The sequence below is a fragment of the Nannobrachium achirus genome (assembly GCF_963921795.1).
Source record: "Nannobrachium achirus genome assembly, chromosome: 2".
Lineage (NCBI taxonomy): Eukaryota > Metazoa > Chordata > Actinopteri > Myctophiformes > Myctophidae > Nannobrachium > Nannobrachium achirus.
The window spans coordinates 72,470,203-72,542,291 of NC_137811.1; positions in this window are offsets into that span (position 1 = coordinate 72,470,203).

A 72,089-nucleotide genomic window follows, 5' to 3' on the forward strand; every position below is an offset into this window, starting at 1 on the left:
TTTATTTTTAGACACAATAATAAGCCAGCAGTTTCTTTATTGCTATTTACAGTAACACTTCTAGCCCCATAAGTCACATCCGACCATGAAAGGTTGCGTTGTATCTTGGGAATGGGCTTATTCTGTGTAAAATGACATTCCATATGCAGTACAAATATGGCGACATATTTAAAGAGGTTATTTCAACCGGCGATGGCTCTCATGTGCGCTCCACTAGTTATAAAATCCACAGTACAGCCCCGTTTATACCTCTAGGGTTAGGGTTAGGGTGGGCCAGAACAGCTGCTTCTGTGTGTGTGTGTGTGTGTGTGTGTGTGTGTGTGCGTGTGTGCGTGTGTGCGTGCGTGCGTGCGTGCGTGCGTGCGTGCGTGCGTGCGTGCGTGCGTGCGTGCGTGCGTGCGTGCGTGCGTGCGTGTACACACAGCATCAATATATTTATGCCACAACATCTGTCACAAGCAACACAACAAGGCGGTGGATCACTGTATTGTAGAAGAAAACAGTAGAAGGACAGAGAACACATGAATTGAAACAAACACATTAACAGACAGAAATATGAAAACAGACAAAGGTTTAATTTAAGGTGTTATAGTTGTATTTGTTCAGGGTTTGGGTTTACAAGCTCTCGTTGACAAACATTCAGTATCTCAAATGTTTATTAATATTTGGTTCAATATGTGGGTCAGTGACGTGACGCCCCAAAAAATGTGTTTTTAAAAAAACTTTAAATTGCAGGCATAAAAGTTATTTACTTTTGTTCTACTCACTCTCAACCTTATGGAAATACATTTTGTTTTTAGATATTTTATTGGAATCAGACTTTATTCAGCAGTTTGTTGTACTATCATAACTAACCAGTGATCCACTATAGTTTTTTGAAAATTAATTATATCTGTATATTTTTTTCATAATCGACACTCTGTGTGAGGCCCATGTTCATGATCTTACAACATATTTTAAATGTATTCTGTCAAAACTTTCTCTAAAATTACACAAATATTTGTGACTCTTCCTGATAATATTCTCTATGTAATCCATAAACATTTTTTTGGTTTAATCATTAATAAAGGTATGATTTCTCACTATTTGGAATGTCACACCAAATGATTTAGTGTCACACCGTATGATCATATCTTCATGTGTCAAAGCAAACTGTGTTTTAACCTACCTATTAGTGAGTACTGAACTTTACTGATTGATTAAACAATTACCCAGGATAACATGGCCTTAATATTTCTGAACAGGATATTATTGTAGGGCTTTAACATGGGATAAGAAAGAATTGTAGTAGTAGATGGATGATGAGGATGTGCACAGGAATGCTACGCACACCTAAGTCTTCTGCCGGCCCACGGCAGAAGGATCCTAAAGGGACAATAAGGCGCATAGCCACACTTGGAGCCAAGGCATTGAAGGCAACATTTTATTAACACCAATTAGTGGAAACAGAACTCAGCATTCAGGTAAATTGCTTTTTTCCGAAGTCTCCTGAACTTGAACACAGCATTTTGTGTTGAACAAATGTAATTAGGAATCATGACATTACACCACATCTCCACTAGCTAAAGAGTGCTGGGTTGCGCAACTCTGAAAATAGCTGATCTACAAGCTCTCGCAGCACAACGTGTTGAGAGCTTGTAGATCAGCTATTTTCGCTAGTTTTGTCTCGGGTCCTACCTTAACACTGTCCACTGTCCAGTCCAGTGAGTCAAAGTACAAAAGTATTAGATCAGATTAGATTATACATTTAGACTGTATTGTACATCAGCCAGTCGTATTTGGTGAGGGTAGCAAACCGGCTGCCTTGTTGCGGTTCTGCTATGCCACAGACAACCTCCTGCTCTTCGTAGAAAATGCAGTCTCGCCCCTTTGGCTCCTCTCTCCTTGCTGGGTCATTGTTTAGTTTCTCCCTGTACTTTCTCGTTCTCTCAGCACTTGTCATTTTCCAGCTGACAAAAGAAAATGGAATGTATAGTTTAAGACAAAGAGAAAATATTGTTTAGATTGAAACAATATGTTAAGGTTTCTGTGAAGGGGTTTCTGCTCTGTCTGATGAATTTGAAGTATCACTGAATGAAGCTAAATTACATTTTATGTAAAAATGTTTAAAACAAATGTTTAAATGTACAAAAGAAACATGGAACTTTGTTATTTGTTGTTATATCTGTAGTTAAATACAGTATAAATCATATGGTGTGACAGTCAAGTCATATGGTGTGAAAAGCAGACATGTCACACCATATGATTAAGTGTCACACCATATTACTGTTTTCTCCATTTAGGTTTACCTTGAGGCTACTATGTACACATTAGCATGCTAACAGCATGCTAGCTATAACAAAGCAGCCTAGATCTACATGGAAATATGACCAAAACTTCAAATAACTTAAGCTTTTTTTAAAGAAAAGGTGTCACACCAAAAGACATCCAGAATGGTGAGTTTGTCAACGTTTCAACAAGATGGCATTTCATGAAAATGTTAAAATCATAACTCACCTCAGACACCTGTCTTGCAGTTGTGCTGGGAGTGCTGAATAGCCTTACAGAAGAAGGACCTCTCTAGCCAATAGGTGTCCAAATAATTGCCTGTTTAATTTTTCCAAACTAGTGTCACACCAAATGATTTTGGGTTGGGGGACAAAATGTTTTTGATCAGAAATGACTGAAAACATTATGCTTTGACTTTGAAAAGATATAGGCTGAAAATAGACATTTTTTTTAGCCTAAATTCATTTTCAAATGATTTTTAGCAATTATTTTTCTTAGTTTTATTCAAGTTCCCACTTTGAGAAACAAGGTCAGGACAGTCACACCATATGAGTTTTGCCATGTTTGGTTGAAGATTCTGAAGAAATGAGGAATGAAATGTTTTAATCTTGAGTAAGTTCACATAAAGCTTAATGTCCTGCACAATATTCAGAAGGTTTTTGACAAATATATTTTTTATTTATACATGTTTGACACCGAGGACAGCGAAAACGTTACGTCACGTCACCCACCCATGTATCAAAACCCCACAAACACACTTTCAAAATTGTTAACACAAGATTAAGCTCAGCTACAAGCCACAGCTACTTGAGTTCAATGTAATAATTACGTTTTTGTTGCATTCCTAACTAAGACACTAATCTGAGGAGTCTCTCGGTAAGCCATTGATTCCGGATGGAGACCCAAAAAACCCAGACACATTTGGAATGGGGGTAAATTTATTTTTGAATCAATGGCAGTACATTTATTTTTGGTGGTGAACTACTCCTTTAACCCTGCAAGACCCAAATTAATTTCTACTGGCCAAAAAATAAAAATAAATAAATAAAATCAGATGCTGTTATAGTCCTAATCACAGGAAAATGTAATGTTAAAAAATTCATAAAGTTTTTGTAAGGTTTTATAGCCATAAATCATAAATCATAAATCATGCTCTAATTTGCATTTTGGGGATATCTTTCACAATAATAACATATGTACATGTTCTAGACATTCTAATGATCACGAAAAAATATATTACAGGCATGTTACTTATGTTTTAGTGAGGAATAGCTTCAGTTAAAAAGTGAGATGTTCGTCCAGACGCTGGAATTTCAACTTCTCTGGGAGGTGTGAATGTCAGCCCCTGTGGGGGGTATTTATATGCAAATATCGTGGCCAAAGGCATTGTAATACTAAACAATAGGATTTAATGGTGATGTTAATGTGAAAAAAGAACAGGAAAACTAACTATAACATTTTTTTTAATTAAAAATTAAAATTAAAAAATTAAAAAAATGTTGCCAAAAAGCAACGCTGGGCCTTGCAGGGTTAACCACTTCAGCCTTATATACATTGCGGCCATTTGAAAATAGCTGATCTACAACCTCGCAATGTGTCGCGATGACATGCATGCAAGTTCTTTTTTTTTTTTATACATTTGAAAATGTTTGAAATGGGACATTCTGCATAACGAGTACTTAGTGCTTTTGGTACTTATAGTACATTTAATAACTTTGTACGTTTACTCAAGTACATTTTGAATTCCGAACTATTACTTTTAGTCATTATTTCTAAATTGCAGTATTGATACTTTTACTTAAAGAAAGTACTTTTTCCACCGTTGCTTCTGGACAGCGATGACATGTGGCCTTCATAAACGCATCAAAACGTCGTCATCCCCCCCCCCCCCCCCCAACACACACACACACACACACACACACACACACACACACACACACACACACACACACACACACACACATATATAACGTGGAAGCAGACTCTGCAGTGAGCAGCAACATTAACGGGAAGAAGAGAAGCGGTGAAACCTCATCTGTGGAAGCTTCCAGCGGATCAGGATCGCGGTGACACTGGAGTTGACGACGCAAACCGGACTCACGTCGGCCATGTTTTCTTTATTCCCCCGCGAGAAGGAAGGAAGGATGAGGGACGGTCGTTATAAGGACACACGATACGGCTTTCTATTGTTTGTTTGTTCTGCAGGCTTTTAGTGTAAAGCCTTCCTTATATCAGTGTACATGTTTCTAACATGAGGGCAGTGGAGGGGAAAGAAACATTCCTTACTTAAGTAAAAGTTTCAATACTGCAATGTAGAAATACTCCGTTAGGGTGCCCTCACACCAAGATACCTATGAGAGTGGAATCCGCGTTCCGCCAATGCATTTCAATGAGAGTGAAGCGGTTTCATGCCAGCAGAGGATTTCTGCAAAAAATCGCTCCCTTCTCATTGAAATGCATTAGCGGAACGCGGATTCCACTCTCATATGTATTTTGGTGTCTTACAAGTTAAAAGTCTATATATTTTTTGCACTGTTATTTAGTTTTTCTTTTTTTTCTGACAATATCTACTGCATAGTGCTGTGTTCTGTCTGTCAATCAATGTTAAATGAGATACTTTAATGGTGTCCTGTGTAAATAAGCAGAAACGCTTACTAGGATCTCCTTTTAGTTGAACGTGTACCAGTGATTTGTACTGTCATGAAACTGTACCTTTTCCTATGCAAACTTCTAATAAAGTCTTCAATCAATCAATCAATCAATACATTTACTTGAGTAAAAGTATAAAAGTATTGGTATAAAAATGTAGTCAAAAGTACAAAAAGTAAAAGTAGAAAATGTTTGAAAATAGCAGATCTACAAGCTCACAACGCGTCGCATCGCGACACGTTGTGAGCTTGTAGGTCGGCTATTTTCAAATAGCCAAGGTATTAAACAGGGCTAAAGTGGCTTACGTGTGTTTTATAATATTATAATTTACATCTTCAAAGTAACTAGTAACTCAGGTTTTCAAATAAATGTAGTGGCGTAAAAGTACAATATATGGATCCGAGATGTAGTGGAGAAGTAGTAAAAGTGCTGGAAATTGGAAATAATCAAGTACAAATAACTCAAATTTCTACTTAACACATCGGACGCCCACGTGGTTTTGACGTCTTAATTTGCTGGTGCCCATGGCAACGCGTCATTTTACCTACCGGCGAGAGTACTGGCGAGAAAAGTAATCCGAGTAAATGTAATCCGAGTATGTCCTGTTTATTTCGAGAAAAATCTTTTATTTCAGTCAGGACCGTTTTTATCATTTCTAAGACACAGTGTTTGTGTTACGGCATGTAGAAGAGGCTGCCGTTTTGAGAAAAAAATGAAAAAAGGAAGAGAATCCGGAGAAAACAGCATTTTTGTGCAGCCGCTAAACAGGAAGTCAACGAGACACACAGCACGTCCGGGTGACGTAATTGCGCGCTGCATGTTGGGAAATGGAGTTTGTTTCATCACCGCGGTAGCCAAGTGCAGTAGCTACAGTACAGTATAGTTTACTGTACAACGCGTCAAACGCGTCGTGGGCCTCCAGCGACATCAAAGAAATTGACTTGTAGACACCACGTGGGCAGCCGATGTGTAAAGTACATTACTTAAGTATACTTAAGGGGAGCACACACTGAACGCGGACGGCTGCGCAGCGTCGCGTCGCGGTATCGACGCACGTTAAGTGCCGCGCGGTAACCCCAACTGGATGCGGCGCGCTGCCACACAGCACATCCATTTCCCTGGTGGGGAGAATCATGGGAGAACATGTTCACCGCGCGGCAACGCTGGAAAAATAGAACGGCGGCGTATCGGCGCGGCAGACCCGCAGATGCGCGCGTCTGACGCCGCCGGTGTGGGTTAGTTCATTGAAAATAACGGGGCTGTATTTTTTTACGTACCGCTTCCGCGCCGCCTCCGCGTCCAGTGTGTGTTCCCCTTAAGTTACCTTACACCACTGCATGGGGGTCCATGATTCTAACATGAGGGGACACGCACGCGTCTCTCTGCTGCAAGGCTAATGTTTGCAGGAGCAGGAATGAGTGTGAATATGGATGGTTGTGTGCAGCGTTCAACGGGGCTGCTAACAGGGTTTAGAGCTTTACCGCGCGGGGTTAGGAACGAGGATCAGCGCGGCCTTAAGGCTGGGATAATATGTTTAGGAACACGGTTTGGATGAGAGTTAATGTGGCAGTTCATCCTGCCACTGAGACAACACATTATGTCTTCTAGGTTTCCTGTATTTTCCCCCCTGCTGTATTTTAGCGTGAATTGGATCACACAACACGGGTTGAGGTTTGCTAACACAGGTTTGATTGGAATACATGTGACTCAGCGTGACTGAGGGGCAGTCATTTCGGAAGGCAGGGTTTTTCACTACTGCTAATATGACTTTTTTTTTTTTTTTTTTTTTTCTAAAATGAAAAAAGCCACAAATGCATCTCAAAATATCTAGGCTACATTTCACTTAAACGCCAGAGCTTAAGGCGCTCTACAGACGGACAGCGGTTGCCGCCGGGGCTCCCGCTTGGATCTGCGAGGAACACGCCGCGGTGATACACAAACACACTCGCTCTTTGAGTAAACGCTGCGCGGTATTTCACAAAGATGAACACAATCCATCTCTCACCGCCCGCGTACGCATGCACAAACGAGCACGCTCGCGGGGATTTTCACGGGACTGCGCCCGCTCGCCTCGCCGCCTCTAAACTTCGCTGCGCGGACGAAATAGCCGCCCGCCTCTCATTGAAAATGAATTACTAGCAGGCGGTGACCGCGTACCGTGTGCAATCCCTTTACCTCTGCATGTAAATAAGACTTTTTTTTTAATTAATGTGAGAGATCGTCAGGTCATTTGCAGGTTAGACATTTATTTAGAACTTGAATATCTCAAAAGTAGTATTTCAGCATGGCATCATTCTATAAACCATTATCTTCAAAACTGTTGGGTCAATCTCCACAACCAATATATCATTTTGTAGCTATGATCCCCAGCTTTCAAATGAAATGAAAATGAGAGAAAATGCAATGACTAGCCGTCAGCCGCGCTGGGACACATATTGTCCAATCAGAAAAGGGACAGAAAAAGTCCATTGAATTCACTGGGGTTTTGGAGTTACAGAAAACAGGTTTATAGGAGACAGAAAGATAACAAATGTATTGAGTACCCGGTATCAATAAGCTAAAAAAAAAAAAAAAAAATGATTTCAATCGCGATTTTGCATGTTTCACCCCCATACAACCCCATCTTTCAAACAGGGCAGCCATTTTTGTTTACATAACATGTAAAACATAATGGCATCTATCTCATGAATGCCTGAACGGATTTCCAATCTGACTTTTTTGTTTGAAAGCTGTGAACAAACTGCACAAACATGGTGCATCATCTGTGCATGGGCGTGCATGATCCGTGCACTATAAATTACATGGAAGTCTATGGAGGCCTCTTGGCGGGGAGCCCTGAAAGTAGACCATTCAAAATGGCAGTAAATGAGTTTTAACTCATACTCTGCGATCCCCGTCGAAACCGTTGATTTCCCGCTGTACCTCTCTGCGATAATAATAATAATAATAGCTTGGATTTATATAGCGCTTTTCTAAATACCCAAAGCGCTGAACAACAAAGGAAAACAAACTTTATTAGATGCCCGTCGTTCCCGGAAATTTAATTAGCTTTAATCATTATGAAACAATTAAAAGTATGATCGCTGTATATGGCCGCTTCGGAGTCTTAGGCCCACCCCCTAACTGTATCTTGCCGTATTTCCGGTCTGGACCGGATCTAGCTTTCCGTATCCGGTCTGAGCCTGGGCCATAGTCCCGCCTCCATTGGTTTACATTGTAACAGAAGAGGAAGCTACTCGGCGATGGAAAGCTTGTTTTTCAATCCGATTTTTGCGTCTGGAAACTTTGATCCAGTCTCTACGCGCCTGGATTATGATCCCCGCACATATCGTGCGTTTTGTGCGCGAACGTGTCCACGTGTTACCATAGCACACAGCTGGCTTTTTTCAATGTTTTTTCATGTAAACACTGGCGGATAAGCAGGGATACAGTGTGGCAACGGATATGTCTATTTCAATGTTTTTTTTTTATTCGAAAGCTGTCACCGAGTCTACACGTCTACTAGATGAGTCGCGCACAGATTGTGCACGATGCGTGCGCGTGCCCACGTTAAAAGGTAAGGACAATTTGGCAGCTGCTTACTACAGCTATGTTTAAAATGGCAGCAAAATTGTTAATGGAAGGTTGTTTTAATGATATGTAAAAAAAAATACTAGAAAACGCTCAATAGAGCAGTCGATAAAAGCCCGGCTCAATAAGCTGATCGGATCGATAAGGTATTCATCATTATAAATAAAAAATATCAAGCTCCATCCCTACACACACCAGTGGTGACAAGCTGACACCGACCGGGTTCAGTGTCTTGCCCAAGGACACTTCCACATGTGGACAGGAGGAGCTGGGATTCGAACCGCCGACCCATGGATGATTGACGGTTCAAGTGGTTAAAGTTATACCATGTAACTTTTTTTATAAAACAAATCTTAAAAGTGTCCTAACTGTTAAATCGCTAAAGTTTTAGAACACCCACTCCGTTATTTTCAGCTTCTAAAGCCTTCTCTTTATATGTTTTCTGTGATCCTCGCCGGGGTCCAGTTTTCGCGGAAAAATTACGTCATCATACACTAATGGCCAATCACAGCGAGGGTTAGACACTGCCGGCCAATCTTGCTGACTCCGAAATGCCTGAACGCACAGGAACCAGGGACCTCTATAAAGATAGATATCGGCGAGGTGGAGGCAGACGCGGGGGTGTGAGGCCCGGTCCGCGGCGAAAAACGGCCGAAAGACGCGACCGCGGTTTGCTATAGAGCTACTGACCACTAGTTGAGCAACTTACACAGTATAGCTTTAAATATCTGAAAACACAAATTGACATGAATCCAAAATACACTGATGATTGTGCTGTCAAACAATGAAACTATATGGAATCTATGAACAGGTTGTGGGGGTCCCTGTTTCACCTCTCTCTCAACTAAGGGGTCCTTGGCCTGAAAACGTTGAAGACCCCTGGTATAAAACACCATGATGTACAAAGTAAAAAACAAAAACAGAAAAAACGGCAGCAGTGAATGACACCTCCTTTCAACCCCCCCCCCCCCCCCCCCCCCTCCCCCACACCCCCCCTTCTCATCCTCGTTTAGTGCACTGATCCCCCCCGACTTGGTGGTTAAGCCCCTCTCGTTTGTGGGATTAACCCCGTAAATGCCTGGGAGACTCGTTAAGGTCTCATTAAAGGTTGAAGCCCTGCCTGAATTAAAGGCTCTTAATTAAAAAAGCTGCGGGAAAACAAAGTGATGCTGAGCATGGACCATGTGGTGTTGTTGTTGTTGTTGTTTACCTTCTGCCTGGACCAGACAACAACGGCATGATGAGGATGATGACATCATCAGGACAACAACACACATGCACCCAGGGCAAGATATGACTTCCGGTTGGTTCTAGTTGAAGTGGCGGAAGTGATGCATAGGCCTAGAATTATTGAATGCTTTAACCAGTGAAAAATAGCAGATATACAAGCTCACAGCGCGGCACCGAGTGCCGCGCTGCGAGCTTGTAGATCTGCTATTTTTGAAAAAGTCATGAAAATGTGGGCAAATCTTTGAATATATGTATTTTCAAAGCGAACGCTTGTAACTCAAATTTTGCTTCTGGGTGGTCCCTGGAACTAAATATTTTGAGATGACGGTCCGTGGCCAAATACATATCATTTTGGGGGTCCTTCACATGAAAAGGTTTGAGAACCACTGACATAGTAGTCTCTCAAAAACTAAGCTCAAGTTAAGTGAAAAAGACCTTTTCTTTGACGATGGCTGGCCAGATTGCTGACATAGAAATATGTGTACCCATTTTGAAAGGGATATTTCACTTAAAAAAAAAACGTTGGTAATTTTATCATCTAATCAGGCTTTTATGAACACCCTGAACAGTTTTTAATTTGCTTGATTCAATATTTAGATATTTGATGTAAATGTTTACCAGGCCCATTGTAACTTCAAACTTCATTTTAACCATGATAGATTCATTAAAAACACCCATTATTTTTTCTGGTGACTCATATTACCCTCCTAATACGTGAGCAGGCTGTGTTCTTTTTCGATAACTTTTTTAAAAATAAATGAAAAAACGTTATGGAAAATGGCCTGCTCACGTATTAGGAGGGTATTAACAGAATGGGTTTGCCGCTTCACTGTGATGTCACACTAACATAATCCCTTTTATGCCCATATATGGAGTTCCCTGATGTCATCAATATTAAGCCCATATCTAATAGGACTTCATATGGGAATGCCCATATATGGAGGCCACATCGGCCACATTACCACACTAACGGCTGGTTCTACAGAGAGGGATCTCCATGTATGGGCATATAAGGGTATGATGTCAGATGTCATAGACATCATAGGGCTTTCACATAACGAATAACTGAGCAAGCATATTTGGGCTCTCACAGCATATCTCCATACAGTACATGGATCTCCATATATGGGTACCAGGGGTCTCCATATATGCGTAACTGGTCCGATATACATCACTGGCCAGATGGCCAAGAATTGGCGCGACCTCGCACTTAAAACTCATTCCCTGCTAGGCCCGATAGTCCCAAGAATATTTTAATGCCTCTACCTGCCAGGCCCGATAGTCCCGAGAATTTCCCGTTTTTGAAAAAAAATGTAGTAGGCATGATAGCAATCGCGAAATTGCATGTTTAACCCCCATAGCAACCCCATCTTTCAAACATGGCAGCCATCTTTGTTTACATTTTAGGAAAACATAATGGCTGCTAGTTCATGAATGCCTGAACGGATTTCCATTCAGATTTTTTTGTTTGAAAGCTGTGAGCAATGTACACACACGTGGTGCATGATCTAGGCATGGGTGTGCATGATCCGTGCACTATGAATTACATGGAAGTCTATGGAGACAGAGGCATAATGAGAGTACGAAGGTATTTTCAAATGGCGGGGAATGTGTTAAGGGTGAGGTAGCATGTCGCCCTGAGGTGTCTTACTAGTATTCTGGTGTCAAATCAAGAAGTCTCAAGACTAGGGTTGCCACCTTTCAGAAATTGAAATAAGGAACACCTCTTCCGGGCACGCGGTGCGTGCGTTCCGTGCGCGTGGCACAGCCGCCGGCCGGCGAAAAAATGCAGTCCCAAACCCATGAAATGCATAGAATAGTTATAACTATAACACACAACATGGTATAACCTATATTGTTTTGCAGTTTGAAGTGGCCAATTGTTTCTAAAATATGAATAAGTTAATTTTGTATGAAATAAAGCAATGTATGAATGATTTGAACCTGGCTCTTGTATTGGGTCACTTGGTGGTCAGTAAAGAGAAGGTAGTCAAGAAACCATTAAGTCATATACTTAAAGTTTAAAGTGCTTTATTAGCAACGAAGATTAAACATTTTTTACTTTAGGCTGAATAGGCTTCACTAGCCTGAACCTGAGCATAGCCTAGTTTAAAGTGCTTTATTAGCAATGAACATTGAACATTTTTACTTTAGGCTGAATAGGCTTCACTAGCCTAAACCTGAGCATAGCCTATTTTATGAACATTGAACATTTTTACTTTAGGCTGAATAGGCTTCACTAGCCTAAACCTGAGCATAGCCTATTTTATAAAGTGTCTACTGTCTACAATCTACTGTCTTGACACTCAAACCAAAATTGTTCTATAGATCATAATCTACAAATTGGAAGTAAAAAATAAACTTTAACACAAATTTAAAATGAAAACCAAAAATTACATGTACAAGGAACCCCACTATAGGCAGAGCGTAGAGCGCACCACAGCCGCAGCGACTGCGAGCCGCCTCACAGGTGGTCCTTCGTGCCTCTCCCTCCTTTTGCTGTCTTTTCCTGGGTTTTATTTCATTCATTATTGTTAAATTCTGTGTTGAGGTTTGTGTGACAGACCTTTATGGGGCATTTGGTTAAATACGGAACAAACCGCGTTCCGTATTGGTTCAATACGGAACGCATCTTTTAATTGTCCAATACGGAACGATTCCGTATTATACGGAACGGGTGGCAACCCTACTCAAGACACCTAACATGTACATGTAGTCCCCACGTTGTGCCCCACCCATCCTGAGCAAGACATTTATGAGACAACAAAGAACTATTGAAAGAAACCTCAGCCAGCAGGCACGTGCACACATAGACATCAAAGGGGACTTGAGCCCCTGCCCTTTTATCCCTCTGTAAAAAGTGTCCTCTCCAGACCATGAATGCAGTTTTTACTATGGTGAAATAAATGCAAATGCCCTCTTTCTATGCAACACCTGAAGGCAGCATTCAAGAGAATTGCCTTGTCCAAACTCTCCTGAACTTGAACGCAGCATCTTATGTTGAAAGAATCGCCCTCTCTGTGTAGAAATCCATGCCGTTACGCCACATCTCCAGTAGTCATGATTATGCTTAGTTTGGTGTGGTATCAAGTACCGAAAATAGCCAAGCTCTGAGCTTGGAGGTCAGACGCAGGCTGTAGGGTGGTCATCTGACCTGACCGTTATGGAGGAGAGAGAGAGAGAGAGAGAGAGAGAGAGAGAATGGCAGGAATAGAACTACAGCTTGTAGATTTGTTTTACTGTATTCTATACCGTTTCTCTCTCACAGTTCAGTGTAAATGACAACTTATACTCTCTCTCTCCCTCTCCCTCTCCCTCTCTCTCTCTCTCTCTCTCTCTCTCTCTCTCTCTGACATGTGGAGATTTGCAAGGGGAGAAACTAACAGAGTTAATCTGTCCTTGATTCCTCATGGCTTGCCCCCCCCCCCCCCTCCTCTTCTTGGTAAACTAGGTCACGACTAAAGCAAAGCCAATCCAACGGCTAAAAATAAAAAAAGTTGGGCAACAATAAAGAAGCAATCAAACAATAAGGAATCAGAAATATCATCCCATTGTTTCCGCCTGGATGGAGTCATAGAGAGGATTCTAACACTTGGGGGGGGTGGGGGGGGGGGGGGGGGGGGGGGGGGGCTCACGGGGCAAAGATGTCCATTGTCTTCGGATGATGAGACCGAAATATGTTTCAGAAGAAAGCTCTGCCCGTAGCCTACAAACACACAGAAAGCCCCGCCTGTAGCCTAAAAGTGAAAAGAAGTGAAGCGGTGCTATTTACGAGTTATTTTCACCAAGCGTCTCGCTAGCCAGGGACGTGCAGAGAATGTTAGAGGCGAAAATATCGAAAATAGAAGACCTCCAAGCTCACAACGCGTCGCAGCTGTGAGCTTGGAGGTTGGCTATTTACCTTGCTTGATACCACACCGAACTATAGCATAATCAAGTCAATACTGGAGATGTGGTGTAACGGCATGGATTTCTACACAATTCTTTCAACATAAGATGCTGCGTTCAAGTTCAGCAGAGTTTGGACAAGGCAATTCTCTTGAATGCTGCCTTCAGGTATGGCATGGAAAGAGGGCTTTTTCATTTCTTTCACCACAGTAAAAAATGCATTCCTGTCCTGCACTTTTTACAGACGGATAAAAGGGCAGGGGCTCAAGCCCCCTTTTGATGCCTATGTGTGCACGTGCCTGCCGCTAGCCAATCACAGTGTGTCCTGCGAAAGCTTGCGGCCAATGGGACCCTGGGCATACAGTAGGCCATATCTAGGCCAGATGTAGGCCATATCTAGGCCAGATGTAGGCCATATCTAGGCCAGATGTAGGCCATATCTAGGCCACCTAAGTACAGAGTGAAAGGTCAAGTTTATTAAGTATTGACGGTTCAAGTGGTTCAATATCTGAAAACACAAATTGACATGAATCCAAAATACACTGACGATTGTGCTGTTAAACTATGAAACTAAACTAGTATATGGTATCTATGGGCTGTGGGGGTCCCTGCTTCATCTCTCTCTCAACTAAGGGGTCCTTGACCTGAAAACGTTGAAGACCCCTGGCGTGGACAGAAAAAAAAGCGATCCAAGTACAGAGATAACTCCGGTCCCATAAACTGAATTTCTGCCGCAATTTCTGCTAAACCAATCAGATCCATCCATCTCCAGACCCCCCCCCCCCCCCCCCCCCCTCCCCTCCCCCCCTGCCCCATCGCCCATCAGCGCCAGAGCTCTGCTGGCATGGCCCACATGGCCACACCCACCACTCCCTCTGCCAACCACACGCCCGTCCTCTGTGCCAACACCATGCTGGAGGGACTGGCACCAAGCCGCGCACCGCGGCACGCACGCACGCACGCTCACTCTCACACACACACACACACACACATAGTGATGCCCACTTATACTCAACTTTTTACAGAAAAACAACCAAGAGAGAAAAACCCATTAATTTAGTTGAACACCAGCCAGAGATGAATGGAAGACAATGGAGCAATAAAACTAATGTATCCATTCCTTCAATTCATAAAGTCCTTCCTTCCTTCCTTCCTTCCTTCCTTCCTTCCTTCCTTCCTTCCTTCCTTCCTTCCTTCATTCATAAAGCCATTCATTCATTCATTCATTCATTCATTCATTCATTCATTCATAAAGTCATTCATTCATTCATTCATTCATTCATTCATTCATTCATTTATTGATGTGGGCGGCTGCGTCTCAGGAGGTAGAGCCGGTTGTCCAATGATCCATGGGTCAGAGGTTCGAATCCCGGCTCCTCCTCCTGTCTACATGTGGAAGTGTCCTTGGGCAAGACACTGACTGAACCCCACATTGCCTCCAGTGAGTGGGTCGGTACAAGACACTGAACCCCACATTGCCTCCAGTGAGTGGGTCGGTACAAGACACTGAACCTCACACTGCCTCCAGTGAGTGGGTCAGTACAAGACACTGAACCTCACACTGCCTCCAGTGAGTGGGTCGGTACAAGACACTGAACCCCACATTGCCTCCAGTGAGTGGGTCGGTACAAGACACTGAACCCCACATTGCCTCCAGTGAGTGGGTCGGTACAAGGCACTGAACCCCACATTGCCTCCAGTGAGTGGGTCAGTACAAGACACTGAACCCCACGTTGCCTCCAGTGAGTGGGTCAGTACAAGACACTGAACCCCACATTGCCTCCAGTGAGTGGGTCGCTGTCAGCTTTGCCACCGTTGGTGTGTGAATGTGCGACTGTTCGCCGCTTCACCTCCCAATGTATAAATGAATGAACCGTTGTAAAGCGCTTTGAACACTTGGAAAAGCGCTATGAAAATGCAATTCACTCATTCATTCATTCATTCATTCAGTCATTGTCAAAATGAAGAAGTGGACATGCATTCATTAATTAATAAGCTGTGTTGCAATTTATATTTCCACTGGATAAGCACTGTGCTGATCTTCCTTTTCTACCCGTGAGTTAAGATTCCGGAAGTTTTGCGGAGAAAAATGACCATGGCGTCAATGAAGCAAAATCTGTCATAAAAGAAGCGTCAGTTTATCCTTATATTTGTATTTCATTGCGTCATCAAATTGCAGTTGCAATGCATGAGAAGCACCACTGATAATGCACAGCCCTGAAACATGACGGTCGTATCTGATATCATGATTCACACGCTGCTTTAGCTCCGTATTCCTCCGTGTTATCCTTCTGCTTTCTGTGCAGGAGTTCTAAGGTTTTAGATGTTCTCTCTGCACTGTTTAGAGTTGCATCGTATGCCCTGCTCGTTTAGCTTCCATGCTATTTGCCTGTTCTGTTTCATGCCGTCCAGCGTTGGTATAATCTGTTCGGCTCCAGATTTCATTTTGCTGTGCCATGTTCAAAAGACGCTAGAAAAGCGCTATAACTTTCATAAAACCAGTAAGACTCCCTATAGGGAGACAAGTGACCGTCAGGTCACATGTATACAGAAATAGGCCAGTTTAGCGCTTTGCGTGAGTCCAAAAATGTGTTTGAAAAACTCGGCCTGATGGTGGCGCTAAATGGGACAGATCCATGTTGATGACATGACTGTAGACATACTGTGTACCGCTTTGCGTGGTCAATATAACGGACCAGTTACCCATATATGGAGATCCATGTATATGTAGATATGGGCATGTTGGTTGGATCAGCGGTTCTACAAAAAGAAAAGTGTACAGTAATGGCAGGGGAAGTCACATGATGTCACAATGTCAACATAATTGAGGTGCTACAGAAGGACGTACGGACAGGATGTGCCGGTTTTCATAGTTAACTGCGACCTACGGCTGCAATAATACATTGGCTCATAGAGGTATAATTATTTCACAAAAAAGCTTTTTAGACGTTGGTCCAAAGTTTTTGTGTAGAAAGTTTGGTGCAGATTGCCCAACCCCTCCCACGAGGAGATGTATAACATCACAGATCACTGATAACAAATAACATTTTTCTTTTTAAATGTCAAAATGACCTAAAATGGCTTGTAGATTAGTTATTTTTGTTGCTTGATACCATCGTACGTATAATAGCCTAAGGCTTACACGCACGTGCACGCGCACACACAGACACATGCACACGCGCACACAGGCTGGTAGAGGGGTAGATTGCTATCGGGGTTTTAATTGATCTGGGTCACAGTTTAATGTGAGGGGGGGATTATGGTGTTATCGGAGAGAGAGAGAGAGAGAGAGACAGAGAGAGACAGAGAGAGAGAGAGAGAGCTCTCTTCAGCCTCATGTATGCTCGGTCGTGCGATGGTGTTGCACGCTGAGAATCGCAGACATACAAGGTCAAGGGTCGGCTATTCCCAGCACCTGCCTGTCTGTCTGTCCCCCCCCCCCCCCCCCCCCCCCTCTTATCTGTTATCAGTGCACAGAGAGCAGAGTGAGACGGGTGGTCTGCCTGCCCCCCCACCCCCCCACCCCCACCGAGAGCAGTGAGACGGGTGGTCTGTCTGCAGAGAGAGATCACAGCCGGTGACGTTAAACCCTCCGCTAAAACGTTAACCCCCCCTCTCTCTCTCTCCCCCCCGCCTGGCGGCCTTGATGACAGGCGTGTGCGTGTGTGTGTGTGTGTGTGTGTGTGTGTGTGTGTGTGTGTGTGTGTGTGTGTGTGTGTGTGTGTGTGTGTGCATGCGTGCGTGTGTGACCCACTAAGATGTGACAGAGAGCGGACAGAGCAGCAGTGCATGCTGGGAGCACGGTGGCGAGGCGTTAAAGAGGAAAGCTGGACGGAATGTCAAGATGAACTTAATCCAACGCTAGGATGCAAGGATGCTAGGATGCAGGATGCTAGGATGCTAGGATACAGGATGCAAGGATGCAGGATGCAGGATGCTAGGATACAGAATGCTAGGATGCAAGGATGCTAGGATACAGGATGCAAGGATGCAAGATGCAGGATGCTAGGATACAGGATGCTAGGATGCTAGGATACAGGATGCTAGGATGCAGGATGCAGGATGCTAGGATGCAGGATGCAGGGTCGCTGTGACGGTGTCAGGTAGGAGCTACTGTACTTCTGGAATATGTGAAGTACAGTGCTTTAAGGCACAAGGGGGCACTGGTCTTTTTCAGCTTCTTGACCTTGACATGTTAATATGTGTCTCTTCCCTGCTGAGGGGAGTAAGGAAACACAAAAACACAGCTGTTTAAAAACTGAGGATATCGGTTACAATGAGAAGGTTCTCAAAGATACACACTTAGATAATGTGGAAAAAAACGGAATAAATACAAAAAATCCAAACCCAAACCTATTGTGTTCATTTGCTGGACTTCACAATTGCCTCCTTTTCCTGTCGCTCCTTTTGGAACCTCTCCCTCCGCTATGCAGCTCCGAGATGAGGTTCCTCGCTCTCGTCATCCACAATCGGTCCGTTGCGGGGAAGCTCCACCGTTCAGGAACACTTCTTACCTTTTGTGAACATCCCATCCTAAAAGTAAAGGTCCTTAGCAGGTCTCTCAGGGGTTTAACTCTCAAGCGTGGAAGAACATCGAAGCAGTGTGTTGCAGCCGCATAGGAAACATTACTACCTCCCCTAGTCACGTGGTATAGACACGACGAATAATAGTGTGGAAAATAATGCACCGGCTGACAAAATGAACGATTTAAACTCTTTATTTCAACACGCTGCTTCGATGGTCTTCCACGCTTGAGGAGTAAACAGACGAGAGACCGGTATAGGACCTTTACTTTTTGGATAGGATGTTCACAAAAGGTAAGAAGTGTTCCTCGATGGCGGAGTTTCCACCAAACATCGCGATTGTGGATGGCAAGAGTGAGGAACCTCATCTCGGAGCTGTATAGCGGAGGGAGAGGTTCCAAAAGGAGCTAGGGTGAATGTAATTCACTACATTAGAGGTGTTTTATGACGCAACGCCTAGGGCTGTCACGATATGACATTTTACATGACGATTAATTGTCACTCAAATAATTGGCGATTAACGATTTAATTGTGTTTTTGTCATTGATAATTACATTTCTGTTTGGCTTTTAGGCTTTGAAGTTGTACATGGTACATATGACACATAACCTAAATATACAAAGACATTATGGACATATTTGACAACTTTCTACTTAAAAAATAACATTGATAGTGGAAACAGCCGATCTACAAGCTCACAACGCGTCGCAATGCGACGCGTTGTGAGCTTGTAGATCTGCTATTTCCACTATTTCTGAATTTTTTCAACGTTCACGATCATGACGATTATGACAAAATAATTGCGATAATGTCAAATAATCACGATTAGACGATTATGTAATAATTGTAACAGCCCTAGCAACGCCCCGTCAAACCACAACCCTCTCTCTCTCTGCTCCATAAAAGCGTATTCATGCATGGAGTGTTAGGTCCATGTCTGCCGTTTCCTCTGAGCTCCAACACATGCAGATCAATGTGATCACACACACAAATACACTTCTCGTGAGCCTTGTGAGCTTGTAGATCGGCTATTTTCGGTACTTGATACCACACTGAAGTAAGCACAACCAAGTAAATTCTGGAGATGTGGCGTAACAGCATGGATTTCTAAGGGCAATTCTTTCAACATAAGATGCTGCATTCAAGTTCAGGAGAGTTGCTGCCTTCAGTTATGGCATGGAAAGAGGGGCATTTACGTAACAGCATTCATGGTCTGGAGAGGGCACTTTTTACAGACAGATAAAAGGGCAGGGGCTCAAGCCCCCTTTGATGTCTATGTGTGCACGTGCCTGCTTGTTGGAAGAGAAGAGGGTGGAGGATGTTTTCTGATGTGTCCAGATTTGACAAACATACAGTGAACCATGTTCACACACACACACACACACACACACACACACACACACACACACACACACACACACACACACACACACACACACACACACACACACACACACACACACACACACACACACACACACACACACACAGCACTGTCACATGTTGTCACACGGAGGGACTCTGCCAACTCCAGAGACACTTTGCCAATCATCACCCTGTCATTCTGAAGACACATGCTGCACACACAGGGAACACACACACGCACACGCACACACACACACACACACACACACACACACACACACACACACACACACACACACACACACACACAGTAGATTTGCTACTTGTATGCTTTCTTTTCTTTCATAGTTTCACAGCTTCTATAAAGATTGCTAAGCTCATAGCTCCCGTCTTGGCTCCTTTATTTAAGAAGATTGTTTAGCTCGCCACAAACACATACGTGTGGTGAGGGCAGAAGATGCCAAGTATCGCGAGACTGTCCACAGTTTCCTGTCTGGCAACTAGGGCTGACCCCAAAAAAATCGCCTTAGCTTGCACCTCGCTCCACTCCAGCGTGATAGCGTCACCTCCTCCTAACACACGTGTTAACATTAATAACAAGCCGACAACAACAACAAGAGCAAAGCCCCAGACACCAATTTCTGAGTAACATCGCCCAATGCAACTATGCGATGCGGTCACCCATTTCTGTGTCAAGCCCCCGACACCAATGTCGGTGTAACATCAATGCATCATGCTGTTGCTCACACGCTTACAGAGACACAAGCTTGTTCTTCATCAGGAAATAAACAGCGAAAATTGGATTTCACTAAACGGACCCCGTCACCCATCCATCCCGTTTTAAAGAGGAAAGAAGAGCTTAAAACCAACTTGCTAGGCTTACGTGGTGTTGATGAAGACAGGTTTATATCCGATCTGCAAACTTAAAGGGATCCCTGGCTAATACGACAAATATGCCTTAATACATTATAATTGTCCTCTATAACTACAATGTAAAATTAAAAACACCTTAAATATTTTATTTCTTCTAGAATTAGCTAATCTTTCACTCAACAGGGGAAATGCCCGTTGCAAGTTGATGATGTCATAAATGTCATGTGTGATCTATCCCTATGGAATTTATGGCATGCATGTGCAAATAAAAACAAACGTAATACTTCCTATGGTTAATATGAGCATCAAATCCATATTTCAAATGAGTGAAATATTAGCTATTTCTAGAAGAAAATACAATATTTAAGGTGTTTTTAAATTTACATTGTAGTTATAGAGGACAATTATAATGTATTAAGGCATATTTGTCGTATTAGCCAGGGATCCTTTTAAAACTAGTCGCTCGTGAGTCGCGCTGCTGCTGCTGTTGCAGCCGTGACGCGTTTACATTTACAGACATGACATGATTGTCAATCCATCCTACTGTACTGCAAAAAAAACACATTTCTTATCCACAAGTTTCCAACATCCCATCATGCATTGCGCTGAAATTGGACGGAGCTTAGGGCGTCAAACCGATTATATGACAAAGGTCTCAGTCGTTCATCATAAATAGTGTAAATCATGAGCTGGTCTAGCTGGCTCCCTTCACTGTCATGTATTTCATGGCACTTCCGGTGAAAGTTTTTTTTTTTTTTAACTTTGTTTTTATTCAAGACTGCATCAACAAAATATACATACAATCAACAACAATGACATCATGCAAAATAATAAAAATGAAAAGAAAAACAAAAAGCAAACAAGGGGTTATTGGGGTTCACATTTACATCATCAAAGTTGCAGTTCTCCTCTTTTGAATTTATACATCAACCATTTATCCCATCTTTTGTTAAAAAGATCTTCTTTTATCCTCAGTTTGTGTGTTAACTGTTCCATGTCCTGAATATTGTCCATTATTGTCCTCCATTGCTCATAGTCCGGGGCTTCAGTGTTAAGCCAGTTCCTGGTGATTGCCTTTTTCGCAGCAACCAGAAGGATCTTGGCTAGATATTGGTCCTCTGAAAGTACAGATTCCTCCATGTGACCCATATAGAGTACCAGACATGAATGAGGTATACCATAACCCAGAACCTCACATACAGTTGAGTGTACGACATCCCAGAATGGCTGAATATTTTTACAGGTCCAAAATATATGGGAGTGATTTGAATCGTTTTGATCACATTTCCTCCAACAGATCTGCTGAGTTTTCATTTGTTTACTTTTAATTTGGGGTGTGATAAAATACCGAATTAAATTTTTCCAAGCGAATTCTCTCCACCCTAATGATTTCCGGTGAAAGTTTTGGCACCCATGGTGAGGTGTCATGGCGCATGCCCGGAGTCACATGTTTCCATTCCTTCCATGCTTTCCTTGGTTAGACACTGCACTGCTGCTAGCGCAGCAACGCCCCCAGCATGGATTCATTTTGTTATCGCCAACGGACAAAAAATAAATTGTGCACGAAAGAAATACGGGCAGGTTCCCATGGCAGTACCAACATGACACTGCACATGGTGTAGGTGCCAGGGTGATGCTAGGGCGAGGCTTATGGGTGTTTTACTATGGTGGCACAGTCACTTATTTGTGATGCGTGCATGTGTGTGTGTGTGTGTGTGTGTGTGTGTGTGTGTGTGTGTGTGTGTGTGTGTGTGTGTGTGTGTGTGCCTGTGTGTGTGTGTGTGCGTGCGTGCGTGCGTGCGTGCGTGCGTGCGTGTGTGTGTGTGTTGCTGTCAAGTCCCCTTCCCAGCAACAGAACAGAGGTCTCTGTGGGCCGTGGCAGAACTACAGTCATCACATGCACACTGAGTGTGTGTGTGTGTGTGTGTGTGTGTGTGTGTGTGTGTGTGTGTGTGTGTGTGTGTGTGTGTGTGTGTGTGTGTGTGTATGTGTGTGTGTGTGTGTGTGTGTTAACAGATGGTAAAACAGATGATCCTCTCTCAACTCACTCATGACCGTCCATATTTATTTCATGGTTGCTGGCCCGCAGCCCCCCCCTCCCCCCCCCTCCCCCTCCCTATCCCCCCGCCCCCGAGCTTCAACATGAGGGGGAAGGGGGGGGGGCTCTGCCAACGCACACACAAGTGTTTGGAAAACAAAATAGGAATGAAAGAGGAAAGCAAATGTGAGAGAGGTATAGAGGTAGACTGTACATAAGAATGTGGTGGAGAGAGAGAGAGAGAGAGAGAGAGAGAGAGAGAGAGAGAGAGAGAGAGAGAGAGATAAAGAGAGAGAGAGAGATAAAGAGAGAGATAAAGAGGGAGATGAGAGAGGGAAATGAACAAGGGAGAAGCTGCAAAAATCATCAAAGGAAAACAATGGTCCTGTTTCTGTGGTTTGTGCATCAAAGCTCTTAAAAAAAACACAGATCAAAGACAGCAGCTGATCTGTGTGTTGTTGAGAGCTAGGGCTGTACGCACGTTGGCCTGGGTGATGCTAGGACTCGTGTACGATGTTCTGGACAGCCGATATCCCCGTTGTCATCCCTTGGGATGGGTCTGTTATCACCGTTGTCATCCCTTAGACAAGGCTCAGTAGTCTGACTACCAGTCTACCAGGAGCTGGGACACCCGTTATCACCCTTGGTCTTGTCATTGCAATGCGCATGCGCCAACACACGTTCAGAGGAATAATGTACTGGTCGTTCCCTCCAACCCTAACCTCAGTAAAACTATGCCTAAACCTAACCCAAACCCTAACCTCAGTAAAACTATGCCTAAACCTAACCCAAACCCTAACCTCAGTAAAACTATGCCTAAACCTAACCCAAACCCTAACCTCAGTAAAACTATGCCTAAACCTAACGCTAAAATAACAATGTCAGAGTGGTGCCTCCATCTCAGTAGCATCCTCAGTAAGAGCGCATGGCTAGAAATCCCAAACTGGTAGTCTCGAATCCCAGCGTGAGTAGGACTTTTTTTTTTTTTTTTCTGAACGTGTGTTGGCGCATGACAAGACCAATTAAGGCTGATAACTGGTCTCCCAGATCCTGGGAGCTAGTAGTCAGACTACTGAGCCTTGGCTAAGGCATGACCACACGGCGATAACAGACCCATTCCAAGGGATGATAATGCATGTATCAGGTGGTCTGATAGATAGATAGATAGATAGATACCTTTATTATCCCAAGGGGGAAAATCTGTTGCCCAGAGGCAGCACAGCAGTATAAGGTTATTTACAAAGTTACAGAGAAGAATGAAAAAGATAAAGAAAAAAACAAGAACAGAGTACAGAGTACAGTAAGTACAGTAAGAGCAAGGTGCAACAAGAAAGGGAACAAATAATATATATAAATATATATACATAAAGAGTCCTAAAGCACAACTATCAATATAATACAGTGCCCAAATCAAAGTGACCATGACAGTCAATGCTAGTTAGTGCAACAAGTATCTCTACATCATGTCAAACACAAGCAGAAATACAAAAAAAAGAACTACTAGCACAACATAATAGTGCAGTGTCCAAAGTCAGAGCGATAAGAACAACTAGCAAAAGAAAAAAAAACAAGAAAGGGTGATGCCCTTTCTGGATGATGCTAGGACTCATGTACGAGGGTCTGGATGATGCTAGGACTCATGTACGAGGGTCTGGATGATGCTAGGACTCATGTACTATGGTCTGGATGATGCTAGGACTCATGTACTATGGTCTGGATGATGCTAGGACTCATGTACGATGGTCTGGATGATGCTTGGACTCATGTACGAGGGTCTGGATGATGCTAGGACTCATGTACTATGGTCTGGATGATGCTAGGACTCATGTACTATGGGGTGGATGATGCTAGGACTCATGTACGAGGGTCTGGATGATGCTAGGACTCATGTACGATGGTCTGGATGATGCTATCCACTCGTTTCTGCAGGAATTTACTGTAGAATAATGTGTGTGGGAGTGGGACACATCCGGGTATTCTGGGACCGTCAATGACGGTCGGGATTTGCGATTATGGCTCAGCTGTGGCGCAGCTGTGAGCAGGAACTACTGCCCACCTTCTGCGCAATGCATGATGGAACGCTGGAAACCTTTGGATACAGGACTCGTGTACGATGGCCTGGATGATGCGAGAGAACCTTGGATGTCCAAAACTATAACTTTTCAGGGAATGTGGGAAAAAAGACAGGTAGAAGCAGTGCTCTTCCCAGCACAGGTCTCCACCAGGTCAGGTAAGGTTATTGTGGCCTCCTGGTGGCGCTATAAGAAGCAGATGTGAAAAGGGTGCCATGCCTTCTCCTGCCGTTCACGGCAATCGGACGCTGCATTCATGATTCGAGGCATTTGTTCCAAAGATGTGTTTGGCAAAAGTCAACCTGCTGGTGGCGCTATAGCCTTCCCTAACACAGGCTGATTTTGGTCTAGAGGGGGTGGATTCACCGGCTGAAAACAGCCGGTGTATCCTATTGGTTCACGATCTGGGCCATGGCCCGCCTCCCACTTATATGCCAGAAATTTCAACAGGTTACCCCAGGCCTGGGTTTCCTAGGCTAGTGGCGCTATAACATGCCAATGTGAAAAGGGTGGCATTTGTTCCTTGACCTAGTGGGAATGTGTTTGCAAATTTGAACTAGTTTGTTGAAGCTTATTCATTATAATTATCAAAATCGCTATGACCGCAGCGCGCCGCACCGCCACAATAAAGTGTCAGTTTTTAGTGCCTCTTCCCCGACTGGAATCCAGCCTTCAACCGCCAGCAGCGGGGGTGATCTCCTACCGAGACTTCAGCATCAGTCACAATGCGAAAGTCTCGGTAGGAAATGTCTATTTTTATCATTTCAACAAATATTCACTGTGTATTCACTCTATTGTGTTCCGAAAAGTTCCAAATTATCATCTCAAAGCAAAAAATACATACAAAATAAAAATAAATATCGATTCAAGGCAATTCAAAACTAGAAGAAGTGCTCTTCCGAGCACAGGTCTCCACCAGCCACGCGTCCTGGTGGTGCTATAATAGGCCAATGTCAAAAGGGTGGCATGTGTTCTTCACCAATCTTAGACCTTTCATGGCGCCACCATGAGCCTGATTTTAACATTTTGTTGTGTAATTTCTTCCTTGGCCTTTTGCGATTGTGCGTGCACAATTTCATTACAATTGCACGCTGTGTTAGATTTGAGGCATTTTGTTCGAAACGGATCAATCCTGCAAAGTTTGGAGGCCAATCTTAGCAAATCAGGATTGAATATTTAATACGGGACAGATCCGTCTTGATCATATGACTGTAGAGATACTGTGTACTGATTTGTGTTAATTTTGGGTAAAATCTGAAGGAGTAATATCCAAAAATGTGTCTTACATAAGTCGGCCTCCTGGTGGCGCTATAAAAGGCTTTTTCCTTGGCCTATAAGGAGTGCGCTTGAGTGCGTTTGAAACTGATCGGTGGAGTTATAGGTAAAACCAAGAATAGTTATAGTGCCACCATGAGGCTGATTTCAAAAATTTGAAGTGGCATTTCTTCCTTGGCCTAGTGGGAACGTGTGTGCGCGATTCAATGTTAATTGCACTCTGCGTTTCTGATTTCAGGCATTTTGTCCAAAACGGACCAATCTTACAAACTTTGAAAGCCAATCTCAGCCAATCAGGATGGAATATGGACAATCAGACAGATCCATGTCGATCACATGACTGTAGAGACACTGTCTACCGATTTGCGTGATTTTTGGACAAAATCTGTAGGAGTAGTGTACAGAAATGTGTTTTGCAAACATTGGCCTCATGGTGGCGCTAGAACAGGGCCATTTAAAAAATGTGGGGCAGAAGTTCTGAATTGGCATCCAGGGAGTGCACTTACAAAGTTTGAAACTGATCGGTGGAGTTATAGGTAAAACCACAAATCGGCCTGTTATAGTGCCACCATGAGGCTGATTTCAAAAATTTGAAGTGGCATTTCTTCCTCGGCCTAGTGGGAACGTGTGTGCGCGATTTCATGTTAATTGCACTCTGCATTTGTGATTAGAGGCATTTTGTCCAAAATGGACAAATCTTACAAACTTTGTAAGCCAATATCAGCCAATCAGGATGGAATATGGACAATCAGACAGATCCGTGTCGATCACATGACTGTAGAGACACTGTCTACCGATTTGCGTGATTTTTGGACAAAATCTGTAGGAGTAGTGTACAGAAATGGGTTTTGCAAACATTGGCCTCATGGTGGTGCTAGAACAGGGCCATTTGAAAAATGTGGGGCAGAGGTTCTGAATTGGCATCCAGGGAATGCGCTTACAAAGTTTGAAACTGATCGGTGGAGTTATAGGTAAAACCACGAATCGGCCTGTTATAGCGCCACCATGAGGATGATTTCAAAAATTTGAAGTGGCATTTCTTCCTCTGCCTAGTGGGAACGTGTGTGCGCGATTTCATGTTAATTACACTCTGCATTTGTGATTTGAGGCATTTTGTCCAAAATGGGCCAATCTTACAAACTTTGAAAGCCAATATCAGCCAATCAGGATGGAATATGGACAATCAGACAGATCTGTGTCGATCACATGACTGTAGAGACACTGTCTTTGGTCAAAATCTGTAGGAGTAGTGTACAGAAATGTGTTTTGCAAACATCGGCCTCATGGTGGCGCTAGAACAGGGCCATTTGAAAAATGTGGGGCAGAGGTTCTTAATTGGCATCCAGGGAGTGTGTGTGCTCATTTTGGCAGCGACCGGGCCAACGGCGCCGGAGATTAGCTTTACACAAACTCAGAGGACGGACGGACGGACGGACGGACGGACGGACGGACGGACGGACGGACGGACGGACGGACGGACGGACGGACGGACAGACGGACGGACAGACGGACGGACAGGGGCGAAAACATACTCTGTAGTTGGATACAACTACACTCTTTGCATTGTTGTGAACATCGGCTGGACATCGGCTGGACATCGGCCCCGCTATACCACCAACACCTGAGGCTGTGGCCGTCGTGCCTAGAAGTCTCATCAAAGGAGCTGGGCCGTCATCTGGGACATCATCATCATCATCATCGTCATCAGCTGGGGTGGCCACCGTGTCTAGAAGTCTCTGCACCGGAGCTAGGCCGGTGGTCACCAGCAAGAATAATTCAGCTCTGGACAATGACACAACACGGTCCCCCCCTCACCCGCAACCCCCAAAGCCACCTATGGCTAAGGTAAAATACAGAAACCCAGTTTTTAAAAAACATAGAAAATGTAAATTTTTTAAAACACTAAACCAAGCTAAAATTGTGTGGGACCCCCTATGTAAACCCAAAGGTTTGTTCTGTGGCCATCTAAACATCCAGAGTATGGTAAATAAGCACAGTGAGCTAGAAAATCTGCTTGTAAACTCTAACATTGACTGTTTAGGTCTAACGGAAACATGGTTAAAGCGGTCATCCCCAGATGCCTTAGTGAGCATGCCTGGTTACAAGGTGTTCAGAAGGGACAGAGTAACTGGGAAGGGTGGGGGGGCCCTGCTTTATATCAAGAACACCTTACAATGTAAGCAAATTGTATGGCCCACTGAGATCCAGGCCGAATGTGTAGGTGTAGAAATTACACTATCCACAGAGATGAAGTTCACTCTAATTTGCTTATACCGTCAGCCATCAGCTAAAGTAGAAGTATACGACCAGCTAAAGACCATCCTCACGGCGTGTGATTTTAATCAAGAAGTAATACTAATTGGTGATACAAATGTTAACTGGGACGATAAAAAAATAAGGAAAAATCTTAAACTGGTAACAGACCACTATAATCTGACCCAATTAATAGAGCAACCTACAAGAATAACCAGTCACTCAGCAACCAAGATAGATTTACTGTTTTCAAATAAAGTGGAAAGGATCGCTAAAACATTTAACTTTGTGACAGGTCTCTCTGATCACAACATAATATTCTTTTCCAGAAAACTCTCAAAACAGGCGTTTAGCAAAGCTCAGTCCCAGCCTATAGTCAAAACAATCCCAAAACATCTGCAACATAGCCTTGAGGTTGCCCTACAAGGGCTTGAGTGGGATGATTTACACTCATGTGATGATGTTGAGACCGGATGTAATATCCTGCTTTCCAAAATTGGCAGGGAAATGGAATCTTTCACCAGAGGTGGTAACCAGAGGAAAGGGAGAAAAATTACTCTACCTTGGGTCGATAAAAAATGTAGAGATCAAATGAAAACCAGAGATTTACTGCTTAAAAAGGCATTAAAATCTGGCCTGACAACGGACAGACAGCTATTCACACATGCTAGAAACAAAGTCACAAATTTCTTAAGGAAGGCTAAAGCTGGATTTTATATCTCCATCATAGAGAGTGCCAGAGGAAATGGAAAAAAAGTGTGGGAATACATAAATAAACTGACAGGGAAATACTATAAGCAGGATAATAACAACTTAGAACTTAAAATAGATAATGTCCTGGTGAAAGATCCCCACACGCTTGCTAGCAATCTAATGCTGTTTTTTCTAAACTCTGTGTATGAAATCACACAGTTGTTCAGACCCTCTAAGTTTGTTTCACGCCCTGTTCAAAATGATCTCCCCATTTTTAATTTGGAGGAAGTCACAGAAAACGAGGTGACAAACATTGTCAGATCACTGAAAGCATCCAAAGCTAAAGATGCACACGGGCTTGACACAAACTTTCTTAAAACAAATATTGACTCTCTGGTGGCACCAATCACACATCTGGTAAATCTGTCCATAAGAAAATGCACTGTCCCAACTCAGTGGAAAGCTGCTGTTATAACACCTATATTCAAATCTGGCTCAAAAACGGACATATCAAACTATAGACCCATAAGCATCTTACCTGTTATATCAAAAGTGGCTGAAAAGTGGATTGTAAAGTCTATTGTTAAACATCTAGACAAAGGCTACACCCCTCTGCATCCTATGCAGTTTGGGTTTCGAGCCTTCCACTCCACTGAGTCAGCAAATTGCTTATTCATTGAAAAGTTAAAGTGTGCTTTGAACAAGGCCCCATGCGCAATGGCAGTATTTTTAGATTTCAAGAAAGCATTTGACTCTGTCAGCCATCAGGTCCTCTTGTCCAAACTAACACATTTCAACTTGTCCCCAGAGGCCATCAAATGGTTTACATCATACCTATCAAATAGAGAACAGTGTGTAAGCATAAATGGCATCAAGTCTCCTTATCACACTTGCTCGGTTGGTGTCCCCCAGGGATCAATAGTAGGACCAATTCTGTTTTCTCTGTTCATAAACGACCTACCTGATGTATGTAAAGATGTACATATCCAGATGTACGCAGATGATGCGGTTATACTGACTCATGGAAAGAGCTATGCAGAGGTGTCAACGGTTTTAACTTCTGTTCTGACCAGCGTTCAGGACTGGCTTACAGACTCATGCCTGCTCCTGAATGCAAAAAAGACGGTCTGCATGGCTTTTTCCAAAAGACCAGTTGTGATGGAGTCATCAAATGTGTTTCTGGGTGGAGAGGAACTTGAACTTGTGTCAGAGTTCAAGTACCTCGGGGTCATGTTAGACTCAACCCTAACCTTTAAAAAACATGTAAAAAAGGTTACAAACACAATCAAGTTCAACCTTCAGAACTTTAAACAAATCAGACCTTTTTTGGTAGTTAGTGCTGCTAAATCTTATCTCCAATGCATGATCCAATCACACATCGAGTACTGTTTCACAAACTGGTCTTGCACAGGTATAACGATTCTCAAACCCATTGAACAGCTATATAAGAGTGCGCTTAAGGTATTCGATAGGAAACCCCGTTCATATCACCATTGTAATATTCTTCAGAGGTACCGTTTTTTGAGTTTCGCTAATTTTAAGGTATTTAAACAGGTCAGTATCATATATAAGACCCTAAATGGTCTATGCCCACCTCCCCTAAAGGAATTCATAAAAAGGAAGCCCGATAGAGGACTCAATACTAGAGCAATCACTAGAGGGGATTGCGAAGTACCGTACCGGGTAACCGCTTTTGGAAAAAACACCCTTTCAGTGCAGGGATGTTCAATCTGGAATGACCTACCTCTAACAATAAGAGACTGTTTGTCATTTCCATCCTTCAAGTTCAATCTAAAAAAATGGTTAGTTGACAATCAAACCTGTGACCATGTATAGTTTTAAGAGTACAGCTCATGTCATGTACGTATATTTTTAACTTTTCTTTTCTAATGTAGGGTACTGTTAGTAATATGTGTTGTTTTGTAGTTTTCTCTTGGTTGAGGAAAAATAGTATTTGTATGTATGTTCTTAGGCGCCCTCTCCTAATGTAGGGTTACTGTTTGTTGGTATGTATTGTTTTGTCTTCATGTGGGGACTACGGATGAAATTTAGCATTCTTGCTAATTCCGGCTTATTTACATTGCTTTCATGTAGTGTTCATTAATATGCATTGTCCCGTCTAAATAAACAAATAAAGTAAAGTAAAGTAATTAAATAATGGGGAACTTTGTCCCACTGCATAACTCCACCCCCTGTAGCAAAAGAGAAGGATGTTTCTGGTTGGCCAGTCAGGGACCAATCGGAAGGCTGACAAAGGGTGAATTTCACCAAAATTTCACGCTAACAGAACAATCCTACAAACTCTGGATCCATCCATCCATCCATCCATCCATCCATCCATCCATCCATTCATTCACAAACACTGTGAGGCAGCTATCTGAGCAGACTGGTTATACATTCAATCCTTCATTCATTCATTCTGAGCAGACTGGTTATACGCTCCTTCATAGCAGCGTTGTGAGCAGAGCAGAAAGCTCCACACATTTACCTCCTCATCTCATCGTGGACCTGGAGTCCTGCCAGGAGCTAAAAAGCCCAAATTGGTTTTGGGGTTCCTCTATAGCTGGTCCCGTTTAATGGGCGTCCCGACTCCCGGGCCCTGACAGGGGGCTCATCCTCTATAGCGCTGCTGCCTGTTTAATGGTGTCCCGGGCCCTGACGGGGGGGCTCATTTTTAAATGGCTGCTGACCAGAGAGCGACACACACAGCGTTTTTCTGCTGAGCTCAGGAGAAGCTCGATCTCCGTCCGTCCGTCCGTCCGCCCGGACGTGTTAATTATGCGACGTCTTCATCGGGCTTGTTTTATGTACACACGCCGAACACTTACTGCACACATTTATTCTGCCAACATCATCAGATCTCAGACCCCCCCCCCCCCCCCCCCCCCACGTTATGTTTTACAGCAGCGATGTCTCAGCATATATCGTCTCCTTCCAGCGCAAACCTCGCATCTCCCGAGTTTCAAATTTCTACTTCTTTTCGCAAAGTAAAGCCTTGCTTCGTCGCGAAGACGGTCGCACAAGAATATAGTGAAAATTGCCGATCTACAAGCACACAACGTTTCACTAGTTTTAAATCATTGTTTAAATGATAAATGCAAAATGAACGGTGTTTGGACATACAAGGTTTCAGTTTCCGCCAACAACGATATATTAACTGTACACTGTACTGGACGTCTTGTTGGCCCTCCTCAGACCAGAGACCCCGCCCCCCTCTACCCCACCCGGACCGGCTGATTGGATAAAACGGAGGTTGATAACAGGAAGTGACAGGGAGGGGAGGGAGGGAGGGGGTGTGTGCCCCCCCCCCCCCCCCCCCCCCCCCGGGGGACCAATGGAGGAGGAGAGCAACTCAATTATAACAGCAAACTGTCTCCGACAGACAGACAGACAGAGTAGAGCAGGGTTGTCAAACGTGCGGCCCGCGGGCCATTTGCGGCCCGGGGAGAGGTCCAATACGGCCCAGGACATGAGTTTCAAGTTAGGCAAGTCAAAATGCCTCTCCTTACCCCCTCCCCCAAATTCAAATTTCAAATGGATTATTGGGTCTTCTTTAACAAAAAAAATCATCTTTTTTTTTACCAAATGTATTGTAGCCTATAACTGTACTTCCAATATTTAAAGTAAATAATTAGAGTATGGTAATTCTTCTTCTTAATAATAAACAATAAACTAAAGTCATATATTGTAGTTATAGCAGTGATTGAGACAAAGCCAATTACAGCTCTGTAAGTAAACGTATCCGAGAACGCATGGGCATCCGCAGTTGGATGCAATCCGCAATCTATCTATAAATTAGCCAAAAGTGTGTGTTTCTATGTTTATGCCCGTAGCCAATCACGGGCCACGGGACCGTGGCCAATCAGCATGTTATTCAGACTAATGTCAGGTCATTGTTGACCTGGCATCCAATAATGCGTACTATGAAAACCTCCACCGGCTGTCAGTCTGTCTGTCTGTCTGTCTGTCTGTCCGTCACACGTGACACTTTTCCCCTACTCATATCTCCACCACCGTTGCCCCGATCCATGCCAAACTTTGCACACACACTTCTTGGCTGCCAAACCACAACCTCCCCACCCCTCATTTCTCACATGGCCCTCTTCTGGCACAACCATCAGGCCGATTTTTGCAAAACACATCTTTGGACACTGCTCCTACAGATGTTGGCCTAAGTCATGTCATCAACATGCATCTGTCCCATTTCCCATATTCCCTCCTGATTGGCTACAATCGCCTTCTAAAGTTGTGTATGCGACCTGACGGTCGCTTATCTCCTGATTAGGGAGTCTTACTGGTATTCAGACTAATGTCCGGTCCTTGTTGTCCTGGCATTGGTGATGCGCTGGTCAGCTTTTTTTCATAGCCCGCACCGCCCACCGCCCACAGCCCGTACGGAACGTAACCCGCCCGCCCCGCAACCCGCATTTAAAAAAATCACACCCGTGTGAACTGAGCGTTGGTCGTGGAGGCTGCGCAACAGCAAAACAAATACTGTATATATATCCATCATCCATCCATCCATCCATGTGTGTGTGTGTGTGTGTGTGAACAACAGCGCCCCTCCCTTAACATGTGTGGTCAGTCTGGTCACAAAAGGTACTGCCAGGCTACATACAGACACGGACACACGCACACACACACACACACACACACACACGCATACACACACGGCCACGTATAGGAGCGTTGTGACCAACGCTCAAAAGATGGTATATCATCTAGTGTTGCCCGATCCCGATCACGTGATCGGATCGGCCGCCGATATGGTCATATTTATAAGATCGGAGATCGGGGAAAAAATATCGGAAAAAAAACAACAATTTTTTTTTTTTTTTTTTTTTTCAAATTTTTTTTTTCTGGGAGTACTGAAAGTTACAGGTAAAGTGAATGCGATATGAAATGTAAGCTTACCATAATCACAGTAATCCTTAATCATTTTCAATCATATTCAAGGGCTTTTGGAGAAATGAGACAGACAGAGCACTGCAGAGGGAAGGTGATTGTGTCAGACTCTGTGTCCAGCTGGCAGCTGATGCCAATAAGTAGTAATTGGCCCCTTGTTAATGGATCAAAGGAAGGCAATTATGTCTCTCTGCACTGTCAACTAGCTGCTACTGCATACTTTTCAAGCAGACGGGTTAATTGGTTCTTAACTTATTTTGTTTCAACTTTAAAAATGGCAAATGTTTTACCAGTTTTTATATAGTTTGTTGATTATTTTTGATGCTGTAATGGTCTATTATATTTTATTTTTTGAGGTATTAAACAGGTTTTAAAAGTCCTTAAATCGTGACTTCACTGCCAAATTTCAAAGGCCACACCAAAGGTCCGCTGCACAATGATTGAGAAACACTGCACTAGTAGGCCTATATCACTATACACTACTCATAAGTTTTGTTTTTAATTTGTTGATTCAGTGCTGCACTAAGTGATAGAATGAATAGATTTTTTTTTCTTAATGCCTTGCCAAAAGATCGGATCGGGAAAGATCGGGATCGAATCGGAAGCAATAATATTTGATCTGTATCGGATCGGGAGCAAAAAAAACCTGATCGGGGCATCCCTAATATCATCTCCACCATAGCTCATCTTTATATACGGCTCTTCTAAGTACCCAAAGTCGCTTTACAGAAAGGTCTACAGCAGCACAATATTGTCATAGGCTAAATAAACGTGTTGTTCAAATTCTGGGTTTAGCCTATTTGACAGCAAACAGACATTCATTCAAAGACGTTCATTCTGTCTAAATCGCGGGGGCATCGTCGGGGTAGTTTACAGTTTAGGCATTTAGCAGACGCTTTTAATCCAAAGTGATTTACAATAAGCAGATAATACATTACTATAATAACAAGATAACATGTCAGAACATCAATCTAAAACAATAAAATCAGTAAAGAGAAAAACAAAAACAAAAACAAATGTTGACTAGCTTCATGTATGGTCATTGAGTGGTGCTATGGGTCAAGGTGGAGTCTGAAAAGGTGAGTCTTCAGTCCACGGCGAAAGCTAGCGAGTGAGTCCGTTGTTCTAAGTGCAACAGGAAGTTTATTCCACAGCTTGGGGGCCAGGACGGCAAACTGTCTCGGACGAGTGGATTTCTGTCCTGGGGCCTTCAGCGAGGGTTCTGTCAGCATCCCTGTGTTGGCTGATCTAAGTGAACGGGTGGGGTGTAGGGGTTGATCAGGTTTTGGAGGTATGGAGGCGCCATACCTTTGGCTGCTTTGATGGTCAGCATCAGTGTTTTGTATTCAGTGCGGGCCGCAAGAGGGTAAGATTGGCGTTTCAGGTTTCATGATTTTATGTCAATCATATTACAGCGCCTCACACTTCAAACAGACAGCAAAAGACGGACAATATTAAATCCAGCTGGTTAATGATTAATCACCAGATTGTAGAGATGGGAGCGACTCGAGGTGAGCGTGGTTGGTTCATTCAGCCAAAAAATCTGTCTCACTTGCGAAAGTTGTGTTTCAAATCGTATCCGTTGACTGGCTGGTTATATAACTTGACCGACACAAAGTATTTATAAACAGACAGTGTGGATGACAGAAACATTTAAGTGAAATCCTGATCAGCGACAAGGGCTGAATTGTTTGTGCATTCACCTCTGCTGTGCTCACGCTGTGTCTGATGGTGGACGCAAATGTTGGCGAATGTTGGCGCATTTTAAAACTCGCTCGCTCATGCTCGTATTCAAAACGTTATGTTCTTATTCTTATAGGCCTACTCTTATTAAGAATAAAAGGCAAATAAGAGCAGGTGATTATTCTTATTTATTTTCTTCACATGAGAGCGGTGATAACCCCCCCGCCCGCCAATTGAGTCTGAAACCTTGACCCACGGGCGCCGCGGGCAACGGGTTGGCCCGCGCATCACTACCTGGCATCCTATAATGCGTATCGGATTATTGATGATGTTTTGGTTATTCTACTGTTAGATAGGTTATTGGTTTCCCTACGATCCATCTGATTGCTTATTGTAAGGGGGAAATTCTGCTCTTTCGATGGGTCATTCTTTGGACAACCAGCGTCGGCAGGTTAGCTACTCAGCCGTATCACGGTTACTGAGGTTAGGGTCAGGGTTTGGGTTAGGCATAGAGGTTAACATTCACCCACGTCGGCAGGTTAGCATTTCACCAGGTTAACATTCACCCGCGTCGAAAGAATGGACCGCGGAACAGATGCTATGATGTCACAATATCTACACGCTCCTTATTGTAAGTCTCTCTGGATTTAGAGCAGTGGTGGAAAAAGTACTCAAATGTTTTACTTAAGTAAAAGTATCAATACTGCAATGTAGAAATACTGTTACGTAGTAAAAGTCTGGAATTCAAAATGTACTTGAGTAAAAGTATGAAAGTATTGGTATCAAAATGTACTTTAAGTACCAAGTAAAAGAACAAAATGTTTGAAAATAGCAGATCTACAAGCTCGCATCGCGATGCGTTGTGAGCTTGTAGGTCGGCTATTTTCAAATAGCCACGGTATAAAATATGGCTAAAGTGGTTTAATTATGTTTTATAATATTGTAATTTATATCTGCAAAGTAACTAGTAACTGAAGTTTTCAAATAATTGTAGTGGAGTAAAAGTGCAGTATTCTGGATCCGAGATGTAGGGGAGAAGTAGTAAAAGTGCTGGAAATTGGAAATAATCAATAAAAATAACTCAAAATTGTACTCGGTTACTTTAGTTACTGTAGTGGAGTAGAAGTAAAAGTACTGAAAACTGGCAATACTCAAGTAAAGTACAAATACCTCAAAACTGTACTTAATTACAGTACTTAAAGGGGAAGACCACCCATTTTCAATAATGAACTGTGTCATTAATATACCTTAGAGGAGTTGTGTGGAAATAGAAAAAAAAAGTTTCCCCCCTTCTGTGTTGCCTAGAACTGGAGGATTTGATGACACATTGTAAATTACAATACAAACCCCAAAATCAATCCTCCAGTTCTAGGCAACACAGAAGGGGGGGAACTTTTTTCTATTTCCACACAACTCCTCTAGTCTAAGGTATATTAATAACATAATTCAATATTGAAAATGGGTGGTCTTCCCCTTTAAGTAAATGTACTTAGTTACTTTACACCACTGATTAAGAGCGTCTGCTAAGTGCCTAAATTGTAAAGAGTTGATTAGACGTCTGTTTTTTTCTGGAGAAGTGTTTTGTTTCAGCCGTGGACTCCTGGCAGGTTGAGATGAAACTCACACAACCCAACGCTGCTGTTCTGGTGCTTACTTCATTTCATTTCATTTCATTTCAATCAAGAGGGGAACAGAAAAAACAGTCTGGTTTCCTGTTTAACTCTCAAATACCTGGAACCCCTTTAACCATTGTTTAATGCTTTAACTATTGAAAAATAGCAGATATACAAGGTCACAGCGTGGCACCGAGTGCCGCGCTGCGAGCTTGTAGATCTGCTATTTTTGAAAAACCGTGAAAATGTGTGCAAGTCTTTGAATATCTTTGACCCGATCTTTGACCCGACTTCTAAATCCTTCTTCTATCTAAATCATGTTGTTCTCAAACGTTTTCATGTCAAGGACCCCCAAAATTACAGGTATTTGGCCGCGGACCCCCATCTCAAAATATTTGTTCCAGGGACCACCCAGAAGCAAATATTTGATTTACAAATGTTCGCTTTTAAATAGATATATTCAAATACTTGCAAAGAAATATCATGATTTTTCAAACAATAGCAGATCTAAAAGCTTGCAGTGCGGCACTCGGTGCCGCGCTGTGAGCTTGTATATCTGCTATTTTTCAATTGTTAAAGCGGTCAATAATCCTAGACCTAAATGGGTTAATCAGGCGTTTTATAAAAATAGTCTCTGCCACCCAGGACCTGGTTAACACGACCCGATCATATCCACCGCCAACACATTTCAAACATGTCAAAGTTATTTCTGTAGTTGTAATTATTCCTTCTATTCCGGCAATAAAAATAAAATAAAAAAATCAATCTTGTCATGTTGTTTTTGTTAGGATAGTTCTTTTGTGACCGCCATGTAGAATGTAATTTAGCTAGCATGGTTAGTTATTCGAACAGATGATTACTTTATTGTTTGCATTCGATATGTTGTATTAACTTGATCATTGTTTTAAGTCTTTCTGGATGAGGGGTCGTCTGTTAAATGGATGGGACTGTAAATTTCAATTGTATTATTTTTTTTACAGTATATTGTTGTAGACCAGTGTTTCTCAACCTTTTTTCTGCATGGGCACACTTTTCATGTCCCAAGAATCCATGAGCACACCAACATAATACGGGGGGTGTAAATATCGTCACTGTCGGGAAGAAACCTTGTATCTCCAAGTTTCAAATGTGTACGTTTCTTCGCAAAGTAAATAAGCCCTGCTTCATCATTCAAGGCTGTCGCACAACAGGTGAAAACAGCAGATCTACAACCACACAACGCCTCGCGGTGCGAGGCGTTGTGTGCTTGCAGATCGGCTGTTTTCACTAGTTTAAATTATTTTTAAAATGATAAATACAATACTGGCAGTTTCAAGGGGCACACTTGACCGTTCTCAGGGGTACACCAAAGGTCCCCAGGCACAGTGGTTGAGAAACACTGGTTTAGACTGACGAGACGTTCTACCTGGGATCCTAGATCACTGTCTCGTGTTGAAGTGTGCATGAGCAATACTCAACTGTACTTTTTCTTCCCCCTCAAGAGATATTATTTTCTTCCATGCCTTCCTCCTTATCCCTAAATGTTTTAGATAGTCGTTAGAGAAAAGAAAAGATGAGTGTTAAAATGTTTTCATTCACTTCTTTCTATCGTTTTAGTGATTTAAACGATTTTGATGTGCATGCATGCCCCCAGGTAAGTGACTAAATACTGTATGTATTTTTAGACACAATAAGCTCATTCCTAAGATGTACCGCAATCTTCCATGGGCAGATGTGACTTATGGGGGCTGGTGTAAATAGCAACAAAGAAATTGCTGGCTTATTGTGTCTAAAAAGACATATTTAGCCACTCACTGAAATTAAAATATTAAATTGCAAAAATTAATAGAAAGCAGTAAATGACAACATTATAATAACACTCATCGTTTCTTTTCTCTAATTACAATCTAATGAACCCTTGTTGTAAAAAAAAAAAACTAAGTACTATATTTAAAATACTATAGCCAATCTACATCAACACTAATTGAAATATTTAAAAACTGTTTTTGGCAAAATAGTTTAGGCATAAGGGGTAGGCATAAGGCATGGGCGAGAATAGCCAAAAATAGCCGATCTACAAAGTTTTGAGCTATACACGTGTAGAGTGTCTATTTATTTTGCCCGAACGGACCTGCTTCAAGTGGTTAATTCAGTCAGAGGGAGGGGTCAGGTGTTATTGGACTGTAATTAATTTCAGAGCAGTGTGGATCCCTCCACTGACCTCTCAGTCTAAATAAATAAGTGTTCCTTAATCACAAATCAATGCTGACGCTGTCGCAGCCAAAACGCCTGCTGCAGCTGCAGCGTGCGGAGGCAGAGAGAGAGAGACACACCTTGGATTCACAGCATTCTCAATGCACCATGCATTAAACGCACAACGCATTAGAAACACTAAACATTAAAACACTAATACGTTATCACTGAAACAACCTAGTCTGCACTAGCGATGCTGGAAGAAAAACAGTTTTTACATAGAGAGGTGGTGCCATAGTTTTGTACATTTTCTGTTTTGTATGTGTCTATGGAGTTAACAATTCTCTAATATACCATGGGTGGTGTTATAATGTGCAAATTTGCCTTCCCTGTGTATTGTTGGTTACTTCCTGAAAGCTAAACGCCTCTGAGTCAAAGGGCCCAGTCAAAAAACAACATAGATAAAATGACATCGTAAAATCAGCCCCTCCCCTTTTACCATACACCCAACACTGTGGGTGTGGCTAACTTCAGCTGGGTCACCACCCACCATGACAACCAGGCATACTTAATGAACTGGTGGGTGTGGCCACATAAAAACATAATTTTAACATTTTATGTACACTTTTTTGGAAAATCTTCCTCCTAGTATAATCACAATACCTGATCATCATGTTTTAGGGGGGTAAAAAATCATGGCACCGCCTCTTTAGGTCAATGTAGCAGCACCACAATGTAGAAATGCTCTCTTAGTGAAGGATAAACCGTAATTGCCGGACTATAAGCCGCAGCTTTTTCCCCATGTTTTGAACCCTGCGGCTTATACAACGGTTCGGCTTATATATAGATTTTTACAGCTAATGGCCACCAGGGGTGCTCTAGCAGGAAGGACACCTGCGGCTTAGTCCAGTGCGGCTTATATATGTACACATTTGTTTTTCGTTCTAAATTTAGCTGGTGCGGCTTATATTCAGGTGCAGCTTATAGTCCGGCAATTACGGTACTGTAGGCAAGGCGCCAAGCGGCTCTCGATATGCCGGGCAATCTTCGATCCATACTCTCACCTATGGTCATGAAGTGCGAGTCACGAACCAAACAATAAGATTGTGAAATCTCAGACGGTTGACCGGCCTCTCCCCTAGAGATAGAGAGTCTAGAGTATAGATCCGCTGCTCCTTCACTTGGAAAGGAGTCAGCTTATAGGTGGTCGGGGGCATCTAGTACGGATGCCTCCCGAAGGTCCTCGATGCACGTCCCACTGAGAGGGAAAAAAATGTATGTAAATAAATTCATCATGCCTGTTGCTAAGGTATGGCAACAGCCACCCGTGCATGCAAGACACCCGTCGTGTTGCCATACCTTAGCTTTTGCTGAACTGACGCCACTGTTCTCTGCTGAAACTGCTGCCCCGCAAGCGGTTGAAGATGGATGGATGTAAAGAGGTCAAAACTCTCTGCGAAACCAAGTCCAGACTCCAGAATATAGTATATTTTAAGTATAATTCACACCTTAAAGTGTGTGTGTGTGCGTGCGTGCGTGCGTGTGTGCGTGCGTGCGTGCGTGTCTGGAACCCTGCAAAGACAAGGTCTTTAAAGACAGGTGATGTAAATCGTCCCCAAACAGAAGACACCTCCGCCATCAATCAGCCTGTCTGCATCTGATTGGCGGCTGTCATCTCAGCGCACCACCGTCTGAATAGCCAACGTGGGAACCAGTGTTCTTCCCCCCTGCACCCCTATCTCCTCTAGTCCAGGGGTTTTCAAAGTGGGTGACGATAGTATTGGAATTCATTTGGACACTTGAAGAAATATTTAGTATCATTTTAAACTTGAAGTACAAAGTTATTTTCAGTCAGTTCTAACCAAGATGGCTATTATCTCAACGTTTTCCTCGCAACATAATCACTAAAATATCGTCACTGTCGGGCAGAAACCTCGTATCTCCAAGTTTCAAATGTGTACGTCTTTTGGTTAAGCAAAGCCCTGCTTCATCATACAAGACTGTCTCACAAAACTAGTGAAAACAGCCGATCTACAAGCACACAACGCCTCGCGATGCGAGGCGCTGTGTGCTTGTAGATCTGCTGTTTTCACTAGTTTAGTACATTTTATAGATGTTAAATACAAGGTTTACACCCGACAACGACGATATGCTATAAATATAAGGTGCTGGGAGTGAAAATTATAATGTATTGTATGGGGTGCCTTGGATAAAAAAAAATATATTTATGGGGTGCCCTGAGACAAAAAAGGTTTGGGAACCCCTGCGCTAGCAGATCTGCAGTTTTCTTCCCCCCTGCGCCCCTCTCTCCTCTAGTCTCGCGTATAGCCAGCCAGACAACATAGAGTCTGCAACTACACCTCCTGAAATCCCAGAAACGGAAGCTGGCAGAGACTATAATACCTCTCCTCCAACTGAACTCTGAAGAGTTCTCATAGGGTCCTGGCTGTTTCCGTGGCGATGGCAGCAAGGGGGGGGGGGGGGGGGGGGGGGGTTGGTCAGGGTCGCAGTGCCCTGACCCCCTGCAGTGTCTCCAAAAGGGTAATGAGACCTCACGGTCCCATCCCCAAACGAACGCTGTGTGTGTGTGTGTGTGTGCGTGTGTGTGTGTGTGTGTGTGTGTGTGTGTGTGTGTGTGTGTGTGTGTGTGTGTGTGTGTGTGTGTGTGTGCGCGTGTGTGTGTGCACGTGCACGTGCGTGCGTGCGTGCGTGGGAGGACAAGAGGTTCAGGCCGTTCCCGCAGTAATGAGGTTCCAACGCAGTGACAAAACCATGCACGCACGTGCACACACACGCGCGCGCACACACACACACGCACGCACACACGTACACCAAGCCGTTCTGTCCAGCATTTATAGATTCTCATCTCTTTCTCTCAGAAGTGCAAAGCGTTCAGACATCCTCCTCCTCCCTGTCGGCTGTATCGGGTGAAACCAGCTATGTTTAAAACAAAGGAAAGATTACATTGTGCTACGAATAAGTCACAGGTTGACTTTTCGGGACGGGTCCAGTTTTCAGTGTTTTTGACGGTCAGACAAAAAAAAATGGTCAGTCAAAAAAGGAAAAAAACAAACAATCTTACAGCGTAGGAGGCGTGGCCGTGTCAAGATGACCTATAAGCCACGGGAGGCACCACCAAGTGAGAATGGGTCGAGTGAGTCGCCGTGCAGAACGTTGCCATGTCCGCTTTCGGCCGACTCATCATAGTTAGGGATGGAGCCCTAAACAAGGGTAGCTCGATAACCGCATAACAGATTTATTGAGTACCCGGTATCAATAAGCTTTGGGCTTATCAAGCTTGTTATCGAGCATAGCGGCCCATGATGTCATGTTTAAACAATCAAGATAAGAGGCGATCAAGACATTATTACAGTACTATTCATTGTTGCGACCGAAGGTCGCATTATACCCTGAAAAACCTCGTAGCTTGTCTGACTGTGTGTCTGTACTGGAAGTGATGTCAGTGTGATGTCAGTGAGTCACTGTGATGTGGTACAGAATGACTCATATATGGGCATAAAAGGATGTCACGTGACATCACTTCCTGTACTGAGAGTCAGACAAGCTACGAGATTTCTCAGGGTATAAAAGTCCATATATGGTCATTCCCAGAAAAAGAAAAAAACCTTTTATGTCCATACATGGAGATTTCTGATGTCATAAATTCCAGGTCGAAAATGAGAATGTTAGGGTACCATACATGGCCCATATATCATTTAACTGGGGACCACCTGGAACCCCCTCAAGGACCACTGGTGGTCCCCGGACTACAGGTTGAGAACCTCTGCTGTAGAATGATGAAGCAGGACATACATTTACTGTTGAAAAAAACTCTCTCTCAGCCCTCTCTCTCTCTCTCTCTCTCCCTCTCTCTCCCTCTCTCTTCCTCTCTCCCTCTCTCTCTCTCTCTGTCTCTCCCTCTCTCTCCCTCTCTCTTCCTCTCTCCCTCTCTCTCTCTCTTCTTCTCTCCCTCTCCCTCTCTCTCTCTCTCTCCGTCTCAGTGTTAATTTGTTTTCGCAGTGGATTGGTAATCAGATCTGTCGGCGGCTGCTCTGCTCTCGCCGCTGTAGATATTGTGCACACAGAGCGCTTGTGTCCGTCAGCGGGGGGGTAAACAGAAGGGGGGGGGGGGGGGGGGGGGGTAAACAGAGGGAAAGGCGACACCGGCTGACATTTTGAGGTCACACTCTCTGAGGACCGCTGCTGATTAGCCTCGCCGCGCGCCGCTACGCTACATGTTACGCTACAGTATATGCCAAGTAGTGGAAAAATTACTTTTTTTTTTCTTTACATGAGTAAAAGTGTCAATACTGCAATGTAGAAATACTCCGTTACAAGATGAAGTCCGGAATTCAAAATGTACTTGAGTAAAAGTACGAAAGTACTGGCATCAATATGTACTTAAAGTACCAAAAGTAAAAAGTTCAAAATGTTTGAATAGATTGTCATCAGATTGTATTTTCAAATATTCACAGTATAAAATAGGGCTAAAGTGGTTAAAGGGGGCCTGTCACCTAAAGGGTTACTGTCACTTTAAGAATCATCTTAAAAAAAACAAGTTAATATTTGTATGATGTCATTGTGGGGATGCGCAATTATAAGCCAATCAAATTAATTGTGTGTGTATAGCCTGACTGTATGACTACTTACTGTACGGGTCAGCAGTTGTTGGGGGGGAGAGGGGCAGATTACACTGTGACATGAGCTTCAGACTGTTTCAGACCGTTTTCAGAGAAGCTCATGTCACAGTGTAATCTGCCCCTCAACCCCTTTAGGTGACAGTACCCCTTTAATATATGTTTTATGTAGAGATGGACCGATTGCAAAATTCTTGGCCGATACCGATCCACCGGTTTTATGAAGGTCTGACCTGCCAAAACCGATTTTTCCGATACCGATTTCTTTAGCTAAGAACTAGAAAATAGGGTTGCTCCAATACCCTTTTTTCAGGCCTAGTAGGCCTACAAGACATACTTCAATTTGAGTACAAATAAGCTAGAAGAACACTAATGCCAAATCAATCACAATAGTACAATATCCAAAATCACAGCCAATATCCAGTCTAATATGACCGTCTGGACCAGGAAAGCAGGTGACGCATGCTTTTTTTCCCCTTCTTTTTGGAGACGACATTGACACAGGATTATGGAATATATCCTTACATTGCAAAGGTAATCAGCACCATCTGTATTCTGTAGGCAGCCACTAAGTAGACTGGCTGCTACTTGCTAATGTTTACTTTAGTCACAGGACCAGAGCATCATGCTGTGCTGCGCAGTGCCATAGACACAATCGGCATAAAACCGGTATTTATGTCAGTGACCTGTCGGTCACCGATTCGGCCGGTTTGATATAATACCTGCCGATTTTTGATAATGGCCGACACCGATGTCCATCCCTAGTTTTATGTAAGGGATAACGACAGGCTCCGCGGTGGTTCTCCACACATAACAATACCGACACTGAAGGGATTGTTATTTGTGGAGAACCACCAAGGAGCCAGTCGTTATCCCGCTTTTTAAAATTCATAATTTGACTCAAAACTAAAAACAAAACAAAGTATTTCCTTGTTTACAGACGGTCGCCTTGGAAAACAAGGAAGTGCTGATCAAATAGAATCCATTTTCTGATACTGCGTCGTCTATTTCTCGCTTAAAATGTTTTTGACATTCTTGAGAGCAACGTTTAGTTCTAAATGACGCTGTGTGTTTGTTTACATGGCTGACATGTTGGATACGGCACTAAATTCACGCAGTGCAGCCTGATTGCAGCAGGTGCTCTGAGCCTTTGATGAGGCAGCGGTCTGTTATCCAGAAATAACAGACCGCTGATTTCAGCGATTGACCAATCAGAATCAAGCGTTCAACAAAGCCGGGTAATAAAATATTATAATTTATATCTGCAAAGTAACTAGTAGTTTTCAAATAAATGTAGTGGATTAAAAATACAATATTTGGATCTGAAATGTAGTGGAGTAGAAAAGTAGCCTCTATTGGAAATTGGAAATATTCAAGTAAAGTACTAATACCTCAAAATACAAGTACAGTACTTAAGTAAATGTACGTACTTACTTTACACCACTGCGCTACGCTACACGCTAGCGTTGCATGAGGAGGTCGCGGCGGTACGGCTCAGCTAATAACATCAGGAGAGCTAATTAGGAGCGACGCGCGACGCAACCAAACAAAACAACACATCAGAACACGTTAAATGTTGGATGATAAGAAGCTGAGAGACGCACAACGCTACCCTGTGTACAACACACACACACACACACACACACGCACACACACACACACACACAACGCTGTGTGTACAACACCCCCCTCCCCCCTCTCTCCTTGTCACTTTGCCGGCTGCTGAGAATAAGAAAGGTAGACACATCTTTGTGTGTGTGTGTGTGTGTGTGTGTGTGTGTGTGTGTGTGTGTGTGTGTGTGTGTGTGTGTGTGTGTGTGTGTGTGCACGTGTGTGTATTTGCAGGTCTGTATGTTTGTATGTGAGAGACAGAGAGAAATGAGAGAGAGAGAGAGAAAAGCACACCGTGGGAGAGTGAAAAAGTGCAAATGCAATATGGGCATTCTTACTGTAAACGTGTGTGAATGCGTGCACAAATGCATGCACATGCGTGTGTGTGTGTGTGTGCCTGCGTGTCTGTGCGCGTGCGCGTGTGTGTACATGTGTGTGTGTGTGCCTGTGTGCCTGTCTGTGTGCGTGCGTACGTGCGTGCGTGCGTGCGTGCGTGCGTGCGTGCGTGCGTGCGTGCGTGCGTGCGTGCGTGCGTTCGTTCGTTCGTGCATGTGTGTGTGTGTGTGTGTGTGTGCGTGTGTGTGTGTGTGTGTGTGTGTGCGTGCAGGTCCAGATTATAAGACAGGACAGGCAGGACAGTTTCTGCTCACAGCACAGGGACTTGTCAGGACCAGGTTCTGTCAGCCGTGGAGCCGTGTGCGCGCGCTCGTGTGTGTGTGTGTGTGTGTGTGTGTGTCCTGTCATTGTGGTGTGGTGTGTGTGTGTGTGTGTGTGTGTGCGTGCATGTGTCCTGTCACAGCGCTGTGTGTGTGTGTGTGTGTGTGTGTGTGTGTGTGTGTGTGTGTGTGTGTGTGTGTGTGTGTGTGTGTGTGTTGGTGGTGTGACAGAGGGTGACAGGCCTGTCACAGCGTCCTCCCAGCATGCTCCACATTCCACTGATTGGTCCTCTGTCCTGCTCAGAGTCCAGCGTCTATAGGAGGCTGAGCCGAACCGCAGCCCTCACCGCTCTGCACCCAGGGATATAAAAAGATAAGATACCTCATCCTCATCCTCATCCTCATCCGTGCAGCGCCGCTGTTCATCTGGGAGACGTGCAACAATGGAGGGCCGGACGCACAGGTTCGAAACTGAGGGAATGGGTTCCCGAAGGGTTCCCAGTTCGATCCCGGTCTCCCCCAGAGTTAAGGTCTTTGCACACTGCTACGTTTTACAGGCCGAATATCGGAGTGAATTTCGGAGCGAGTGAATAAAAAAAAAATCAACCTCACGTTATGTCAGTCACGTTTGCGCACTGCCGCCCCTTTCGTATTTATTATGGGTGTAACAATACATTTTAATAGCGATTCGATACACATCACGATACATGGTTGATGATACGATACATGAACGATATTGGTTCATTCATGGCGACACGATATGATTCGATTCAATGATTTAAAATCGATATAATAACTATTTATCAAAGAAATTAAATCTGTGTGAAAGGTGTGGATAGTGCAGGTTTTTAAGGGAAACATGTATTATTATGGATATAAATTAGTAAACACTAAACACAGTGATTATCTGCCAAATACATGGTCATTGTATATTGACAAACCTGCACCTTGACATGAACACAGAGATTACACACATTTATCGATAGACCAGTGTAGCTAATATGGAAAGGAAAAGTTATTAAATCCCTCCTTTTAATTTTTTCTTTTAAAAAATGGACAATGCACAAGTAGGTAGTAGGGCATTCACCGAATATTCGAATATTCGAATATTCGAATATTCGAATATTCGAATATTCGAATACTAACGTCACTATTCGACTTGGTAAACTGAATTCGAAAATCGCTTATTTTTTTAAAATATTTTTTTTACTCTTTTTTTATTTTTTTTTATTTAAAAAAAAAAAATTATTATCATTATTATTGTTTATTCATGGTTCATACAGCTTGGCTAGATAGGAAGTCATAAAAGATGATTTGTCAATGCCCCTGGTGGATGAATTGGTGCAGTCTATATACTGATGTCATGATGCTTGCTGATGTTGTGACCTCCCGGTACTCAGCGGTGTCTTCTCATTCATTCATCCCGGCTTCACGTTTATATTCTCGGCTGTGAATCCAAGGAAACAGACGTCGTTTGAGTGGGAGACACGCCGACTTCCAAATGCTTGTGTGGCCGTGTATTGGGCATCAGAGAGCGGATACATATTCAGCTGGTGTACTGGGAGGCGCGCGCGCGACACACACACACACACACACACACACACACACACACACACGCCTTTGCTGCGTGTATCGCTGCGGGAGAAAGCCTGGTAGGCGAGGTTAATCGCTGCTAACGCGTCGCCGACCGCTTTAAAGAGAAAAGAGGAGCTTAAACACAACTTTGCTAATTGCTAGTGTTCCGTGTTGATATGTTTTCCTTTTCCACGACGAGTTGTGACTGCGTGATGACATGCAGCAAGGGAGGCGGCACGTCTATAATGTGAGCTTGTAGATTAAATGTTTTTGACAGAGCTCGAGCCGAGCGTTTGTGAGTGTGAGTGAGAGAGAAGAGACCCCGGCCCGCTGGTGCTGCTGCCTGCTGGCCTGCGACTCACTGGACCTCCAGTCATTCAGTGTAGTCAGAATTATGTATCCGCCTAGCTCTGGTCCATCGCGTCACCTCCCGCATCGCTCGATGGACCAGAGCTAGTATCCGCCCTGCAATGCTCATTCATCGGCCACAAACATCGTCATGCCAGCTCTTATTTCCACCAGCTCACGGTGCGAGCCGCGGCGTTGTGAGCTTGTAGATCTGCTGTTTTCACTAGTTTGGGTCCTGGGCGATTGTCTAATTTCTATTTTGGGTCACGGGCTAAACTGTTTGGTAATGTGAACCGCTGGGTTAAAGTCTTTTTATTTTAGAGCATGAAAGAGAAACTGATTAGAAACTGTTGCGCTGTGATGCAGGCAAACTATACAGCTGTCAAATGTACTGTTCCAGGGGAAGCACTGAGCGCACCCATACTTGCTGGTCGCTTAGTCCAATCAGGTCGCGGCTCATTTGTAAATGCCACGGTCAATAGCCAATCGTATTTCACTAACCTTCAGGTCTGTCCCGCCTCCAGTGGTTAACCCTCACTCGCATGTTGTGTTCAAGACTTGAAACAGCGCATCAATGATTGAGAGGCCGAGAATGGCTCGTTTTTATTGGATGAAAAAATATATATATAATTCCCGTCGAATTCCGACTATTCGAATACTTTGAGGTCGAATAATTCGAATTCAAAAAATCACTATTCGTGAATGCCCTAGTAGGTAGTATCGATACAATCGATTCTTTGCACTGCCGATTCGATACGATACAAAATAAAACGATACGATTCGATTTTAGCTGTTTTCATTTCGATATACTTGTTTTTTTTTAAGTTAAAAACGATATTTCGATACAGTTACTATATTGTTACACCCCTAGTATTTAAGTTCGGACAAGGGTTGATTTTTTTCCGATTTTCGCAGCTGTCGCCACTGAGTCCCTTGCTCTCTCTCTTTTTCGGATTTCGGATTTCCGAAACGCAACGAAAGGCCACAGCGCAGTGTGCAACCAGCTTTAGCGTGGAAGAGTCCTTGAGCAAGACTCTGAACCCCTAGTATAGTTGCTCCCGGTGAGCAGGTTGGTGCCTTGCATGGTTTCCTCTGCCATCGGTGTATGAATATGTGTGTGAACGGGTGAATGTAATGAATGTGCATGTGTGTGCGTGCTAGGACATTAACGACTTGTGATTTTCGCAAGTCGACTCGACTCAGTAAAAAGTTGAATTGAAGTCGACTTTATCGTTTGATGGCGTCATCTCATCACATCACACACGACCCCCCAATTATTTTGGGGGGTCCCCAGATGATTAACTTAATGTGAAACATTGTTTTCTCACTCAACTGTAAACAAACCAACATCAAGTTTAAGTATATATGATGGTATCTGCACATTTCTAAAGTGCCAATTTAAGGACTTTTTAATACCTCCGAAATGACAAAATTAAACATTGGCCAAATTGTCAAATAGAGGCAGAAATTGTGAAAATAGCCGATCTACATGCTCACAACGCCTCGCAATTGTAGATCTGCTATTTTCACAATAGAACCATGTACCAAATATAATGTAGCACTGTAATATTGGATCATTCCGTCCTTGACAATAAGCAATCCTACTGTTTGAATGCTGTACAGACGCACGCACGGAGCAAAAATAATGATAGAAAAAAACACAAAGGTTTTTTTTTTTTCAACTTCGACTTTCGACTTTCTCTGGTGGGCGTCAACTTGTGTAATGAAGTCGACTCGTCGACTTTTTCGTTAATGCCCTAGTAGTCAGCGACCCAGTCCCTGATAATGGGAGAGGACCTGTGATGTTCTGCTGTACTTTTTATTTCAGTTGTATCTATTCATTTGGTCATTTGCTGCCAAAAACGAGGAACCCGAGAATTTCGCGATGTACCTCCCTGCCATGCCCGAGGAACCCGAGAATTTTGGAAAAAAAAAAAAAAAAAAAAATCTCAAAAAAAAATTTTTGACCCCAAAAACTCATGAATGCCTGAACGGATTTCCATTCTGATTTTTTTGTTTGAAAGCTGTGAGCAATGTGGACACACGTGGTGCATGATCTAGGCATGCGTGTGCATTATCCGTGCACTACTGATTACATGGAAGTCTATGGAGACTCATGGCAGGATTGGAGTACGAAGGTATTGTTAAATGGCAGCAAGTGAGTTAAGGTCCACAGAATGAGAGGCCTGCTCTGCCGGAAACATCACGGAAAAAAGTTATGGCCATTTGTATATTCACTGTCCCATCGACTTCACTATACAGGAAAATAATACAAAAACAAAAGTGCTTTAAGTAGCATGTGAGGGGTCAAACTAGGGGTTCTTCATGATTCTGTTGCAAGCATTTGTTTTGCATGAAAAACATTCCTTGGGCTAAATTTTGGCCCCCCAAAATTGTAAAAAGATCATCAATCAATCATCAAATCGTCACTTTTCACAGTTTTGGGGGGGACGATATTTTGCCCTAGGAATGTTTTTCATGCAAAACAAATGCTTGCAATGGATTCAGATTCATTAAGAATCCCTAGTTTGACCCCTCACATGCTACTTAAAGCACATTTATTTTCTTTTTTAAATATTTTTCTTTTCCTGTATAGTGAAGTCGATGAGACATTGAATATACAAATGGCCATAACTTTTTTCGCGATGTTTCCAGCAGAGCAGGCCTCTCATTCTGTGGACCTTAATGACCAAACTAATAGATAAAACAGAAATAAAAAGTACGGCAATTCTTTTGGGCTTGTGGGTCCCTGACTGTAGTGCGTGCGTGTTTGTTCTCCAGGCTGGTGAAATGCTAAAAGGTTGACCCCGGCTCCTTAATGAAGGGATAAAGAGGAAACCCTCGTCTGAAGCAACCTCTGTGATGTCACGGCTTCTTCAGTCATCTGTCCAATTAGCAGCAAGAACAGCTGTGAACCCCACCCGCTGACATGGAGGGGGGGGGGGGGGGGGGAGAGAGATCTATGACGACGGGAGAGTGTTTTTTGCAGGTCTTTCAGTCCGAGTGTATCAAAAAAGCAGCGGGGTTAAGGCAGCGGAAGCTTGTGATTGGCTGCGCAGAGGCGACGAAAGTCGGAGATAACCCTAACCCTAACCCTAACCTCAGTAAAACTAATGCTGGTGAATGCTAACCTGCCGACACTGGTGAATGCTAACCTGGTGAATGTTAAACTGGTCGGACCCGGTTGCTTTTTTGATACACTCGGACTGAAAGACCTGCTAAAAACCCTCTCCCAATGATGACACCAGGCCTGTGGTCGCACTGGTGATTGCAACGTGAGCACAAAATGCTAAAACATGTACAACCGTGGACAACCACACTTTTCAGAATCTAGTTGTGTAAACTAAAACATCACATTGTATATAGCAAAACAGAGCCAGGCACGTGCATGCACACATATACATCAAAAGGAGCTTGAGCCCCTGCCCTTTTATCCATCTGTAAAAAGTGCCCTCTCCAGACCATGAATGCAGTTTCCACTATGTTGAAAGAAATGCAAATGCCCTCTTTCCATGCCATACCTGAAATGTAGAAATCCATGTATTGACTTGATTATATGCTTAGTTTAGTGTGGTATCAAGCACCGAAAATGGCCGACCTCCAAGCTGACAATACGTCGCAGTCGAGTTTTGTTTTTAATTTAATGTCAGTCTTAGTCCAGTTTCAATCACCTTTGTTAGTTTTTATCACATTTAGTCAACCTCATCCTGTTTTTATTCAGGCAAGTTTTAGTCGACTAAAAGTCAAGCATTTTAGTCTCATCTTAGACCAAGACAACGTAATTTTAGTTAGTCTAGTTTTAGTCAACAATAACTGTTGATATTCTAGTCTAGTTTTAGTCAGGACAATTATTTTATCCCTTTACATTTTTTGTCAGCAAACGATATAGAACATATCCATCTGATCTAAAATTATTTCACATAGCATTTTCTCTCGTGTTTTTGATGAAAAACACAATTTTAAGGGACACAGTACAAGACCACACCTGGTTATAGAACCAATGATTCTAGTTCAACCAACCAACCACAGTAGTCTACAACAGTGTTTCTCAACCACTGTGCCTGGGGACCTTTGGTGTGCCCCTGAGAAGGGTCAAGTGTGCCCCTTGAAACTGCTTGCAACCCAATATTGTATTTATCATTTTAAAAATGATTTCAACTAGTGAAAACAGCCGATCTGCGAGGGGTTGTGTGTTTGTAGATCTGCTGTTTTCACTACTGTTGTGTGACAGCCTTGTATGATGAAGCAGGGCTTTACTTTGCGAAGAAACGTACAAATTTGAAACTTGGAGATGCAAGGTTTCTTCCCGACAGTGACGATATTTACACCCCCGTATTATGTTGGTGTGCCCATGGATTCTTGGGACATGAAAAGTGTGCCCATGCAGAAAAAAAGGTTGAGAAACACTGGTCTACAACAAGGCTACTGTTAGTGTTTATATAACTGCGATATTATTGAATGTTTTCTTTGCTTGCAATTAATTATGTCCATGAATTAAACAGAGGGCTTCCAATGTAAAAATAAAAGACAGTAAAAGGTCTTATTTGGGAAGTTCCTTTTAGGCAGGGTGTTTAACTGTATACTTGTACTGTACTACATTTCAATTGTATTGACCATACATTGTACTGTTCCCCATTTGTCTAATAAAATAATTATCCCAGTGCAGCCTAACATTGTCTGGTCAGAACCACCAGCCCAGTAGCTGCAAGCGCACACACGCACACACGCACGCACGCACGCGCACGCACACGCACACGCACACACACACACACACACACACACACACACACACACACTATGCATTCCTTAGCTTCCAGGATAAATGTTGTGCGTCCCTCGGGGTCTAAAGAACGCTGCACTGCGTGTGTGTGTGTGTGTGTGTGCGTGCGTGCGTGCGTGCGTGCGTGCGTGTGTGTGTGTGTCAGCATGTGTCACCTTGCGTTACATTTCTTGTCAGACGGAGGAAATCCTTCCTGCTCTGCGTGTAAACACACGTGCGGAGCCTCCGTTTATGCGCGCGCGTACGTGCACACACACACACACACACACACACACACACACACACGATTTGATTTGCTGACCAACCCCCCCCCCCCCCCCCCACCCCCCCAAAGTCCTGTCTACAATGCTGTTGTTTACTGTCAATTCAATGCAATTCGATTCGATTCGATTCAATTCAGTTCGATTCGATTCAATTCAATCCCTGCAACTCCAAATCTTGCTAATAAATGAGGAGGAAAACATCAAACGCATCCAAAGGAGCATTGGATGCCTGTAGTGAAAAGTAACTAAGCAAATGTACTTAGTTTTAGACCCCATGGGAATTGTGAATTACATCAATATTTATGATTATTTTTGCGACCGTAGGTGCAACCTCCATGCAACCAGACCAGAGCAGAGCTCTCCTCTCCTCCATGCAACCATAGCAGACATGTTTAATGGGTGAGGCAGGTCTTGTTCACACAGCAGTAATCAGGGCTTTTGCTCCAACAGAAGCGTTGTGTTAAAACAATAATGAAGGCTTTCCACCGGGAACCGCTGTGTCCAATAAATCCTTATTAAATGCTTATTAAAAGGTCAATATACCTTAGGCTGGCAGGCAGACAGGCAGAGAAGTGGCGCTGCACATTTTATACCTGGTGTCATTTGAACGCAACTCCTTCCAAATGACGTTAAGAAAAAAAAAATGTTAAAGTTCAGGAATTCACTTTCACTTTATTTTTCACTTTCAGCGTCGAAAATGAGGTTTATGGAATTAAAACGACAATGTTTGTGGAGCTGAGAGCCTGAAGGAGGATTTGATGGAACCCTGGATGCATTCACACATGCACACGCACGCACGCACGCACGCACGCACACACACACACACACACACACACACACACACACACACACACACACACACACACACACACACACACACACACACACACACACACACACACACACACACACACATATTTGTATTACTATAATAATGATGACATGTTTTTTAGGATTTTAGGAAATCAGCCATGATAGATATATTTAAATACTAATTAAATAGATAAGAATATCCATTTAAGTCTCAAATCTTATTCCCATGAGGCAAGGAATGATTCGCAAAGAAAGAAATAAGACAAGAGAATGCCCGGAGTATACATTATTTGTAGATTACCGTATTGAGAGAATCAGACAAGGCAACAGTACATACAATCAAATGGTGGTCTCTCACAAATAGTACAATTGACAGGCTTTTATAATGAATGACAATCAGTGATGACTCCAGTTCTGTGGAGCGTGTTCATAGATAAACAAATAGAGATTATGGCAATGATGAGCAGGATGGTATGTTGACACGTGCATCTGATTATTGACCATATAAGCATATCTGGTCCATGGCACACTGATAAGAACCAAGATGCGTGTGCAGGTCGGCACCAAATGAACCTCGCTGCTCATAGGATACAATGGATAGCGGTCACGTTTTAAAAAAGCATTCCATCAAACTTTGAGATGCTGTTTTTTCTACCAGTGTGGAGGAAGAATGTTTAGGATTTTAACTGTGATTTCTCACTCTAGAAACATGTAATCCTTGGTTTCTGTTTAATGTAAACAATAATAGCGATTCAAAACCGCTGTCCTTCAAACCCCGCCTCCATTCACCGTCATCAGAACAGAGGGAGCACTCCTCATCGCGGCGCTACCAGAGCGTCTACTGCTCGCCCAGCTGTTGTCCATGAAACCTAACTTATGCTCCGTCCTGCGATGGTGTCGCACGCACACCTCCAAGCTCAGAACGGTTGCATTGGTGACGCCATGTGAGCTTGTATATCAGCTACTCTCGCGCAATACCGTTGTGCGATAAGGGCGCACCCATGGGTGCACCTCACTAGCCAACACAAAAGCAGGTTAACGAACTTAAATCAGCGCTCCCCAAAACAACAGGTTTGGGGATCTGTTGGGAATTGATTACATGATACAGTCACCTGTGCATTTAGTTTGTAAACAAAAGATTGGTCTATTGGCATTAAAGCTATACTATGTAACTTTTTTAATAAAACAAATCTTAAAATTGTCCTAATTATTAAATCGCTGAAGTTTTAGAACACCCACTCTGTTAATTTCAGCCCCAAAAGCCTTTTCTTTATATGTTTTCTACTGAGCCCGTGTGGCCGTGACCGGGAAAATTTACCCGGCAAAATTACGTCATCTGTATACGTTGTCTCCAGATCATACACTACCGGCCAATCACAGCGCGGATCATACACTACCGGCCAATCACAGCGCGTCTTGCCGTCTCTTCAGGAAGTAGCTTGCTTCAACAGCAGTGTTTACGCTGGTGTTGGAGTCTAGCCTGTTACTCCGCAATGCCTGGTCGCATAGGAACGAGAGACCACTCTACGGATTCGTATCGGCGAGCTGCATGCGGTCGCGGTGGTTTTGCGGCCCGCTCTGGTGGTCCGTGGCGACCCCGCGAAAAACTGCAAATGCAATACCGCTACTGACCAGTAGTTGAGCAACTTCCATAGTATAGCTTTAAACTTCATGTTCCAAGGATGAGTTGTCTCCATCTTGTTAAGAGAGACTCCTGTTAGTCCAAAACATTCTCCTAGCCCTGCACTGCCAGCCATCTAACTATGGTGTTTATGTCAAGTGAAGCATGACCAAACGCTTCACATTTTCTGTTGTGCAACCGTTGACGAAAAAGCAGCTTTACTTTTAATGGCAGAACATTTCTCTGCCTGAGAACAATAGTGTGTTGCCTATAGCAACCACACTAATAAAGCATAACTCACACTATAACCTCTAAATGTCCCACCCTAAAATGCTAACTTTTTCCCAATTGTAAGATTAACTAAAAAAATATATTTTTTCTTTTCCGTAAGACATGCATTTCTCTTGTAAGGTCCATGAAAATAGTACTATCTCTCAACGTTCAGCTACACGAGCACACACACACACGCATGCACACACACACACGCACGCACGCACGCACGCACACGTGCACAAACACACGTGCACGCACACACACGTGCACAAACACACACGCACGCACGCACGCACGCACGCACGCACGCACGCACGCACGCACGCACACACACACACACACACACACACACACACACACACACACACACACACACACACACACACACACACACACACACACACACACACACACACACACACACACACACACACACACAGTGCCCCCGGGGTTTTCCACTTAACTGATATAAATCAGCTGCGATGCAACAGGTCAGACTTTCCCTCTTCACATCACAGGGTTTGTATATCAGCAGAACGGATCTGTTTCCTCTCTTTATTTAGAACTGCTTTTAGAGGAGAGGAGAGGAGAGGAGAGGAGAGGAGGGGAGAGGAGGGGAGAGGAGAGGAGAGGAGAGGAGAGGAGAGGAGAGGAGGGGAGAGGAGAGGAGAGGAGAGGAGGGGAGAGGAGAGGAGAGGAGAGGAGAGGAGAGGAGAGGAGAGGAGAGGAGAATGGGGGCGGCAGGATTTGTGAGTCAGTGGGGGAAGCGAGACCGTGCCAAAGCCATGAAATAATAACGCTAATATTTACATAAGGACTGAACGCATACCCTCCCCTCCCTCCCCTCCCTCCCCTCCCCTCCCCTCCCCTCATCTTCTAGTGGGGTCAGAATAATGTGGGACGCAGCGGTCTGAAAGTACCTTTACTTCAACGTCGAGGTGCATATTTAACTTGAAGATGGGGTGATATTTTCCCCTCTAAAACATGATTATCAGCTATTATGACTATACTAGGAGGAAGACTTTTTCCCAAAAAGTGCAGAGAAAGAGTTAAAATTTGGTTTTTATGTGGCGAAACCCACCAGTTCATTAAGTATGCCTAGTTGTCATGGTGGGTGGTGACCCAGCTGAAGGTAGCCACACCCACAGTGTTGGGTAATTGCTCTTCTAAAACGGCTAGTTCCATTACTTGATTCTGATTGGCTGGTTTCCCTTTAATTGCTGTGGTATGTGAGACTATAACCCACACCTTTAATCAGTTTATATCAAACCCAGGTGCGTTATTTCTTTCCACAGTGTTGTGAAGAACTTGATTGCAAGTAACAGGTGTGTTGTTTCTGCAGCCTGGCCGGGAACTACTTTCTTGTAGCTGGGGACTACTTTTCTTGCAGAGCAGACCTTATAGTGAATTATTAGTGAAATAAAACAGTTTTAATTGGTACATGTCTATGATTTTTCATGTTGCCATATTGTAACCGTTTTAGAAAAGCAATAAGCCACGCGAGGCTTGTGGTTACCTGTATTTTACACCGGCTGAGAGGGTTGGTGACACTCGGCTGTGCCTCGTGTCTCCCTACGCCTCTCAGCCGGTGTAAAATACCAGGTAACCACTCGCCTCTTGTGGCTTATTGCTTCAATAACAACCACACCAGGGGGTCTAATGAAGTGCTGTCAACCTCCTAGACACATGAAAAGTACAAAACTATGGCACCACCTCTTTAATGTCCATTTTTCTCATGCTGCTTTATTGTACTTTCACACCGACTCCACTAAAACACGTCTCAGAGGCAAATATTATACTTTCTACTCCACAGACAATTATTTGAAAACTTTTTTTAAGTTACTTTGTCAATATAAGGCCAGCTGCACAGGCGCACGCAGGAAGGTGTTAAGTGGCCACGCAATTATCGCCGCTGATTTTTTATTTTAACAGACGCAGTTATAATTTCGGCGCCCCATAGCGCCCACGTTGTATAAATAATATGAATCATACCACATGATCTTTGACCTGTTTTAGCCTGTCTTAAAATGATGTGTGGAGGAATAAGTAGTATAACTAGCAGCCTAACGTTATTACTTGTAACAATATGAACACTTCTCACAGAGAGAGCTCTCACAGTGGTTTAGGATTAAAATTGAAGCATAATTAAGGCATAAGAACTAATAAAAACATAAGAGAAATATACTGTGCAATCGATTAGGGATGGGACGATAAGCGATATTATATAGTTTATCGCGATAAAGAAAACACTTGTGTGTGGAGATTTAATTTATCGTGAAATTGTCCTCCGTCATGCACTGGGATCAATTCACCTTTTATTTGCATATCCGGTACCATTTAAACCCTCTATTGGTAAAACGTATAATATACGTACTTGATACAGTCTTTTTTTTTCACTCTCTACCAAATCTCTTTGACAAAAAAAAATGCCGATCTACAGGCTCACAACGGGGAGCGTTGTGAGCCTGTAGATCGGCTATATTTTTGGCAAATGTTCCACCTCAGCATAATGGATGTTGGGGATATTTTGATTATCGCGATAATATCGTAAATCGCGATTTCTTTGGTCACAATAATCGTGATATGACGTTTTCATATCGTCCCATCCCTACAATCAATGTGAAAGCGGACAAAATGCACGGAAGACCTGCCAAAAGTCCACTTGTTTCAACAGTTGCATTCTAACACTCACGATTAACGATTTAATTGTGTTTTTGTCGTTGATAATTACATTTCTGTTTGGCTTTTAGGCTTTGAAGTTGTACATGGTAGATATGACACATAACCTAAATATACAAAGAAATTACTGACATCTTTGACAACTTACTACTTAAAAAATAACTTTGATAGTGGAAATAGCCGATCTACAAACTCGCGATGCGACGCGTTGTGAGCTTGTAGATCTGCTATTTCCACTATTTCGGACATTTTTCAATATTCACGGTTATGAAGATTATGACAAAATAATTGCGATAATGTCAAATAATCACGATTAGACGATTATGTAATAATAGTGACAGCCCTACACTCACGCACACACACACACACACACACACACACACACACACACACACACACACACACACACACACACACACACACACACACACACACACACACACACACACACACACACACACACACACACACACACACACGTTTCGACGTCGACCCTCCCTCCGTGTTTGGCAACGGAGACCAGCTGTGTCAATCATAAGCGGGGGGGCTGGACGAAACACAAACATAGTTCTGTCTAGAGTAGACACTAAATGGTTCAGCATAGACCTAATCACCTGTAACAATACATACATATACACCCAAAAAACTGATTCAACCCCCCTATAAATGTGACACATATAAATTATGTTTGCTTTATTTAATTACTTCACTTCAAGGCATAAGCATATACATTTAATTGATATAACTCAAATATTATTAATAGTGCCAGATGTGATACATTTACATTATGTTGGCTTTATTTAAATGTATTTAATTATAATATATGCAAATGTATTGAATTGATGTAACTGAACAAATATTAATCGTGCTTACCTTAAATATATACATTTACAATATATGCATTTTTATTAAATTGTTCCAACTCAAATGTAATTAATAGTGCTTATACAAAATCTATTCATTTAACATTATGCATTTATATTACATTCATGTAACTCAAATCTTAGTAATGGAATTTAAAAACACATTGAAAATGAGTTCCAATGAAAACTCCCAGAGTCCCATAAACCACGCCTCTCACCAATTTTATTGAGTAGTTTTTAAGGCTGAAATCATTCTGAGAATATTGTTTGAATCCAACTCAATTTTATTAAGTACATTTTACAGATCTGAGAAGTGACTCCAGCCCTTTCCCTTGATTGGTCAAATAAGTTGGTCACATGTTATGCAAAGCATGCTGGGAACAGCATTTTTCTAGGTTTTCAGGGAAATGTTTAAGCTTTCGGGAGCTAAAAATGCTAAATGTATCATATCAATGTGTCTGCCTTGGCAAGATGACTGTCATATGTCAGAATTTGATTTGTCAGTATTTGAGCCTAAACCCTAACCCTAACTGCTAGGCTGCTAGTTTAAGCTTGAGCTCCCTCCCCATGCTAGGCTAAAAGAGAAGAACTCATGGTAACTTTGAGGTTATTGCGTTGGTTTTCTCTTAAATGTTCTGATTATTCAATAATCACTGCTATTGCATATATCCATTATGCATCTGTATGTTGATATTGTAAAACTTGAAACAAATCATCCAGAAGAAAACCTGAAACCGAACTCTTCTTATGTAAATGTAAAAGTATTTTATTTATCTTAGCTTAATTCCATAAAAATGAGTTGAACCAACACATTTACGTTAACATTTGTTTGAGTTGGACAAACGTAAATTAATTAAGTTCATATAATTAACTTGGCTTAAGTTAATGAAAATGAGTTGGACTAATTGAACAACATGCATTGCATTGAATGTAGATTTGACTTGGGACTACATATATCCCATATATAAATTTACTCATATAAAATGGGTGGAAAAGTTTCACACATTTAAAATGTGTTCAACTGAGAGATTATTTTTTTGGGTGTATAGTATGCATAACTGCCTGAGTGTATACATATATATATATATATATATATATATATATATATATATATATATATATATATATATATATATATATATATATATACATACATAACTGCCTGAGTGCCTGCCTGTACCGCCTTTTCAACAGAGGACTCTTGATAAAATACATAAAACATTACCCAGCAAGCACGGTCAGGACCTGGACCAATCAGTGACGTCTCTCCACGGTCAGGACCTGGACCAATCAGTGACGTCTCTCCACGGTCAGGACCTGGACCAATCAGTGACGTCTCCACGGTCAGGAGTCAGGACCTGGACCAATCAGTGACGTCTCCACGGTCAGGACCTGGACCAATCAGTGACGTCTCTCCACAGTCAGGACCTGGACCAATCAGTGGCGTCTCTCCACGGTCAGGACCTGGACCAATCAGTGACGTCTCTCCACGGTCAGGAGTCAGGACCTGGACCAATCAGTGGCGTCTCTCCACGGTCAGGACCTGGACCAATCAGTGACGTCTCTCCACGGTCAGGACCTGGACCAATCAGTGACGTCTCTCCACGGTCAGGACCTGGACCAATCAGTGACGTCTCTCCACGGTCAGGACCTGGACCAATCAGTGACGTCTCTCCACGGTCAAGACCTGGACCAATCAGAGACGTCTGGATTGGGGCCAGATCAAGTCAAACCATGACTAGTCAGATCTGGCCTAGAATATCACCTGATTTCAACCAACATAAATCCTGCCCACGAAAACGGACTTCCTGGATTGATCAGAGAAGGTCCCATCGAGGCTGGATAAATATCATAACTAGTCAGATATGTCCCAGAATATAACCTTGTATGCTCATATTTCAACTAACATTACAAACAATAACAAGGATCCTGTCAAACAAATAAATCCATGACGTCCTGATAATGACGTCAAGATCATCCCCATATGGGCTGTGATCTGGCCTTGTTCTGAACGTCACCGTTGTCACCGGAGGACGTCATCATAACGTCATCATGACGTCATTTGACTTGCAGGGTAGAGAATAGGCTAAGCTAGCTTTCCACCATAGTAAATAGGCTTTCCACGCTTACAATGGGAGTCGACGTCATAACTCTCTCTCTCTAGGGGTCTGAACATGACGTGTTGTGGTTTCCGCTCCAGACTACAGTAGGTCCAGGTTCAATATGTGCAATCATTTCAATACATTTTAAATAAACACTGAACCAGTCCAGCCCTCAACTTCTACCATTTCTTTAAAAGATTTTGGCCCACTGTGTATTTGAGTTTGACATCGCTGCATCACTATACAACAGCTACATGCATCAATAGACAACAACATTGCAATTATTAGCACAACCAGAATGAATTACAGCTTTGTATTTAGCATACTTGTATTAGTATAGCCATTCAGTCATCACTGGGAATCATCATCATCATTGCAGCCCTGCTGTCTACAGCACCCCACACACACACACACACACACACACTAGCAGCTGTCAAAATGTCACTCAGATTCTCTCAAAGCACTGCAGTCGGCGCTGCCCAATCCAACCAAACAACATTACAGACATGCAGGGTATAGTCTATATCGGCCCCGGCGGCCACGGGGGTCCGCGGCGGGGGTCCACAGACTTCGCACAGGCACAGCCACCTGCGCGTCGCCGTCCCGGATCCAACGAGGGGTCCCTCGGCCCTGTGCGACCCAGCGTTGCAGAGCTGCGGTCATTTTTGTCCACACAGAAAACAGCAGATCTACACAGCCGGCCGAGAGGCCTCACGGTTGGTATTTAAATAACCGTTATTTGACTTACCAATGGTGTTTTCTTTACTGTCGGGAAAATCCAACTGCTGCAACAAACAGGTGATTCAGTCGACAGTCTGTTGTCATGAATCGCTCCCCAGGCTCTCTTTGATAATTTCCAGTTTGCAAAATGATCTTCTTTCCACTACTACTGAGACAAGAGAGATGTTCTTTGAGCACCACTACTGTATTTCTCACTTTGAAATCCTCCGCTCTGCTGCTGCCATGTATGTCACGTGACTGCTACCAGGTAGTCAGGTGACAGACAAGCTGTCAGCCTGGTCTGGTGTTTTTGATGAATTTTGTCATCTTTTACATTTAATTTCGTTTTTAACAACATTTCAAGGTTTATATTTTCTTAACTTATAAAAAATATTTATTTGTAAAAAAAAAAGTACAAAAATAAAATGTATTTTGTGAATTCAGCACAACATTCAGGTGACATTTCTGCATTGGGTGGCATGGTGCCTTGGTGTGGGGGAGCCCCAGAGGAATGGTCAGGGGCGTCACAAGGGGGGGAAAAGTGGGACTGAGTTACTAGGGCCCATAAGGTGGAGGGGACTTAATTATTTTATACTTTAGCCATTGAAAAATAGCAGATATACAAGCTCACAGTGTGGCACCAAGTGCCGTGCTGTGAGCTTGTAGATCTGCTATTTTTGAAAAGTCGTGAAAATGTGTGCAAATCTTTGAATGTATTTTTTTAAGCAAACATTTGTACCATAACTAAGATTTTGCTTCTGGGGGGTCCCTAGAACTAAATATTTTGAGATGGGGGTCCGTGGCCAAATACATATAATTTTGGGGGTCCTTCACATGAAAAGGTTTGCGCACCACTGACATAGAAAAATAGGATTTCCAAAGGATTTGAAATATTCAAATTTTCACGATTTAAAAAAAAAATAGCAGATCTACAAGCACACTGTGAGCTTGTATATCTGCTATTTTTCAATAGTTAAAGCACAAAATAATGCGTAATAATAATGCAATAATCCCAGTCTAAATGGGCTAAACCCCCTATGAAGAACATTCATAGGGGGTGAATCCGCAGTGAATCCACCCAGAGCTCAGGATTTGGTGCCACACCCCTGGGCATGGTGCCTTGGTGCGGCGGTAAAGGGCACAAAGCGGACTTCCTGTTCCTTCTAAAAAACAATCCTCCGTCGTGCCAAGGACGTTTCCACCTCACAGGAAGCAGGACGCAGGGGGGGGGAGGGAGGGGGGAGGGGGGGGGGGGGGGGGAGCAGGTTGTCACGGAAACGTCTAGAAGGAGGCGACACACGCCTGAAGAATGCAGACAGGAAACAGGAAGGAAGGAGAGTGGCTCACTAACAAAGTACTGAGAGAACAAATGGAACCAAACAGGCTGAGTGAAAGTTATAAGTATCCACGATTACAACACGGTGATGACTTGACCAGCCAGATTCATAATTTAACTCCTGCTTCTTGGGGGGCACGGTGGCGCAATCAGTAGCACTGTCGATTCACACCTAGAAGGTCCTGGGTTCGATTCCCGAGACACTTCGGATGCTGTGGCCATGTTCCCTCTTCCAGTGCCCACACCCTATAGGTGGGGTTGGCAAAAGGGACTATCTGTGTGGAGTTTACATGTTCTCCCCGTGTCTCCTCGGGTAGTTACCCTCACAATCAACATGCAGTAATTCTGGTCTCTATAATGCCAGTCGGGGCGCCTGATGGAGGGGACAGGAACTGGTTGGAATGTGTTCCTTCCACGCGTTACGTTCAGCTGGGGAAGCTTCCCCCTGTCAGGTGATAAGAAGCGGCTTGCTCACTCCTCATGTACTGAAGGAAGCATGAGCTCAGTTCGGGGCCCTCCCCAGGTTAGCAGAGGGAGAGCAGAGCCCAGGATTACAGCTTAGGCAATGGGCACAACATTTTTATTAAAAAAATCCTGCTTCTTAACTGTGCCATTTTAAGAAGCCGATGTTTCAGCGCGACCTCGACATTCAGGGCGAGGTCACTTCTCGCCCTTAGGGCGCCTTACTGGTAATGTAATGTTGAGTAAATGCGATCGTAAGTCGCAGTTTACTATCAAAACCGTCACATCATGTCCGTGTCTTTCCGGACGGCCGGACGGGTAACACTTGTCTTTTTTGTTGATGGACTCTCACGCTCTGACATCACGCTCTGTCATCACTGTGATGTCATGGGAACCAAATCCCTTTTATGCCCATATATGGAGATACGGAGATCCCGGTGATGCCAGGGGAACCAAAACCCTTTTATGCCCATATATGGAGATCCCTGTGATGCCAGGTGAACCAAATCCCCTTTATGCCCATATATGGAGATCCCTGTGATGCCAGGGGAACCAAATCCCAAAATGGAGGGCGAGGTTGCTTTTCGCCCTTAGCCATCTTACTGGTAAGTAACTAGTAACGTGTTACTCTTCCAAAGTCTCTGCACTGGACAAGGATGCAGAATACAGTCCAGGAGAGTCGAGGAAGGAAGCAGAGTTTAGTGTTGGTCTAATAATAGTGTTGACAGCGTCTCTCTCTCTCTCTTCGCTCGGCCTTCCCTAAACAATCTGCTCTCAAAGTCTTTACGCCGCCGAGCGGCTCCGTTCCAAATCTGTCCTCGCAGAGAAAAAAAAAATCAATGTCTCTCCTCTGTGTGAGCCCAGGGGCGTCACAAGGGGTAGGAAAGTGGGACTGAGTTACTGGGGCCCAAGGCGGAGGGGCCCTAATAACTTTATCTATTGAAAAATAGCAGATATACAAGCTCGCAGCGCGGCACCGAGTGCCACGCTGCGAGCTTGTAGATCTGCTATTTTTGAAAAGTTGTGAAAATGTGTGAAAATCTTTGAATATATGTATTTTTTAAGCGAACATTTCTAACTCAAATTTTGCTTCTGATGGGGGGTCCCTGGAACTAAATATTTTGAGATCGGGGTCTGTGGCCAAATACATATCATCTTGGGGGTCCTTGACATAGGTTTCTTGCACACATTTACACGATTTTTCAAAAATAGCAGATCTACAAGCTCACAGCGCGTGCCGCGCTGTGAGCTTGTATATCTGCTGTTTTTCAATAATTAACATTCATGGGGGGGCCCGCAGTGAATCCTTGTACCCAGGGCCCAGAATTTGGTGTGACGCCCCTTTGTGAGCCTGTTGGGACTCAGCCCCGCCGCGCCGCATCGATGTGGAATATGGAATATTACATTTTTCTGTAAAGGTTTTTTTTTACCACGTAATGGAAGGAATGCCTTCCAGCATAATGCAGTCTTTATACATCACGGCATAAACAGAGTTCTTTACAGACGAGCGGCCTTTTTTCTCTTTGTTGATGCGTTCCGTTTCAGAGGAAATGTTTCCGATCGATACGGAGACATTGAACAAAGAAAGAAAGGCACGCGGATGCAGCCAGGTCTATAGTGTACTTGGCCACGTGGCCACGGCGAAGATAGACGATCTACAAGCACACGTACGCCGTGACGCAATGTGACGTGTTACTGTGTGCTTGTAGATCAGCAATTTTTGGAGTGTGACATTGACATACAATCTGGATGTTTTGTAATGTCGCTGAAATAAAATATGTCATAAACGACTTATCGGCTCTCCACTTTGATCCACTCCACCCTGCTATACCAACCAATCACAAGCACACACACACACACACACACACACACAGTCACACAAGCTGTCTGTCCGGCTCTCAGGAAGCATCTACATGTTGCATCGCACGTGCACAGTCTGCGCACGTGTGCACACACACACACACACACACACACACACACACACACACACACACACACACACACACACACACAGACTCGCCTCTTTTGAATGTTTGAACGTAAACAAGAAGTCTCCGCGGTGACAGATGCACTTCCTGTGGGCGTGGCCACAGCCAGGAAACCACTCCCCCTCTCCAAGGCCTAAAAATAAAACAGCATAAGCCGAGCTGAAATCTAGCAATCACACACACACACACGCACACACGCACGCACGCACGCACGCACGCACGCACGCACGCACGCACGCACGCACGCACGCACGCACGCACGCACGCACGCACGCACGCACGCACGCACGCACGCACACACACACACACACACACACACACACACACACACACACACCATTTTCTTTAATACTTTGAGTCAGCCAGCATGTAACATATCCTTTAAATAATCATTTCATTGTCATTGTTCATATATATATATGTTTTTACATGTCATGTCCCTGTGTAGACATTTTGACCCCATTTTCTTTTCTTTTTTAACACGTGAACAAAACCATCACCTACCTAAAGACAAAAAGAGAACCACGATACATAGACAACAAAAGACAAAAACCAGTAAGACTCCCTAATCGGGAGATAAGCGACCGTAGGTGGCTTATCTCCACAAATAGGGCAAAAGTTTGTTTTTCCAAAATCTTCCTGATCCATGTTGATGACATGAGTGTAGACATGCTGTGTAGTGACATTCGTGATTTTAGGGCAAAAACTGTAGGAGCAGTGTCCAAAAATGTGTTTTAAAAATCGGCCTGAAGGTGGCGCTAGAATAGGGCCATGTGAGAAATGAGGGGTGGGGTCTCCGCGTTGCCTTGGCGGACGAATAGGTACCGGCCCCGGCTCTCCCGGATGCTCCTAGCCCGAGTTACGGCATTTTATGTGCGCTGCAGTGGCAGGGGGTCCTCCACTGGGGGCGCCACCACTTTTGCATCCGTTCTGGAACACCAGGAGTCGGTGGTCCCCGGGAATTCCCCGTGAGCAGCCCCGTTGGGGTGGTCATTTGGTCATTTTTGCACATTTGGTCATTTTTTACATCTGGGGGTCCCCCTGGGGCTCCGGGGGTCCTTGGAGGTTGTAGTTTGGCAGGCAAGGAGTGTGTGTGTGTGTGTGTGTGTGTGTGTGTGTGTAAAATCTGGCATGGATCGGGTCAACGGGTGCGGAGATATAAGCAGGGAAAAAGTGTGACGTGTGACGTGTGAGCCCATTTGGTCATCTTTTACATCTGGGGGTCCCCCAGGGACCTGGGGGTCCCTGGGGCTCCGGGGGTCCTTGGAGGTTGTAGTTTGGCAGTCAAGGAGTGTGTGTGCAAAATTTGGCATGGATGGGGGCAACGGTTGTGGAGATATGAGCAGGGCAAAAGTGTGACGGACGGACTGACTCACTCACTCACCCACGGACAGCCGGTGGAGGTTTTGGTAGTAAATGCGACCTACGGTCGCAATAAAAACTAAACTGGGTACACGCTCACATTCATGTTCACATATAACATAGACCCACACATTTACCTAGAAAATAAAACAAATAATAATAATACAAAAAGGGGGTCTGGCTTTGTTATGTCATTTTTGTCGTCATGAAAATGAAAATACATAAAATAAAGAGGCTTTTTTTATATCTGAAATACTTTTGGTTTGAACAAAAGGACAATACAAAGAAAAGGTTAACACACACACACACACCATTAGTCTGTTTCTCATTGTGTTTCCAACTGACTCCAGGAAACCACAGAGATGTGTTTATGTGAACATAATAAGCGGCTCCAGCAGTGTAAGGGTTAAAGCTGCTCTTATCCCTCATAATAACGCTGTGTTTACCTTCCAGGACCTGGTCAGCATTAGACACAGGTCCTCCCCCTCCCCTAAACCTCTAAAGTTTACATTCTAGTCAAAGGAGCTTCATCATTGGCATGTGAGCAACATACCTTTAAGTCGCATAATGTGACTTATAGAAGATCAAAGCTATAGGGAACGTTTGAACGGTTTAACATGGAGTTATTAGTTATAGGACCTGTATTCTACAGACTGGCCTGCAGACCAAGACCAACTCATATGTATGATGTATTATCTATGATCTATAGCAGGGGTTCCCAAACCTTTTTTGTCTCAGGGCACGCCATAAATATTTTTTTAAATCCGAGGCACCCCTACATTATAATTTTCATCATTTATAGCATAACGTCGTCATCGGGTGGAAACCTTGTATGTCCAAAACCATTCGTTTTGTATTTATCATCTATAAAATGTACCAAACTAGTGAAAACAGCAGATCTACAAGCACACAACGCCTCGCATCGCGTGGCGTTGTGTGCTTGTAGATCGGCTGTTTTCACTAGTTTTGTGCGACGGTCTTGTATGATGAAGCAGGGCTTTGCTTTACCAAAAGACGTACACATTTGAAACTTGGAGATAAGAGGTTTCTGCCCGACAGTGACGATATTTTAGTGATTATGTTGCGAGGAAAACGTTGAGATAATAGCCATTTTGGTTAGAACTGATACAAATAACTTTGTACTTCAAGTTTAAAATTATACTAAATATTTTTTCAAGTGTCCAAATAAATTCCAAATATTATCAAATTATCTCGCGGCACCCCTGGACTGCTGTCACGACACCCCAGGGTGCCCCGTCACCCACTTTGAAAACCCCCGATCTATAGGGACGTGAAGAGAATGTTAGAGAGGCTTGGATGTCGGCTATTTCCCCGTGCTTGATAGTTGATGCCACGCTGAACTAAGCATAATCAAGTAAATACTGTAGATGTGGCGTACACTCGTACAGCATGGATTTCTACACAGAGAGGGCAATTCTTTCAACATAAGATGCTGCATTCAAGTTCAGGAGAGTTTGGACAAGGCAATTCTCTTGAATGCTGCCTTCAGGTTTGACATGGAAAGAGGGGGCATTTGCATTTCTTCCACCATGGTAAAAACTGCATTCATGGTCTGGAGAGGGCACTTTTTACAGACCAAAGCAAAGTGCCTGGATCGCTAGGCCAGCCGTCTGTCTGTCTGTCTGTCTGTGTGTGTACGTGCATGCGTGCGTGCACGTGTGTGTGTGTGCCAATCAAACGCAGTGATTTTCCAGGCTTTCAGTGGGAAAGGCAATACGTTCCGACCTCCCATAATGACCCTTATAGGGGAGCAGAGGGGATTTGCTGCCGTCATAATGGATTTCCCAGACATTCCCAGTTTACATTACACATCTAAAACACCGTAAATACTGTACTCAGCCGTAGCGTATACCTATATACGGGCCCTAGATGAGGAGCCGCCGCAGACACACGATCGCTCCCCCAAATGTGAGCAGGTTATGATTATCATCATCACGGGTGAAATGTAAGATTCATATTTATGCTTCTCCCCCGGCGGGGACAATGTGCTATTGATTAGCAGCACAGAGCATTAGCTTACATGTGCGTTAGACTTTAGACACGGTCAGTAGACACATGGTCAGCGGGAAAACCTTGTATGTCCAAAACCAGGGGTGTGGCACCACATTCTGGGCCCTGGGTACAAGGATTCACTGCGGGGGCCCCATGAATGTTCTTCTTAGGGGGAGGGGGTTTAACCCATTTAGACCGGGAACGCATTATTACGCCCTTTTTTTTTATTTTTTATAGCAGATCAAGCTCGCAGCGTGGCACTCGGTGCCGCACTGTGAGCTTGTATATCTGCTATTTTTCAATAGCTAAATAATTAAGGCCCCTCCACCTTGGGCTCTAGTAACTCAGTCACACTTTTTCCCCCCTTGTGACGCCCTTGCCAAAACCATGTCTTTTTAGGACAGGTAAAAAAAGAAACCTTTGTTCCAATGGATCCAAGACTTAAGGTCATCCCGTTCAATATTCATTTCCTTGACTAAAACTATGATGAAAAATGTTGGTTGACCACCTTTTTTCACTAACCAACTAAATATAAACTAGACTAAAATGTAGAGGAGTTTGCATGTTCTCCCCGTGTCTCCTAGGGTAGGTACCGGGGCGTCTGATGGAGGGGAAAGGAACTGGTTGGAATAACGTGGAATAACAACGCTACGTCCAGCCAGGGAAGCTTCCCCCCTGTCAGGTGAAAAGAAGCAGCTTGGACTGAATGAAGCATGAGCTCAGTTAGGGGCTCTCCCCAGGTTGGCAGAGGGAGAGCAGAGCCCAGGATTACAGCTTAGGCAATTGGCACTGGGTGAAAAATGGGTTACAAAATCGTGGGATCAAAAACTAATTATGATTTTTTTTTTTATATAAAAAATGTTTAGGGAGGTACTAGTGGAGAAGAGATCCGGTGGAACTAAAAGGCAACTCACGCTCATGTGTCACACTTCGAAAACAGCAGATCTACAAGCTCACAACTCGTCGCGTTGCAACGCAGTGTGAGCTTTTTAGACGAAAGATTTACACAAAAAAGAAACTACACGAAAATAAAAAAAACTGAACAATGAGATAAGAGGTTTCTCCCAGACTGTATTTCCGATGTGTTTACACGGAGGCTGTGCATTGAGAGGAACACGGAGGTAAAACACCGGACGTCATCCTAAAGCCCGTCCAGATGTTCCCCCAGTTCCACTGCACCTCATGTCACATCCACTCAGAGATGTGGAGGATCAGCAGCAATGATCTGATCCTCTCACTGCTCCCTAGCTCTCCCCTTACCTACCTGTGTACCCCCTGAATACACACACGCACGCACAGTAAGTTCTCATGATACAACCTTCCTAAGGACTACCTTCCTAACGTAGGACGACGGTAGCCTTTTTCTTTACTGGAACTATATCTGCACTGACTCTGACCTCTAAGGACATTCCAATGAGGGTGCTCTTGTGCGTCTTGCTGCGTCACCCTTTCTTGTTTTTTTCTTTTGCTAGTTGTTTTTTATCGCTCTGACCTTTGGACACTGCACTATTAGGTTGTCTCAGTAGTTTTTTGAGTATTTCTGCTTGTGTTTGACATGATGTTGAGATACTTGTTGCACTAACTGGCATTGACTGTTACGGTCACTTTGATTTGGGCACTGTATTATATTGATAGTTGTGCTTTAGGACACTTTATGTATTTATATTTATATATATTCGTTTCCTTTCTTGTTGTACCTTGCTCTTACTGTACTTACTGTATTCTGTTTTTTCTTTTATCTTTTTCATACTTCTCTGTAACTTTGTAAATAACCTTATACTGCTGTGCTGCCTCTGGGCAACTGATTTTCCCCCTTGGAATAATAAAGGAGATGTTACCGATCAATCGGCAATGGATCGGATCGGGCCGATCAAAGCGTGATCGGCGATAATCGGTGGTTTAGATCAAAAGGTAAATTCACCGATCCAATCGGATCGGTGCATCCGATCAACCAGCCGTTCAGTATGCCCACTTGAGGCCATTTTGGGGTATTGATTTCCACAGTGCTGAAGGAATAATTAGTTACTGCTATGATAATAAATACATAGTAATGCTGGTAAATAACTATAAGGCAAATATATAAATGAATTCATGAGTGAATGAATGAATTAAAGTTAAAACATTAACATTTAGAAAATATAAATAATAACTTGATCGGATCGGTGATTGATCGGGATCGGGTGATCAAACTTTTGTGATCGGTGCTCGCTGATCGGTTCCAAAAAACCTGATCGGACCATCCCTACTATCTATCTATCTATCTATCTATCTATCTATCTATCTATCTATCTATCTATCTATCTATCTATCTATCTATCTATCTACAACCAGCATCTCACAGCAGAGACAGCGCAGCACTATGCCAGCCCTCCTGACTCATTCCTGGGCATCCCAGGTTGTGGAAGCCCCCCTCTAACAACAAGACCACCAGGGCGTGTCCTATAGGCTGGATCACCAGAGGATACCAAAGAGACTGCAAAACAGCCAAAAGGCACGCATATCTAAGGCCAGTATAGGCTGGGTGCTGGACTAAAGCATAGTAAGTAGAAAAATAAAAGTCTGCACACCAATTTAGGCTCCCAAAGAGTATGCGCGTTTACTAAGTAAATGTACTCTTTGGGAGCATAAATTGGTGTGCAGACTTTTATTTTTTTATTTGGACGATCAGAGGAAAGAGAGTTCCCAGTCCACTGCCGCCCGGCAGTGGCGTCAGTTCAGAAAAAGCTAAGGTATGGCAACATGACTGGTGTCTTGCACGTGTGCAAGAGAACAGTCATGTTGCCATACCTTAGCAACAGGCATGATACATTTATTTAAAGAAGTACATTACATTTTTCCCCCTGTTTCTACGGTTTCTTGGGCTGGATGTGGCAGCCTGGAACGGTTGTTCAAGTGCAGCTAAACTTGGCATCAACA